Here is a 65,773-nt window from a genome sequence, read left to right as displayed (position 1 = left end):
ACATCACCTACTGGAGTTGTTCTTCCAATTCCACTACAGAAACCCCACCAGCTTTCTCTTTTAGCTTGCCTTATAGTTCTCCTCACAACTGCTTGAGCTTTCTTCAATAAAACTAGAGGATTACAATTATGCGTTCTCTTAAGAAGTTTAAAAGCTTTATTTCTATCTCTCACAGCTTTACTACACTTGTCTGTCCACCAAGGAACCGCTTTTCTTGTCATTTTTCCTTTACTTTTTGGAATTGATTCTGATGCTACTTCTAGTATTACCGCACATACTTTTTCATTAAGGATGTCAATATCTTGATTTGAATCAATTGCAGCCATTTTTTCCTCGCACATTTCCTCAAATTTAGCCCAATTTGCTTTTTCAAATACCAGTTTTCCTTCTCTTTGAGTTACAGTTCTATCAGTCTCAATATCCAATGTTACAACTATTGGGTAGTGATCCCTCCCAATGCTAGATTCCCCCCAAACTTCCCAATTACACTTACTACCCAAATTATTAGAAACTAGTGTCAAACCCAACACAGACTCCATTCCTGTGTGAACATCTATCCTTGTTCCCCTCCCATCATTTAAGCATACCAGCTCCATCTCCTCTATTAATTCCTCAACTACTTGACCATTGGCATTTATGTAACGTCCTCCCCATAGTGTATTATGTGCATTTAAATCCCCACACCATACTACTCTAAGTCTATCTTGACCATGTACTTCCTTTAACTTCTCTAATTCCAATTTTTTACATGGGTTATAATAATTTATGATAACTATCTCCTGCCCTCTACCCCATATCCCCACAGCAATATATTCTTGATCCCTTCCTTTTCCCAGTATTCTAGATGAGATTTCTTGTTTAATAAATGTTGCACACCCACCACCAATCCCTTCTTCTCTATCATGCCGTACTATACTATACCCTTGTATAACAAAATCGAAACAACGTTTCATCCAAGTTTCTTGAACACATATTACATCCGGTTTAATACTTAAATCTTCAATAAAATGCTTGAACCGTTTGCTATCAGAGATCTTGCATTCCACTGAATTATTGAAATCATCTATATGTATTATCCACATGTTTCTTGACTTGATCTTCTCTGAAGTTCATCTCTGACTTCTTCCCAGGTCAAGCCTATCATTCCAAGATGACGTATTGCTGCTATAACAACTAACTGAGTCTTCTGTGTTTTTGATTCAACCCCAGCTGTACTATTTATAACTCCTGCAATAAATGTCACTAATTTTTTCTTTTCGATCATCATAAATTCTTCCGGAACGTCATTGTTTCTTTCAACTGAAACCCCCTGGAGATGAACGTTTTTTATTAGCATTACAAATAGCTCTCTTCAATTCATCTCTGTTGAAAGGGAAGTTAATTGGCTGGTCCTCTATTCCCCCACTCCTTACCAATGCTTCTATATTTTGTCTCTTTGTTATTTCTCTCCTCCTCTTTCCTTCCTCACCTAAGTTCCCTGACCCATGTATTTGTGCAAATGTTTTTACTAGCATTTCTGCTTTGCCCTTATCCGTTACAGCTATTTCTCCTTCTGACTCCAATACCGGATATTCCCACTCTTTCTTATTACCTTTCATTCTCTTGATCATATTCCACACATCACCTACTGGAGTTGTTCTTCCAATTCCACTACAGAAACCCCACCAGCTTTCTCTTTTAGCTTGCCTTATAGTTCTCCTCACAACTGCTTGAGCTTTCTTCAATAAAACTAGAGGATTACAATTATGCGTTCTCTTAAGAAGTTTAAAAGCTTTATTTCTATCTCTCACAGCACTTGTCTACTTGTCTGTCCACCAAGGAACCGCTTTTCTTGTCATTTTTCCTTTACTTTTTGGAATTGATTCTGATGCGTATTACCGCTTTAGCCCAATTTTCCTGCTCTTTGAGTTACAGTTCTATCGGTCTCAATATCCAATGTTATAACTATTGGGTAGTGATCACTCCCAATGCTAGATTCCCCCCAAACTTCCCAATTACACTTACTACCCAAATTATTAGAAACTAGTGTCAAACCCAACACAGACTCCATTCCTGTGTGAACATCTATCCTTGTTCCCCTCCCATCATTTAAGCATACCAGCTCCATCTCCTCTATTAATTCCTCAACTACTTGACCATTGGCATTTATGTAACGTCCTCCCCATAGTGTATTATGTGCATTTAAATCCCCACACCTTACTACTCTAAGTCTATCTTGACCATGTGCTTCCTTTAACTTCTCTAATTCCAATTTTTTACATGGGTTATAATAATTTATGAAAACTATCTCCTGCCCGCTACCCCATATCCCCACAGCAATATATTCTTGATCCCTTCCTTTTCAGAGTATTCTAGATGAGATTTCTTGTTTAATAAATGTTGCACACCCACCACCAATCCCTTCTTCTCTATCATGCCGTACTATACTATACCCTTGTATAACAAAATCGAAACAACGTTTCATCCAAGTTTCTTGAACACATATTACATCCGGTTTAATACTTAAATCTTCAATAAAATGCTTGAACTCCTAACCGTTTGCTATCAGAGATCTTGCATTCCACTGGATTATTGAAATCATCTATATGTATTATCCACATGTTTCTTGACTTGATCTTATCTGAAGTTCATCTCTGACTTCTTCCCAGGTCAAGCCTATCATTCCAAGATGACGTATTGCTGCTATAACAACTAACTGAGTCTTCTGTGTTTTTGATTCAACCCCAGCTGTACTATTTATAACTCCTGCAATAAATGTCACTAATTTTTTCTTTTCGATCATCATAAATTCTTCCGGAACGTCATTGTTTCTTTCAACTGAAACCCCTGACTGACCTCTTTGCTCTTTAGTTTGTCCTTTAACCTGTTTTGCTGCGTCTGCATATGTTAGCTTCTTCTCCACCCTCCTTTTCTGAATCTCCATTTCTATTTTCAATACTTCACATCCTCTGAATGCTGCACTATGTGCGTCTCCACAGTTGCAACACTTTGGTTGTACACCTTCCTCACACTTGCCATATTCATGGTTTCCTCCACAACAAGCACATCTACACTGTTCCCTACATCTTGCAGCAACATGCCCAAACCTTTGGCAATTAAAACATCTCACTGGTCCCGGTATATATTCTCTTACAATGTAGCTCATCACTCCCATCATTACTCTTTTTGGAATTTCATCCTCTTGAAATTCTATTACTACTGTTTCCGTGTCTCTTCTGTTTCCATATGCACCTGATTTTATCCTTTGCGCATCTTCCCTCCCTTTAAGTTACCTTTAAACTCGTCCATACCTATATTAAGAGGAACACCAAAAATGATCCCTTTTCGGCCCCTACTTTTACTTTTATCACCAACTCTGTTTGTGCTGACAACTTTAATCCCTCCTATCTCCTTAAGTTTGAGAGTTTTATTTGCTTGTTCTTGTTTATTACATCCAACTACAAACCCAATTCCAAAAAAGTTGGGACACTGTACAAATTGTGAATAAAAAAGGAATGGAATCATTTACAAATCTCATAAACTAATATTTTATTCACAATAGAATATAGATAACATATCAAATGTTTAAAGTGAGACATTTTGAAATGTCATGCCAAATATTGGCTCATTTTGGATTTCATGAGAGCTACACATTCCAAAAAAGTTGGGACAGGTAGCAATAAGAGGCCGGAAAAGTTAAATTCATTGTTTCTTTCAACTGAAACCCCTGACTGACCTCTTTGCTCTTTAGTTTGTCCTTTAACCTGTTTTGCTGCGTCTGCATATGTTAGCTTCTTCTCCACCCTCCTTTTCTGAATCTCCATTTCTATTTTCAATACTTCACATCCTCTGAATGCTGCACTATGTGCGTCTCCACAGTTGCAACACTTTGGTTGTACACCTTCCTCACACTTGCCATATTCATGGTTTCCTCCACAACGAGCACATCTACACTGTTCCCTACATCTTGCAGCAACATGCCCAAACCTTTGGCAATTAAAACATCTCACTGGTCCCGGTATATATTCTCTTACAACGTAGCTCATAACACCCATCATTACTCTTTTTGGAATTTCATCCTCTTGAAATTCTATTACTATTGTTTCCGTGTCTCTTCTGTTTCCATATGCACCTGATTTTATCCTTTGCGCATCTTCCCTCCCTTTAAGTTACCTTTAAACTCTTCCATACCTATATTAAGAGGAACACCAAAAATGATCCCTTTTCAGCCCCTACTTTTACTTTTATCTCCAACTCTGTTTGTACTCTTTGTACTCCCAACTCTTCCGCCATCGACCGTGCTGTTTCCGTGTCTCTTCTGTTTCCATATGCACCTGATTTTATCCTTTGCGCATCTTCCCTCCCTTTAAGTTACCTTTAAACTCTTCCATACCTATATTAAGAGGAACACCAAAAATGATCCCTTTTCAGCCCCTACTTTTACTTTTATCTCCAACTCTGTTTGTACTCTTTGTACTCCAACTCTTCCGCCATCGACCGTGCGCGCCTGCTATTCCACCACAGCCTCCCTGAAAACAATTCTGATTCAGTTTTTTCCTTTTATAGTAATCTATATAACTCTACATTACATACAAACCTGATAAAGACCCACATCTTTTAGAAAATTGGAGGCCGATCTCCTTTCTAACAATTGATTATAAACCAATTCCTTCGGTATTTGCTAATAGATTATGTAAATAAATCTTTAATCAGTATGTTTTTTTTAATTGGATGCTGCATAAATAATCTTTAATAGACCCGGCTTGGAGGTTCCTGAAGCCCTAAACACACGGCAGGATTTTTAGAAAGTCATCAAGCATAATTGTTCATCAGATTGAACAAACTGCTTCTGATAACGTGTCAAAAAATCTTGCACCAAGTGCCATGACCCACGATTTTTATCATATCGATCGCATGATCAGTGCCTTGCTATTTGAGAGAAATTTGTAAAACTTCCCCAAACTTTACTGTATCGGCTTCGTTTGCTCTCCGACATACTGTCATAGGCGCTGTGTCTTTTTCTATCAGATTGCATCAGAGAGGGCTGCGGTGCGGTTTTACACTAGAGCCCCCACTGGCCAGACCGTGTTATTGCAGGCCCTCACATGCTGTCACTTGAGATCAAAATGATTATTCCACAACAAAAATATTTATAGACCATTTTTCATTGTCGATGTTGTCAATAATGTCGACTAATCGTTTCAGCCCTACATTGTAATTATATGCACTACCAGTCAACAGTTTTTGAACAGTAAGATTTGTAATGTTTTTTAAAGAAGTCTCTTCTGCTCACCGAGCCTGCATTTATTTGATCCAAAGTACAGCAAAAACAGTAACATTGTGAAATTATTTAAAACTATTTAAAATAACTGTTTTCTATTTGAATATATTTTAAACTGTAATTTATTCCTGTGATCAAAGCTGAATTTTTAGCATCATTACTCCAGTCACACGATCCTTCAGAAATCATTCTAATATTCTGATTTGCTGCTCATAAACATTTATAATAATAATTATTATTATTATTATATTATGAAAACAGCTGATTAGAATTTTCAGGTTTCTTTGATGAATAGAAAGTTCAGAAGAGCAGCATTTATCTGAAATAGAATCTTTTGTAACATTATAAATGTCTTTATCATCATCCATTTAAAGCATCTATATATATACTATATAAAATATACTATTTTAATGACCCTAACCTTTTGAACAGTAGAGTTTATGTTAATAACAAATCTTATATAATGATGACGATGAATTGTTGGTCCTAAAACAGTAGACTAACACTTAGCGGTTTACAAGCACGTTCTTAAGCCGATTATGCTTAATAAGCCGAAAACGCACTTGGTCATGTAAACGCGGTAACCCGTTTACTTTTATCGGAGTAAGGTCATAAACAGCGTAAGCATAAACCGGTCGACACAGGTAGTTTTTGCCTCTTACTCCGATGTGGCGTGGCATGTAAACGCAATAAGCCGCTTTCTGAAGTGTGCATGTGTGATACGTGACAGGAACGCATCCTTAGTGCAGATTTAAGCGCATCTAGACCGAGCAAACATCTTGCAGTAAAGAAAGAAGGAAATATATCACAAAAGGAGACATTTTCATGACTCAGAAAATGATAAAAATGTGTTCTCATCTCGTGCAGCAGAAGTGCTTCAGTCCAACCCGATCTCATGAAAGTGCGTATAAACAGTACGCCAAATAAAAACCAAAACTTGTGGTATTGATACGCTAAAATAGACTTTGGCGTGTATATGCTACGCGATGGGTAGGTTTAGGGTTGTGGGGTAGATGCGTATCATATGCACACAGTGGTGCCAATTTGGGGATTTTGACGCCAAATTTAGCTACTTTCTCACTGTAGCTGCGACTTTTTTTATTTTTTGCGACAAGGAGCTATTTTAGCTATATTTAAATAAAACGAGCGATTCTTTGGAGATTTTTCATTTTTTGCTTGGCCACACCCCGCTGTAGGCTCACGTTTGCGCACAATCATGCCAATGAGTCTGCGCAGTGTGTTGACTGAAATAAGTCTGTATGAATAAAGTTTTTGTGTTTGGAGAATCATAATATCTCTTATCTGTCGTATTTGAGCAGGACAGGGATGCACTTTGGTGACACATAAAACAAATTCCCAACATTGTGTCTTTCCATCATGTCCATCATGTGTGATGTGCTTGCAGATCACAAGCATTTCCTCATTTCACTTCAGAATTTTTTGTTATATTTTTTATACTGTTATCATTTGTAAAGTATATAAATATATTTATTTTCCTTTACCTTTACCAAATGTACCTGTATTTACTTTGTTTTCATATTTGGCGACTTTTTGTGAAAAATGGAGACTTTTGAGGGTGGTTCTAGAGATTTTCTGAGGGAGGTTTGGCAACACTGTGTGCACGCGAAAACTGCGTAGCATATGCACGCCAAAGTCCATTTTTGCCTATCAATACCACGAGTTTTCGTTTTTATTTGGCGTACTATTTACACGCACTTCCATGAGGCCGGGCTCTTCAGTCACACTGCTGCGTTTATAACTGCACGAGAGGATAATATATGACATGTTGCAAGCTTAAGTTAACATCACACTGACACACGTACGGAACGCTCGGAGTCAGATATGCAGATGAGTATACTTGACGTCAGTACAGGGAAATAACCTGATGAACAACCTGAAAAACGCAGCTGGCTTGTGTTGTCAGGTGCATGTAAACAGGGGGAACTGGTTATTATAATGAGCTGATATTGCTGAGTTGTCGGGTTTCTGGTGTGCATGTAAACGTGTGCTCACGGTGTCAGACTGAACTCTGGGATGGATGTTTGAGGAGAATCAGTGCCACGTCTGAAGAAGGGCGGAGCGAGCGAGGACGCGACGCGACGCGACGCGACGCCCTTCATCTTCACGCTCGAGCCTGCCTCCGCGTCAGCTCTGCGCTGTATCGACTCCGACACGCGTTCAAACTTCAGCAAAAGACACTTTCGTTCGTTTAGGGACTCTGAACTGCCAGCGTGCGAGTTTGTGAGGAACTGAAGTCGTTCTTCTAGAAGTTCCTGTGAATACAGCAATCAGAGGAGTCTGTCCCGCGGACACAACGCGAACGCAACGCGCCGCTCGCTGAGCAGTAAGCATCGCAACGCAGGGAACGATGGCAGCGAAGAACAGAAACAAGAACAGCTCGCAGCCGAACAGCAGCGAGAAGCCGCCCGCCAGCAGCCCGCAGAGCGCGCAGAGAGCGCAGAGCAACGCGTCGGGCTCGCTGCTGAAGCTGCTGTCCGCGCTGAGCTACATGGGCTTCGTGGCTGGGACCGTGATCGTGTCCGTGTGCTTCTATCAGGAGCTGTCCGAGATCAAGCACAGCAGCTCCAGACACGAGCAGTGCGTGCAGAAGAGCGCAGACGCGCAGCAACAGGTCAGTGTGAGTGAGAGCGCATGCGCATGAGAGCTCTGAACACTGTCTGTGGTTGTGACTGAAGAGCTTCATCTTCACAGTAAGTTCTCCAGCACTGACCCAGGACGATGTGGTGCTCTGTGATTGGCTGACGGTTCCTCCTTCAGGAGACCTCTTGTCCAAACACCCACACTTGGCAGTCTTTTCACCAACTTATACGACCTATTTCCAGTATTTGGCCCATGTGAGCATGAAACGATGCAAGTGTTTGCATAGCTTTATTTTAATTTTAAAATCCCTTCTAAATGTCTGCTTGGTAGTCTCTATAACATGACACAATTCAATATGAATACTCATAATTTATTCCAAAGCATGATGGGATACTCTGAGCCTGGAATAGACATAGGTGGCCGAGAGCGCAGGTGTGGGTATATGTGGACAAGGCAAGCGTCTCAGAATCACACGAGAATCTGCTCGCTCTGAGCCGAGAGTCCTGACAGATCAGACCTGAGCGACTGGTTTGGTTTCTCTCACGGCACGAGGCCTGCAGGTCATCTCTGTTGTGCTCCTGTAACCCAGCGCTTCAGGTCTCTGAAACACACACTCTCGTGAAGAAAGTGCTTCTGTCCAACCCGAAGGCAAGAGACGTGTGCTTCATGTCTTGAATGTGCACTTGCAGTGTGCTTCAAATCTCTAAAGTACACTTTTAACCCGTGTGCTTGCAGATCATATAATATTACTCAGATTAAAGGCTGCTTAAGACACGTTCGTGATGTATATACTGAAGCACAGCATATATCTATACTGTGTGCATTAATGCACTTTCCTTCTGAACTTCATTACACTTGCTTACACAGTAAGGTAACTAAAGTAAAGGAACAACAGTTAGATTTGGTGTTGGTCAGTACATGATAAACAATTATAATTTTTTTGACTGTAAAAATTCCTGTTTTTAATGCGTCTGAAATGCAACACACCGTAAAGTTATTATATGGCAATTTAACTAAATGCAAGCAATAGAATAAAAAATGATCAAATGTTTAAAGATGAAGATTAAAGCAGATGTTGAATAATATGCTTTAAATTGCATGTTTGTTTGTTTTTTACTATTGTGCACTTCAGATCCAATTTATGTATATATATATATATACTGTATATAATAGTAAATTAGGCCAAAAAGCCTCTTTATAGTGTTATAAAGTACACTGGCAATTTAAATTGAACACAGAATTAATGTTTTAAAATCAATTCTAAATGAAGGCCCATTAAAAATCATTAAAACAAATTAATATGCATTTAAAATCAATTAAAAATGTTTCTTTATTATCAGACTACTTATTATAATACAGTATAGTGTGTTTATTTAAAATACACTTTAATGAAATGCATTTGAAATATAATTTAAAAAATGTAATGCATTAAATGCATTTTTAATATACGTTTGAATTATAATACATTTGAAATTAATTACAAATTATATACAATTACGTTTTTGAAAACATTACATTAAATTCACACTAAGTATATATTTGTGTAATAAGTACACTTTATACACTTGGTTTTCACAGAGCAAACGAAACAAAGGAATGAAGTTTGTTTTTACTAAATTCTGTCATTTTTTATTCAACTTCAGCTCATTCCAAACCCGCATCTCTTGTGAGTGCAGTACTGAAGGAGATGTTTAGAAGAATGTTTGTGCTGCTCTTTTCCATGCAATCCAGGTGAAATCTGTCCAAAAATAACAGCATCAAAGCACCATGAAAGAAGTACATATGACTATCTCTATCTTCCAAGTCTTCGTGTGAGGAACAGGCCTAAATTTAACCCTTAGACATGGACACGTTAGTGAAGGTTAATGACTGCGAGTAGTCTTTCAAATGCACACATTAATAATGCATTTTTCTATTAAATTACAAAAACTCGCTCTGATATAAAGCCCATCTTAGTCTTTATTTCCTGGAGATCTTCAGAATGTCACTGAATAATGACCTACCATATATTTGACTAGGAGCTCAACGCTCCCTTATTATGCAAAACATGCTTCAAAACAGGAAGAAACACACCTTTCTGAGGTGATCTTCTGAAGACCTAAGGGTGCGTTCACACTTGGCATGTTTGGTTCGATTAAAACAAACCCTGGTGCGATTGCTCTGTTAGTGCGGTTCGTTTGCGTAAGTGGCATCCGAACCATGGTGCGCACCAAACAAGCGGACCGAGACCACTTAACATGGGTCTCAGTCCGCCTGCAAACCAACTCCGGTGTGGTTCGAATTAAATATGGACGCAACACGGACCAAATACTCTGGTCTGCGCAGCAACACTTTAAGTCGAACACACCTATTGTTTGGGGTAAGTTCCGTCACAAAATATGTTCACAACCTGATTGGTCGGGTTGAATGACATGAATGACTATGCCTTAAGATTAAGTATCTTTAGGTTTGCTGTCAAAAGTGTGAACAGATCATGGTTCTTAACTTGACCCCGCATGGGCAAAAGAACGATATGAACAGGGTTGCCAGGTTTTCACAACAAAATCCACCCAATTGCTTCTCGAAACTAGTCCAAAACTAGCCCAATCATGTTCTGGGGGGGTAAATATTGTGTTAGTGTGGTCACGAAGTGGCAACAGTGAAGATGTTGCTTGATTCCGAGGGAAAACTGCGGACTTGACAACACTTGCGGAGCGCACTGTCATACTAGACTGAACACGGAGGACATAAAGTAAGCAATTATGTGTTTATTTATAGTGTGTTTTGCCGCAGAAGCCAGAGAAATTCTACGCAGGCAATATGAAAAATAAAGACAAGGATGTGATGAAAGAGAGCATGATCGGAGTCTTCATGTTTTGCTTGTATATAGAGTTGTCACTAATTCTTATGAGTTCTGACACATCACAGTTCCACTGATTACCTTCCGCAACTGTCTTGATAACTTTGGGTGTGTAAAATCTTTGAAGTGTCTCCCGTCAGCGCGGAATTATGACGAATGTCGATCTAGAGTGACGTAAAAGTCGCATTAATTCGGACATGAGAGTTCACACTGCGGTCGCATTGCGAAACATCGGACCTGTATCGGATTTAGCACCACACGTGGAAGTAGCACAAATCTAAATGGAAAAGATCAGATTCCATGTGCTTTTTGCAATGTTTTGCAATGCGACCGCAGTCTGAATGGTCATATCGGAATTAGGGTTGCAAAGAGGTGGAGACTTTCCAGGATTTCTTTTGGAATATTCCAGGGATTTTTGGAAAGTTTCCGGAGATTTTCCACCGCTTTGCAACCCTATTCGGAAATCATGCGACTTTTACGTCACTCTAGATTGACATTCGTCTTTATTCCACGCTGTACATATTTGCTTCTGCAGCAGATCACACTATAAATAAACACATAATCGATTAATTTATGTCCTCCCTGTTTACTTCTATATGACAGCGTTGACAAGGGTTGCCAAATCCATCAGTTTCCCCGCAGAACTGAGCTACTGTTGCCGTGGGTTGTTTTTCAACTTTGTGGATTGAAGCGACTCCTCTAACACAATATTTACCCCCGGAACATGATTGGGCTAGTTTTGGACAGCAATTGGGCAGATTTTGTTGTGAAAACCTGGCAACCCTGTTCGCGTCGTCTTTTGCGCATACGGGTCAGTTCAGAACCATGATCTGTTCACACTGGAAATCTGATATTGGCCACATGTAAAACAACAAAATGTGAACAGCTATATAAAAAAATCGGATCTCTGAATTGAGCACTAAGGCTTGCAGTGTGAACACAGCCTAAGTGTCTCTGTCCATCTGTGTTTCCAGATCAGGTCTATGCAGGCGTCTCTGGAGGCTCTGGAGAGCGCAGTGCTCGGCGTCAGGACTGATCTGGAGCGCACCGGCCGAGCCGCGCAGAAAGGAGAGGACAACACCCGGCGGCTGGAGGACTCGCTCCAGAACCTCCAGAGCAAGATCTCCCAGGAGCTGACGCAAGCCATCCGGGAGGTGAAGGAGGCGCGGGAGAAGCACGCCTTGTCCCTGGAGGAGCGCCTGTCCCAGCTGAGCCACTCCACAGCTGAGTCCTCCGTCCAGCAGAGCCAGTTCCAGAGCGAGCTGCAGGAGCTCAGGGCTCGTCTGGAGCAGCAGGATGCTCCGGCGCTCCTCAGGCAGGAGCTGGAGTCCCTCAGCAGCGCCGTAGCCACGCTCCACACCGCCAGCGAGGTGTCCGAGGGGAACATGGCCGTGCTGCGCGAGCAGATTGCAGCGGTGAGCGCTGAGCAGCAGACAAGGAACAGGGAGGTGGCGTCTGTGTCTGAGGACGTGGAGGCCGTGAGGACGCTGCTGCAGAGCGCCGCAGGGAGCCTGAGGGACGAGATGTCCGCGGCTCGAGCCGACGCTCAGAGCGCCTCGGACCAGACCCAGAGCCTCAGCGACCGGCTGGAGCACACCAGCACTGCCCTCCAGAGCCTGGAGACGCACTCCAGAGACCAGCTGCTCCAGCTGGAGAAGCACAGAGAAGACGTGGCGGGCCGGCTGAAGAGTGTGGAGGAGAGCCAGGAGGGCATGGAGTCCTCACTGACGGAGCAGACCAACAGACTGAACGCTCTCACGGCCAAGCACGAATCCCAGCAGCGCTCGCTGGGTGATTACAAGACGACCGCCGAGACAGAGAGCCAGGCGCTGAGAGACGGACTGGACGGCTTGAGGAGCCGCCTGGAGGAGCTGCAGACCCAAGTATCTGAACTGGACGCTGGTCAAGAGAAAGAAGCAGTCGATGCATTTAAAAACGTTACTTAGTGAGCCTGAGATGAGCTGCTGGAGGCAGAAGCGGTCGTTCAGGATGATGGGTGCTGTGGGTGGTGGAAACGTGAAAGCTGTCTATCAGAGCGATGAATGGGTGAACTGCTGTCTCTTACGTCGAGACACAACTGCACTGTAGTTCATAGCTGCTCAGAGGTTTTCCAGGGCTATCGGTCATTCTCTCTCTGAGCTCATCACCATTGTAGTGGTTTTCCAATAAAATGATTAAAACCCTTCCATACTAGCATGTCTTTATCTAATCTAATGATCTATAAGATACCTAGAAATGCATAAAATGAGAATGTTTAACACATTTCAGTAACCTTTTAATAATATAAATGTATTTTCCATATAATTATGTTTGTTCAACTGGTTAATCAGCCACGGTCTACTAGAGGACCTCAAGATGACTTCAAATAAGACAAAACAAGCATTGGTCAGCTAAAACTAAACTAAAACAACTGAAATCAAGACATTTTATGATTTGAAAGATTTTAATACACCCTTTTGTCACTGAAGAACCAAGATTCACACGGTCTTGAAAAAGCTGGATACATGACCAAACTTAATTGCACAAGTAAGACCTGGAAAAGCAGTGTAAATTAATCAGATCTTGCTCAGTAGAGTTACTGGTCATCATCACAACCAAAATACAATCTCTGAACGCATCAAGATTATAGTTGTTTTCCAATACAATGTTCCAAACCATCGTGTCAAATGACCAATAAAATACCTAAAATAACACAAAAACAAATGAATATTAATATAACACGATTAGAACATTTGACAAATTTGGAACATTTCTGCATTTTAAAGAGCTCGGTCATAAAATGGAAAATCTAAATTGCCTTGATATTTACACATAACCCTACAGTAAACATACGGTTTCATACCTCAAAGTGAAGTACTGAGAATTTGAGCATTTCTCACATTTATGTATTCTAATTACATTTATAAATACAATTTCTATATAATTTTGTTCATCAGCAAACATCCAAGAGTGTCTCAAAATGACTTAAAATAATTTAAAGCATGACAAAAGCATTCAAATCAATGGAAACAACTCAAATCTAAATATATGATTTTAATTCACCGTTTTTCTAAAATGTCACACACAGCAGATTCTCTCAGAAGCAGTTGAGGGTGATTTGGATGAAAACATGGATTATGGTAATCACCGAATCACTGTCAAAGTAAATAAATCAGAGTCGATCATATAATGGCAGTGAACGGTTTCGTCACTGACTATTTGTGCATACAGTAGAAATGATAGAGAACTACTGTAATACTGCGTAACTGTCTGTAACCGACCGTATAAAACTGATATTTCTGTTAGCAGACTCCAAACACACAGCAGCCACAGAAACTATAGCAGTCAGCATCTGAAAACCTTTCATCAAATTTGTCCTAAAACCAAAATGCGTTCTTGTCTCAGGACAACTTCGATTAATTTTTTGATCCACTTCAAATGTTGACTACTGTATTTGGAAATAATTCAAATGGTCTTTACATTAAAAATATCAACATTTATTTCAAAGAAAAACAGCAGTCACGTTTTTCACAAAAGCATTTTAAATGTTCAAAGTTTTTTAGGTTTTAGAATATGAAGCCATCGATATATTCAGAATAAAGACAGAAGTAACCTAGCTACGTGTAGTACTAACTGAGACTTCTTATAGCACTTGCGTATCATTGCTCTTTTGTTGATTTGTAAGTCGCTTTGGATAAAAGCATCTGCTAAATGACTAAATGTAAGTCTTGGACACTTTCTGCTCGTCAAACCGTATTGAACATGTTCAGATGTGAATGTAATGAACTGCACTGGACGTGAACGGACTTCATCATGAAAGATCAGCGAGACACCAGCTGCTTAAAGCTCAGGTCATCATCTGAGCACAGAGGACACTGGTTTTGATGGGTTTGTTCAGCACTCCTCCACAGATCCCTCCACGTCCTCTTCTTAAACGTCTCATTACGTGAATTCATTAGTCAATATCGCTTGAATACAGGTTCTGACTTGAGCTTGAGACTCAACCTGGTCAGATGTGGCTCTTAAAGTCAGCATCACACTTACAAAGAGGTTAACTGCCAGTCAAACATTTTTGAACAGTAACTTTCTTTTTAAGAAATTCTCTTCTGCTCACCAAGTCTGCATTTATTTGATCCAAAATATAGTACATTTTTTAAATATTTTTATTATTTAAAACGTATTACTATTTAAAAACTGATTTCTATTTGAATACATTTTAAAATGTAATTTATTCCTGTGATTTCAAAGCTGAATTCTTAGCATCAAACGTTTGACAGGTATAGTGTACCATGCTTTGTAGATGGTTATTCTTTGATATACCTTGCAGAACCACGTCGACACCAATATAAATGTGACCCTGGAGCACAAAACCAGTCATAAGTGTCAGTTTTGTGAAATTGAGATTTGTGCATCATCTGAAAGCTGAATAAATAGCTTTCCATTGATGTGTGGTTTGTTAGGATCGGACAATATTTGAACATCTGGAATCTGAGGGTGCAAAAAAATCTAAATATTGAGAAAATCATCTTTAAAGTTGTTCAAATGAAGTTCTTAGCAATGCATATACTAATCAAAAATTAAGTTTTGATATATTTACAGTAGGAAATTTACAAACTATCTTCATGGAACATGATCTTTACTTAATATCCTAATGATTTTTTTTCCTCTAAGAAAAATGGATAATCTTGACCCATACAATGTATTGTTGGCTATTGCTACAAATATACCCCAGCGACTTAACACTGCTTTTGTGCTCCAGGGACACAAATGAATCTAGCAGTCAGTGTCATGGCAGATCTCATGGTGATGTTCACTTCAGTGTTGCTGCAGTCAGCAGATTTCACTAGAAGCTCTTGAATGCTTACACTCTGTGACTAGACGTCAGTGTGCTCCAGCACTAGTTTCCAGTGCAAAGCACGACTGGACTGTACTTGATGTACTGAGCCTCCTCCTCTTTCAGGGCGTCAGCTGGTCGAGCGTGTCGCGTGTCGTCTCCTCTCGACTCATCAGGTCTTCAGCCAGCAAGCCGATCCTCAGCGTCAGGTCGTCCAGTTTGGGCTGGATGATGGCGAAGTCCTGCCTGATGGAGAAGACCTTGGGCTTGAGGTCGCTGGCGAAGCTGGCGGTCTTCAGCAGCTTGGCCTGTCCACTCTCCAGTGCCAGGATGCGCTCAGACAGTTCACGGTGAGCCGCCGAGAGCTGGTGAACGAGCACACTGATCTGATCCAGCCGCTGGCTGCTCTTCTCTGCTGAGCTCCTCAGAGTGGAGACGCGGTCGATGCTGCCAGCCAGCAGATCGCCGATGCGCCTGACCATCAGCTTCTCCGTCTGGGCCACCTTCTCCTCCAGGGCCTGCGTTTGGGTGAGCAGCAGCTCCACCTCGCCCTCCAGCCCAGCCATGCGCCGCACGTCCGTACGGATGGAGGCCAGTCTGGAGGTCACCTCGCTGGAGGCCTGCTGCTCCACGCTCTCCACGGCCCGAGCCAGAGCGCTCAGGTTCAGCTGCAGCTGCTGCCTCTGACCTGCAAGACTGGAGAAGCGCTCCTGCAGCCGAGCCACCTCCACCTCCAGAGCCTCTGTGTGAGAGACGGCCGGAGCGGACAACAGCGCACACTACACAAGAGAGCACACCAGAGGCGTCAGTCACACACAGGTCTGATAAAGATTCTAGGAGGAGTATGCAATAACATACAGTGAGAGCAGCTCACAAATCATTAACTGAAATGTTATTAGACTCATCAAAATGACATGAGATCACCTCCTCCAATATCAGGTCCTGGGGTCAACATTCACAAATCATTTAATCTTAGCACTTAAGAGTTCTCCTGAATAGCAGTAAACTTGTTTAGCTAAGAGTTTCCTCTTCAAACCTGTTTACAAAACTACTTTTAACTAAGGAGAAAAGGGTGGGGTTGAGCTCGCTGCTAGGGTTGGTGTTGGCAAGCTTACTAGCTACGATTGGCTGAGAGAGGACAGGTCTCTGTCAGTCATTTAATCATAGAAATATTGCAGAACGAAGTGTCATGTTGCTATAATCAAATAAAGATGAAGGGCTGAATCTGAAACAGACGTGTCTGATGAACCCTGCTGGCAGGCTGAGGTATATGAACTCATCAATAAAACTGACAATCCTGACCGATTATTCTGAGTCTGTTTACATGACGTACAGTGCAGGTCTTAATTACGCAGCAGGAAATAGAGCTCACAATCGGTTTAACTTTGATAATCTGATGTATTTCAGACTGAAACAGGCTGTTTGAGGGAAGCAGGAATTCAATGGATGATTTTATCCATCAAGTATTTAATAGATCATGAAAAGTGTATGATTATAGCAGAATGGAGCCAGACTTGTGTGTGGATCACGCCTAACTGACATCACCCCAAAAAAAAAAAAAACTATTGAATGAAGAAAAACTTGTATTTATTAAATATGTTGAGTTTATTCTGATGTAATGTTGAACTCTCAGTGACATCTGCATATCCAAACATACGTGACATCTGAGTGAAACGTACACTGATGCATTTTATGCTTTACATACATTTACACTCAATTATGTAGCGTACAAAATGTATTCAAACAAATCTGAGACTTTAAGAACTATTCCAGGTTCAATTAGGGGTGTGCGATATCGACAAAAATGATATTTCAATATTTTCTGGGATTTTATGGATAACAGTGCTGTGGCCGTTACTTTGTAATTTTTTGTGTGTGGGTGAAATAGAGCAAAAACAGGCAATATGGTGTCTCTTAATTAACTTGTTTATCGTTAAAACAACAATTAGGATATTTCTCGTAGACAAAATATAAATCACACACCCCTAGGTTTAATACAATTTGTCACAATGTTGATTACCACACACACAAAAAAAAAAGTGACCGATCTCTTAAAAAAAAAAAAGGCAAAAAAAACCAATTGTGACTGATCTCAACATTTACATTCCGCCAGTAAACAGAGTTTTAGAAGGATTTACAAGCAGAAAAGTGAAGTTGAGTTGATTAAACCACCTATACCCATTCTTCATTTACAGATTGTAAAAAAAGTTGCTCTTAGTTTTATAGCCATTTTCAAGTACAGGTAGAGGTAGTGTTTTCACAGTGAAATCATGTGTGTTTAAAAACTATTCTGATTAAATATGTATTATTGAGCTGTAAAGGTGTTCTCATCATTTGGGCACTATGTTGTCACTGCCTGTGGTAAAACGGGATATAACTTCACTCTGAAATGTTTAGTAAGTGTTTTTCCACACTAAAACTTTTAACATGTACATTGTTTACATCCTGTTTAGATGCTGTAACCCAGATTTCAGCTGTGTTAAGAAAAATAAGGACAAGCAGAAATGATAAACAATCAACATTATGGCTAAAATGCATGGCCTGTAATACTCCCCACTGTACATACAGTAGTCCAGCTGAGCGTCTGGTCAGGCGTCTCGCGGTTTTGTTAAAGCAGTGTTGCTGTTGTAAAGTTAATAATAAATAATAACAAAAAATACTGCGTTGACATAAAAAGGGAAATGTAGTACTCACGTACTTTTAAAAGCAAGTACTTCTGTACTTTTACTCAAGTAAAAGTCTGTCTTTACAACTTGCACTTGTCACGGAGTAATATTCGGCCTTGTCAAAGTAATGCAGCTTGTCAAAAGTACAGTAGATGGGACACATGAGTGTGGTGTGTCTGGCCTCGGTCAGATCAGAGTTCAGCTGTGTGGTGTCCTCCTCAGCCGCTCCTCGGCGCTCCGCACCTGCAGCCGCAGCTCCTCCAGCCTCCTGTAGGTGGCGCTGAGCTGCGCACGCACCCTGAGCATGGAGCGCACGGCCTCCTCTGCGGCGGGGAGGTGCGTGTGCTGAGGAGCGCGGGTGTCCAGCCGCTGCCGGAGCTCGAGCCGCTGCTCCTCCAGATGCTGCAGCTGCTCCTGGAGCCGTGAGACTCTGCGCTCGCTCCAGTGCAGCTGATCGCTCACACGTCCCGCGTCCTCCTCCTCGCTGCGCTCCAGCGCCCGTGCGTTCCTCCCCGTCCCGTCCTGCACCTCCTGCAGCCGCTCGCTCAGCTCACGCAGGAGCGCCTCGGCCGCGTTCACCTGCTCCGTCACGTGCGAGTGTGCGGCTCGCGAGCGCCTCTTCAGCTCCTCCAGCTCCTCGCTCACAGCTCTCCCCCGCGCCTCCGTCGCGCCGCGCACACGCTCCTCTAGTGCGTGAAGGAGGAGTGACGACGCCTGCTGCTCCGCCTGCAGCGCGGCCGAGGTGTTGAGTGTGGAGCTGACGGCGTGTTTCAGCGCAGAAGAGGCCTGCAGCTGCATTCACAACACACCACATCAGCGGAGACTGATCTGATCTGCCTGCGTTCACACTTCAGTGCTAGCGCACTACTGCTGCATGAAAACAGCCAGTAACCATCAACCTTCAAGCATTAGCACACTACGCTGATCTCGTTCAGTGAATAACATCATGAATTCTTTTCCATTTTATTTTAAGATTTTGATTTTCTAAAGTTTGAGATAATTAGAATTTTGTAATGTAAAGATAGCACTTTCTCGGTAGCACTTTATAAATAATGTGTTATAAAAGTAGTTTTAATGCATGAATTATGCCTTGTAATGCACCTTATAATGCACTGTATGAGCTCATGAATAATAGATTATCACCTGGTTTCACAGACAAGGCTTAAGCCTAGTCCCAGACTAAAATGTAATTCTGAGCTGTTTCAAGCGGCGTAGCCACAGTTACGTTTGGGATCATTTTATTTTTAATGCCATAATGTCTGTTGAAAACACTGCAATAGTGTTTAAAAATACAACAACGAGCAGCACGAAACCATTTAAAGAGGCGCGTTCAGCGGTCTCCGTGACGGGATAGGAAACAGTCTACAAAGTAAAATGATCTGAAACGTACGGCGAGCTCTCTTCATTTTATCAAATGATCATAATCACATCTATTCATTTTACAATCCTGCTACTAGCCTTTAAATCGGGTGAGATAGCGGGGGTTTTTGAGTGGCTTTTGACAGAAATATTGTGCAGCACGACTGCTTTTATCTACTTCTAGTGAAGATGGACGTGTTTCTGCTCGAGGACTTCAGAATCATTCTCTCAAACTACATTAGAATGACTCAAACATGACGCTCAGTGATTTTTGGTCTGAAGTTATTAAGCGGAACAGAAATGACTTTACTATCGAATCGTGACGTATCTGCGTGAAATGCGTATTAAATGTAAAAAAAGAGGGTGGCATGATTTTGATCCGTCGATTGGTGGATGGTTGACTGAACAAGACTCGAAATACACGTTGCTTATGATGAACATGTCAATTTCTCAATAAAAAGTGGTTTATTTGTGTGGGGCTTACAGTGAAAAGTGGTTTAAAGTGTCTGAAGACTGTAATAAATATATATGTATTTCAGCTTATGTTAGAAAATGCTTTGTATTCAAGGCACAAATGATGTATTTTAACACTTTTTACTTAATTTCATTACTTGTCATTTTTTGATTCTTTCGAATGTTGTTTTTTTTTCTAGAAAATGTAAACGTTTGTGAACATGAAAACTGAAAAACACAGTGACTATAGTTAAACAATGGTAGCCAGAAATTAACCACGGCTTTGCTGCACTAAGCACACTGTAACCATGGCATTTGTTGTGAAACTATGGTCATACAAATGCTCATCAATATGCCAAACAAACAAAACATGGTTACTATACTTTTACTACAATAAAACCATGCGCGTAAGCGTGCAAACAGCCATAAGCCCCGTTCACACCAATAACGATAACGATAATATCGTGTTTATTCTCAGCGCATGCGCGTGCATCTGCCGCTTTAAATTCTCCAGCTCGTGACAGCAGGATGGATTCTGATTGGCTGTCAATGTTTGTATCCTTCATCAAGCTGGGGAAAATCGCTCTGAAAGAGATTCAAACGATATCGTCTTTATCGTTATAGCTGTGGTGCAGACTCTGCCGTTCTTTAATATTGAGAACGATATCTTTATCGTGATCGCTACGGGGCTGATTCGAGTGGTTTACAAACCTTTTGAGAGAGTTCAGCCAGTTTTTCCTCCAGCTCCAGCACGCCGCGGCTCTTCTCGCACAAACGCTGGTATTTCTCGGTGATTGCTGTGAGCTTCACCTCCTGCTGGACGTGCAGCCTGCGGAGCACAGCCGAGAGCAGACTTTAAAGCGCAGAGAGCGGGTCTGCGGTGCAGTTAGAGCGTGTCTGACACTCTCTCTCATCAAGTCTGATCTTTATTGAGTTAAACCAATTTAGCACAGATCACCCGCCACGTTTACTGAGCCCTCGAGTTCACGAAGGACGAAGCCAGATAAACAGATGCCCTGAACAAACATAGAGGAGGCAATGAGATGAATAATCATCATCACATATGCAATGCTGCTTTACACATCATATACAGCTCTTCAATGAGAACAGCATCACACGAGCGTGTGAAGATCTCCTCGTTCTTCATGACCGTAAACAAGCACACCTGCAGGACACAGCTGAAGGAAAGTGCATAAACAAGAGTTCTGGTCCCCAAGTGATCAAACCACGACTCCTTTCAGTCCAAACTCAAGCTGCGGCATTAAACAAACCCACGAATGCTGCCCGAGCGAATGATGAATATACACAGAGGCGAGCGGAGGAAGCGGGCTCTTCGGGACTCGTGTGCTGTAGCGATCCTGCAGGGAAGAACACACAGATGAAGTTAGTTATGGGTTAGTTAGCGCAGGGACTGACCTGTATGGTGGACACGAGTCCAGAACCTTGCTCAAGCTGCAGGAGCCGGAGGCCGCCGCTGAGACACAACATCGTGTGTTACATGCAGTGCTGGGGAACGCTACTTTTAGAAGTAATGCATTACCAGTGTTGGGGAGTAACTAGTTACATGTAACGGCGTTACGTAATTTAATTACAAAATAAATGTAACTGTAATCAGTTACAGTTATTAAGAAAAAATGTGTAATTAAATTACAGTTATGAAAATGCCTGCCGAATGTACTAAAGCGATTGTTTCTGAATTCACCATTCGATAATGAAATCTCTAATAAATCATGAATGGGTTAGTCGTCACTGGCAATGCTTCGGCTCGGTTTGGATCAGATCAGAGTAATCAATGCGAGAGAGAGAGTGGAGAGGACTGTGGAAGCGCACAGCTGGAGCAGAGAAGCTAAACTACTGTTCAGGGTTTCAAGAGCAGCTCAGTTTCATCTGTAAATATGCTATTGCAGTTTTGTCTTTGTTTACTTGTTAAGCTTGTTGTTAAGCAGCAGTCATCACTCAAAAATACTGTATAAAGGACATCATTATTATCTATTGTAATGTTACAGTAGTGATTTAGCAGACAAATAATCATATGTTATAATAGGTTTAGGGGGAGCTAGGGCAGACAACACAACCCTTACCGAAATTAACAATGATTTTACTATAAATCCAAAGACAATACTATTGTCAAAGCATGGTAACCACAAATTAACCATGGTTTTTGCTACATTAACCATAGTTTAACCATGCAATTTGTAGTAAAATATAAATACAAATGGTAATCCATTTGCCCAAAAAAACCCAACCAAAAAAACAAAACATGGTTACTGTACTTTTACTACAATAAAAGCATGGTTAATTTTTGTAAGGGAAAAACATGATTCATGTTCAGTATTAGGATTTTTCTATAAAGATGTACTAATTTTGACATGTAGGCAATTTAGAAAGTATAGTTTTGTTAGATCTTGAGTATTAAAGTCATGTGAGAGATAGATATCAGGGCAAATAAAGAGACTGAAAAGAAAAACGTTAGTGAAGGTGCAGTTCAGGAGAGAACTTTTAATTATTTTGCATCTCCCCAACCTAAGGATTTAAACCTTTTTTATGTGAGGTCCATACAAAACATAGGCTTGTCCATGTTTCAGAATGTGTTGTGGGTGTATAAGTGTGAGATTTCCCAGCCTGAAATGTTTTTCCCAGTCTGCCCCTCGTGGAAATTAATGGCGCAGACATGCGGTTTCATTTACTGAAGCTCGCGGTGTTTTCAGCCTCGGCCGCCTCAGTATAGGATAAAAACACTTTTCACGCAATATTAACAATGCAGCGCGTCTGATATAAATACAGAGCCCCTGCAGGCATTTGTTATAATACATAAAGTACTTAAGTTTGTTCATATTAAGTATACGCATACTACTTTATGCATTTTAAATAAAACCATGCAATTACTTGGTTTTGATACTTTATTTGAACCGATTATTATCGCCTCATTGTTATTTTATATACAGTATATGAACATAGTCATATTAAAGCCTGTTTTTCACTTAGGTCTATTTTTATTACTAAAAATATCAGGTCACTTGTCAAAATCATCAGTAGATTACTTGATTACCAAAATAATCATTAGTTACGGCCCTGTATTAGTTAAAACATTTCAAAATACAACTGCATTGTTTTGCTTTTTACAATTAAAAGACAAATATTTTGTCACTAAAAAGGTCTTAAAAATAGTATTAATATGGTCTCGTTCCAGTCAAACAAGTATCTGTATTTCGTCTCATCTCGTGAGCTAGGTGTGTTGTCACACCCCTCGAGTCGATAAGCGGTGATATATAAGTGTATGATACAGCTTTCATTCTTCAGGTCAACCATATATCCATGAAAAACATTTCAGTTTGAATAAAGATTGTGTGTGTGTGTTATAGTGTGTGTGTGTTATAGTGTGTGCGTGTGTTAGTGTGTGTTATAGTGTGTGCGTGTGTTATAGTGCGTGTGTTATAGTGCGTGTTATAGTGTGTGTGTTATAGTGAGTGTGTATGAAGGTGATTTATGAGGACATTTTCAGTGTCCCCGTAATTCAAAATGCTTATAAATAATTCAGAATGAGCTTTTTGGAAGATCTAAAAATGCAGAAAGTCTCCTGTGAGGGGTAGGTTTAGGGGTAGGGTTGGTGTAGGGCAATATAAAATACGGTTTGTACAGTATACAAACCATTACGCCTATGGAGAGTCCCCATAAACCATAAAAACAAACCTGTGTGTGTGAGTGTGTGAGTGTGTGAGTGTGTGCGTGTGTGTGATAGTGTGTGCGTGTGTTATAGTGTGTGTGTATGTTATAGTGTGTGTGTGTGTGTGTTATAGTGTGTGTGTGTGACCTCTGTGCCGTGTTGTTGGGTGGCCTGCGTGGCCAGACTCTGGATTCTCTCGCGGTACAGCACCGCTGCTCTGGTGTTGTATTTGGCGTTGGCTGCGCCGTGCTGACTGAAGAAGGCACTCTGTAGGGAACACACTCACATTACCTCACATACATCAGTGGAGCGCTCACTGGTTTCTTCATTAGGCAGAACAGACAGCAGAGACACTCACCGCGCTGGCATTGCCTCCCACCTGCATACAGCGCAGCTGGAACCAGAACCAGTTCGAGTCCAGCTCAGTGGACCTGCAACAGCGGTGAGAAGAATTCATCTCAGCAACGAGTGTCACTGCAGAAACACTGACAGCGCTGTGGAAGAAGTAAGTGAACCCCACGACCACGAGGCAGCATCGCTGATGGAGCTTTATTGTGACAGTTGTGATGGGCTGAGCGAATAAAGTTGAGATTGAGATCTTTTATTATATAAAATGATCTGCAAAATTTCACTTGTGTTCTGGGGAAAACATAAGTGCACCTCTACATTTAGTAGGTGATATCGCCCCTGTGGGAAAACTGTAAGAACCTCTTGTTGGGTTTTATCATAATTGACTGTCAGGAGACGTTTTGTCTGTTCCTTCATGTAGAATTTCATGGATTATATGGCATTTTTCCCTGACGAAGGACAGGTGAGAGTGTAAAGTTTACCTGACGAAGGACAGGTGAGAGTGTAACGTTTACCTGACGAAGGACAGGTGAGAGTGTAAAGTTTCCCTGACGAAGGACAGGTGAGTGTGTAAAGTTTACCTGACGAAGGACAGGTGAGAGTGTAAAGTTTCCCTGACGAAGGACAGGTGAGAGTGTAAAGTTTACCTGACGAAGGACGGGTGAGTGTGTAAAGTTTACCTGACGAAGGACAGGTGAGTGTGTAAAGTTTCCCTGACGAAGGACAGGTGAGAGTGTAAAGTTTCCCTGACGAAGGACAGGTGAGAGTGTAACGTTTACCTGACGAAGGACGGGTGAGTGTGTAGCGTTTACCTGACGAAGGACGGGTGAGTGTGTAGCGTTTACCTGACGAAGGACGGGTGAGTGTGTAGCGTTTACCTGACGAAGGACGGGTGAGTGTGTAGCGTTTACCTGACGAAGGACGGGTGAGTGTGTAGCGTTTACCTGACGAAGGACGGGTGAGTGTGTAGCGTTTACCTGACGAAGGACGGGTGAGTGTGTAGCGTTTACCTGACGAAGGACGGGTGAGTGTGTAGCGTTTACCTGACGAAGGACGGGTGAGTGTGTAGCGTTTACCTGACGAAGGACGGGTGAGTGTGTAGCGTTTACCTGACGAAGGACGGGTGAGTGTGTAGCGTTTACCTGACGAAGGACGGGTGAGTGTGTAGCGTTTACCTGACGAAGGACGGGTGAGTGTGTAGCGTTTACCTGACGAAGGACGGGTGAGTGTGTAGCGTTTACCTGACGAAGGACGGGTGAGTGTGTAGCGTTTACCTGACGAAGGACGGGTGAGTGTGTAGCGTTTACCTGACGAAGGACGGGTGAGTGTGTAGCGTTTACCTGACGAAGGACGGGTGAGTGTGTAGCGTTTACCTGACGAAGGACGGGTGAGTGTGTAGCGTTTACCTGACGAAGGACGGGTGAGTGTGTAGCGTTTACCTGACGAAGGACGGGTGAGTGTGTAGCGTTTACCTGACGAAGGACGGGTGAGTGTGTAGCGTTTACCTGACGAAGGACGGGTGAGTGTGTAGCGTTTACCTGACGAAGGACGGGTGAGTGTGTAGCGTTTACCTGACGAAGGACGGGTGAGTGTGTAGCGTTTACCTGACGAAGGACGGGTGAGTGTGTAGCGTTTACCTGACGAAGGACGGGTGAGTGTGTAGCGTTTACCTGACGAAGGACGGGTGAGTGTGTAGCGTTTACCTGACGAAGGACGGGTGAGTGTGTAGCGTTTACCTGACGAAGGACAGGTGAACTCCCAGTGAGCGGTGAGTCCCTGAGCAGTGCAGAGAAAAACACCGTAGGTGATGTTCGCTCAGCTGGGGTTCTTCACAGAGCAGTCAAAACACACCTGACTGCACCATATTGCTTAATGGCAAATTTCTGAGTCAACAGTCTATCCGCCTTCAAATGACCTAATAATGAATCAGATAGAAACATTTCAACAGTCACACATTTTAACACACGTTCCATTTTCCCGCTTATTTGAATATTTTCGCTCTGTTCTGTACAATTACAACACAGGTTAGTTTCTACACAACACGTTTAGAAACCTCAAATCAAAACTCAGTGTGAATCAGGACATCTGTTTTGAGTTATAAAGCTCGTTTAATAATAGCAATGAGGAATGATTCGTGTAAAAACATGTTTGTCAAACATGCGGCGTGTGGAAACTCTCGCACTCACCTGTTCTCGCCTCGCGTGTATATATTTCAGAAAAATGTTTATATATTATATAAATTATATGAATATAAATATATGCATGTAAATATATACTGTATGTGTGAGTATTTATATATACATAATAAATATACACAGTATACACATTAAGTAAACAAAAACTTTATTTTGGATGCCATTAATCGCTTGACAGCACTAATATATATATATATATATATATAAACATGAAAAATATATATTTAAAACAGAAAAGAATAATTCAAGCAATGGAAAAAGTGAAGGAAAGAAAAAAATTATCACACATTTTATTTTTATTTTTTGCTTTTTATGGGTAAAACCAAATGGTTTGATATATGTATATATAATAAAAATATATAATGCAAAACAGCAGCACAGAGTACAACGCACTAATAATTTTTATTTATTTGTCGTATGCATATTAATTATATGTAGATTTAATATTGACTGTTATCGAACATGAAGAAATGATTAAAATAAAGAAAAAAAATTGTAGTTTGTATAAGTGTTTGTGTATATTTATATATATTTTAAACCGAAAAAGAATAATTCAAGAAATGTAACCAATTCATTTATTGTCCGCTTGACAATATACAAAAGTGAATAAACGCCAATAAAGTGTGTAACTGAGTTTTGTCATGCGACGTCTCGAACCAAACGCGCCACCTGACGTGAACAGCAATATTCAACTCGTTCGATCCGTTTCAGCGCTGAACAACCGTGAAAAACCATGGCAACACACACTGAACTGCATCTGTAACTGTGTTTAACGCAGCGACACCTGAGAGAAACAAGACTCGGCGTCCGATTCATATTTACACGCATCAACATTCATATGCTGTAACATTCGCATTGTGATCACAGCATCTGCGCTCTGGACCAGCTTATGAAGCCACACACACACACACACACACACACAGTAATCTACAGCATGTCATCCAGTGCACATCCAGATCCAGCCGACCCCCATCCTAAAAACCCACAGAGGTCAGGTGGAGCCGACTCAATTCAACAGGTCAGAGCCATAAAATCATGGTGTCCATCCGCATCGATTGTGTTCCTAAAAGCAAACAGCATTGGTAAAAATCTCTTTAAAATACAGCCGACCCCGAGCGCACGTCTGTTTCTGATCGACTGCAACGCGTGAAGTCAGCTCTAGTGTGGCTGTGTGGCTGCTTCGGAGGTCACTCCCGGTCCTCCACGTAGTTGGCGGGGTAGAGGCCCACGGTGCCGTCGCTCAGGCGTCCTTTACACCAGCCCTGCTCGTCCTCCTCGCCCATCTTCATCAGCTGATCTCCTGGAATCACAACACAAGCACTTCAGGCACAGAGAGTCATAGTGCTGCTGGGGAGATTACACAGGAGTATTTTTCTTGCTTTATTGGCCTTGAACGGTTAAATACACACACTTATATGTGTCAAAATGCCCATCGTTTAGGTCTTTAGTGAGAGTGAACAGCTGAGAAAGACGACGCATGTGGAACAGGATGTTAGCTCTTAAAGTGACAGCAGTCTAATATTCCTGCTGTCTGTCCTTCATGTTAATCAAACATCAGTGAAAGAAAACCGCTCACTGCTCTCCACTAAATCTCTTTCGTAACTTTCATAGTAAGAAATCTAATTTACACAGTGAAAGTGTTTTTGATTCATTTATACAACGTATGTAGCATTTATTTATTGTAGTTTTTGTCCTGTTGCTTGTGTTTTACTCATCTTCAGTGAGCTTGAGTTTTTGGACAGTATGTCACAAGAATTATGACAATTCTAGGAACATTTAAAAGATGAAAAAGAAGAGCTAGGGAGAAGATATTTTGAATAATTTATTAGTATTGTGTGAATAATATGTAATCACGTGATCAATAAAAACGTTATTGTAGTCTGATTACAAGTAATTTAATCTAATTACAAGTACTTCATTTTTGGGTTGCACTTTATTTTAAGGTGTCCTTGTTACAGTATAATTATGTATTTAAGTACTGAGTAATATTAATTAACTACATGTACTTACTATATGGTTAGGGTTACTTGCATGTAATTATGCATAATTAATTGTTATTGAATAGTATGTGCATGTAACGTGTGTAACAAGGACACCTTAAATAAAGTGTTACCCATTTCTGTAACCTGATCACGTAATCCCACTGACATGTAATCAGTTATACCTGCTTTGAAGGTGAGCTCGTCCTGCTCCTGTCCGTCGTAGTCGTATAGGGCGCGCACCGGCACACACACCTCCGCTGAAGGCAGCTCGTCCTCGAACGGATTGCCGTTAGCGTTAGCGGACGCGAAGGGATTGCCTGCCTCCTCATCGGAGCCGTCGGCCGCCGTCTTCTCTACAGGACCAGCGCTGAGAGGAGAGGAGACACCACACACTTCAGACTCAAACCCACGAGACAGATCCAGAGCGGCTCAACCGCACATGACACTCCTGCTGGTCTGAGATTCATCAGTCTGTCAACATATTCTGTGTAATCATGTCACGTGAGGCTGTGAGCCGCTGTGTGTGTGTGAGGTCACGTGTGTGTCATCAGAAGCCATGCAGAGACACACACAGGACCTGAAAGAAACCAGCAGCAGAAACACAAGCAAACAGACAGAGACTGAGAGAGGAGGCTGTGAGGTCACCAACGTTTGTGCTGTCACTTCCTCTCGTTTGACAGCGACCGGGCTCCTCTTGGGCCGCTCCACTGCCACTGCCACTGCCACTGCCACTGGCGCCGGCTCTTCCTCATCCTCCTCCTCGCCATCATCATCCTCATCAAACGGGTTCAAGCATGCTGCTTCTGAGCTACTGGCCACAGCCATGCTAACAACACAGAGACAGTGTTACATCACACACACACACACACACATCTCTCACACATCTCTCACACACACACACACACATCTCTCTCACACATACACACACACACGTCTCTCACACACACACAGACACACACACAGATGTCTCTCACACACACACAGACACATCTCTCACACACAGACACACACACAAACACACACACACACAGATGTCTCTCACACACACACAGACACACACACAAACACACACACACACACACATACATGTCTCACACACAGACACACACACACACACATCCACAACTCTCTCTCACAAACACACACACACACACACACACACACATACATGTCTCACACACAGACACACACACACACATCCACAACTCTCTCTCACAAACACACACACACCTCTCTCTCTCACACACATCAGACACAACATTTCACACATCACCAGAACCAGCACTAACCAGCGCTAACAGACACACCGGTGTGACGCAGCAGACAGAGCTAGTGTCAGATGCTAACCTGACAGAACTGGTTTCAGATTAACATACATCACAATATGATCACATGATGCTTGTTTATAAACGCTTGTTGACTCTGAGCCTCGGGTTCATGAGCACCTGATCTGACTGATGAAAACAACAAATCTTGCTTTGGGGAATTACAATTATGACCCGACTCAATATTATGAGATACCAAGTCATAATCACTTAAATCAAAATAGTAAGATAAAAAGTCAAAATCCTCCTGAAGTCAAAAGTCAAAATAATGAGATACTGTCATTAATATGAAAATAATTCTTAGTTATGAGATACTCAGTCATAATTATGACACCCATACCCAAGTGTACCTAAAATAAAAAGTGTTTAATATACAGGTTTGTGGCTCTTAATTTCCTTTTATTAATTAACCATTTGTAATCTTATGTTCACTGTTCATTTATAAATTTAGGATTCGTATTAAATCTATATTCATTCATATAGTCGAATCGAAATCGAATCGAAAGCTTGAAAATCGAAATCGAATCGAATTGGAACATCTGAATCGATACCCAGCCCTAGTTCCACACTGCGGTTGCCGGACATTCGGTGCATCCCTAAATATAAATTCACGTCTCGCACACTTTAATGCCCTTTGAATGTAACGTGTACGTTCCCTTGGAACTGGAATCATGGTGGAATTTCATGTGAAGTCCACTTCGCAGGGCACTTACGGTCGAATAAGACCACGCGTGAATGCTGCCTGAACAAGAGACCTCCTTACTGAAGGGAAAGTGTTGGCTGGTGTCACTATCTCACGAACGCGCCGGTGGATCTCCACCAAATTCGGGGGGATCACTTCAGCTCGAGGAGCCCTCAATGGAGCGCGCTCTGCTGGACAAACTAAGTAATTGCACCATTTCAAGCATTTTATCTGCGCTATATGTTCTGTAAAAAAAAAATTCATATCGGCCGATAATATCGGCAAAACGATATATCGGTCGAGCTCTAATTTTGACTTTTCAACTTACAATTAACCAATGTATGCGTAGGTGGCAGAAATGGGACACATTTCTTTCTTTCCCCGAATGCACTTGAAACCATTTCTCTCTGCTCTTCTGAGATTCTGAGTTGGGATGTTTATGTAAATGAGCCCCAGGAGAAGCTCAGGAACAGGAAACAGAGGTCAAGTGTCGAGTCAGTGAGGAGAAAGCATGCGAGTCTGTGCTGGGCTCAATCATGATGAGCATTCACTCGAGTACACACACCGTCACACATGATCTCACACTGTAGTGACACGCCTGCACGCGAGCGCACTGATTCACTCGCTAGATAACTGACGTGCTTCTGCTCACCTGCTGCTGCTGGCTTTTGAGGTCTGTTCTGTGGTTTGACTGATCCCCGTCAGAGTGACTCCATCAGTGTGTTTCCTCTTGGTTTCCCGTCGACTGAGCGTTCGGTTCAAGTCCATGGACCATTCCTGCACCCCACACACACACACACATTCAAATCTTTTCTAATCAATGTATGAAACAGCTTTAAGCTTCTGGTTTCACACAGTCAAAGTGGATGGAGATCAAACTCCAAAATGACAAAAAGCACCATTAATCAAATCAGTTGTTCTTTCTAACACTTGTGAATTCACACCATGCTTTGTGTGAGGAACAGACGGAAATTTAGGACTTTACGCTCTGAAAACCTTTCCCTCCACCACGGACTAAGTATCTCATAATTATGACTGTACTTCATGATTTTGACTTCTCAATTTCAACTTTAGTACCTCTTGATTTCAACTCTTTTAATCACATTTAGCTTTTTCATAATTATTACTTAGTATCTGACGATTTTGGCTATTTATCTCATAATTATGACTTGGTGTCTCATAATGATGACAATATCTCATGATTTCAACTTTTTATAATTACATTTAGCTTTTTATAATTAGAACTAATATTTAATGATTTTGACTATTTATCTCATAATTAGGGCTTAGTGTTTTATAATTGTGACAGTATCTCATGATTATCTCGTTCTTTTGGCTATTTATCTCATAATTATGACCGTATCTCATGATTTCAACTTAGAACATACAATTATATTTACCTTTTTATAGTTATGTCTTAGTATTTCACGACTTTAAATATTTATCTCATTCTATCTCAGTACAGTATCTCATAATTATGACAGTATCATGATTTCGATTTCTAAATTTCAACTTATTTCTCATGACTTAGTATCTCATGATTTCAACTTTTTACAATTACATTTAGCTTTTTATAATTACGACTAACATTTCATGATTTTGACTTTTTATCTTGTTCTTCTGAGTATTTATCTCATAATTATGGCTTAGTGTTTTATGATTATGACAGTATCTCATGATTTCAACTTAATGAATTTACATTTAGACTTGTTATAACTATGACGTAATATCTCACGATTTCGGGTTTTTATCTCATTCTTTTGACTATTTAGCTCATAATTATGACATTATCTCACGATTTCATCTTTTTAAAATTATATTTACCCTTTTTTTGTAGTTATGACTTAGTATCTCACGATTTTAGCTATTTACCTTGTTCTTTCAACTATTTATCTCATAATTATGGCTAATTGTGACAGTATCTCATGCTTTAAACTTTTTACAATTAAATGTAGCTTTTTTACAATTACGACTACATATTTCATGACTTTTTAATCTTGTTCTTTTGACTATTTACCTCAGAATTATGGCAGCATCTAATGATTTAGACTTTTTAATTATGTCAACTGAAAACCTTTCCCTCCACCAGAGCTCTTAAATTTCATTAGTGCTCATGTTAGACTAATGCTATGTGAGGTCAATAACATTATCCTGGCAGAATGAATGAATAACGTCTTAAATTTCAGTCTGTTCCTCACAAAAAGCATCGTATGACTTCAGAAGACACTGACTATGAGTCATATGAACCGTTGCTATGACACTTTTATGGTGCTTGTGCGTCATTTTTGGTGTTTGTCAGCCCTGTTCACGTTCTCTGTATGTTCTGTGATCCGCAGGAGAAAGTCACATGTGTGTCTCTGTGCGTCTCGTACCTCAAACTGAGGCCAGTTCATGGGCATGCCGGGCCCGTTGTTGGAGCGGAACCACTTGAGGTCTTCCTGTGCGTCGGCTGCCTGGAGCGTGTCTTCCAGTGTATTATAGACAGTCGAGTACCTGAAGGAGAGAGACGTTTAACACGCCGTCATTCGTGTGAGAATATCAGCTAGCAGACTATCACAGCAGGAGGGTTTGCATGAGAAGAGTGACTCATTCCAGCGCTTTGCATGCTGGTTTCAATAACAGCGCTCCTGTGCTTCTCTATGCAAATGACGACAAACCGCCCTTCGGCCTTAACCCAGGCGTAGATATGCAGATGACATGACAGCGGTCAGGTGCTCACTTGTGATTGGAGGAGAGGTCGAGGTGCTGCTTGACGCCCAGCAGCAGCTCTCTGAAGAAGCGCAGTCTCTTGTCCTCAAACTGCTGCCACTGTTCGAACACCTGCTCCATGTTCTCCATGTACTGAGGGGTCACCTTATCCAGCTCCTCCAGAGACTTCCTGTAGCGCTCCTGCGTCTGCAACAGCACACAAACACACGCAGTCACAAACACTGCAGATGCAGACTGGCTCGACTGACCTGAAATATATGCTTTTTTTTAAGCTATTTGGGGGTAAAAACAATGAGACAGTTCATGACTTTTGTTGTTAAACTGACGTGCTATTGTATAACATTGTATGAATATCAAATGCATTTTTAATGCTATATTTTGGCATAAAAACAACATTTATGAGACAGTTCATGACAGATTTTGTTTCTGATTTGAAATGTTATTGAAATAGAAAATATACCATTTTCTAAGCATGAAAAAAAAAATGATGATACAGTTAACGTCAGATTTCGTTGCTAATTTATAGTGCAAATGTATGGAAATATAGGCCAAAATACAGATTTTCTTAATGCTCTTTGAGTTTGAAAAAGTCCATCTGAGTTTCAGTGATTAATGCCGTTTCAACAAAAACATTTATAAGTCTGTTAAACTCAGATTTTCTTACAGTTACACGATTGAAACGTAAAAAGAAAGTGAAAATGCTATTTGAGTGTAAAAACAACATTTAAGAGATTTTACTGATTTGGAATGTTTCTGAAATGTAAAATATACAATTTTTCTAACGCTATTTAAGCATTAAACATTTATGATACAGAATTTTAGTTGCTAATTGTACTTGTACTAAAATATAAAATACACATCAAAGGCGGATTTTATTGTTCATTTGAAATGCATTATTGAAATATATGCTCTTTTAACACTATTTGAGCCGAACAACATTTATAAGAGTTAGATTTTGCTGCCAATTTGAAATGTGAAATACACACAAAATTTAAGAGACGGTTGATCTGAAATATGATATTTAGATAGTTTTCATGGTCTATTCAAGCAGATATGAGCTTATTGAAATAGCTGCCTGGAGGCTCTGCAAATATGGCCACCAAGTGAAAAGGCTTTCCTGGAACGAGACTTTGACCAAGCCTTCAGACACCACGAAAACACAAGACCTGTCATAGCGCTGCTTTGTCCACAATCACTCCAAACATGAGATATTACAAGGCTTACATGATGAAACACAGGATGCCTCTAGTTATTTTAAAATAAGAGTTTGAGGCTCTATATAAACATACAGGAACTTTCACTTTGTCATAGGTTCCTCTCCAGTGAAAACACTGCAAAACACTATAGAGAGCCCATTACATCTCAATTCAAGGGAAGCAGTTAGCCAATCAACAGAGAGCTCATCTGCATACAGGAGTCTTAAAGGAACATCAGAGAGAGGCGGTTTGTGGTTGAAGAAAGCACTGACCTTCTGAACTTCCTGCTGGCACTTCTCCACTTTCTCCTGCAGCTTCTTCTGGGCCTCTGGGTTGTTATTATCCAGCTTGCTTGAGCTCTCTCGACTGGTGGCGGTTTTCTCCTCCTTACAGGCGATGTGGTAGGCCTTCTTCATCGTATCCACCTGCCGTCATCATTACAGTGAGCCAAACATACTACAGTAATGTATTCATAATGCATCAGAGAACACCAGCACAGAGGGCATGCATGCATGCATGCATGGACACCTTGCAGATGTTTTTGGGCCACACCAATCTCGCACACATGGCAGAACAAATAAAACGCAAATTTACACTCAAGCCCTCAAAAGCATAAACATGCACATCTTCGTTCTGATGACCGCACTGACAGATGTAATGGTTAGGCCTATTTATTATTCATGAATATTATTTGCAAACATTTTTAATCCAAAGTGAATCAAAAAATTGAAGGAATCAGAAGTAGATTTTTTTTACTTGTTTTTTAAGGAATAAGAATTTTTTTTTAAGAAAAGGCTTTTTATTTAAGAAATCAGAAGTAGAATCATTTTTAAGGAACGTTTTTCAGGAATGTAAGGTGAAATAATTTTTAAGAGTTAGAATTATGTTTCTTTAAGGAATAATAAGAATAATTTCTTATTTAGAAATAAGAAATTCCTAAGACTTCTAAGGAACAAGAAACAGAGTAACTTTAACGAATCATAAGTATAGATATTTAAGTTTTTTTTTTTAAGGAATCAGAAGAACAATGATTATGGTCCTGCTGGTTTGGTGGTGGGGATAGTAAATATTAATGAATTATAACTAGTAATATTTATAATAACTATTTATTAATTAACAGATCTTTCTCAAATGATTCTGCATTGAAGAAATGTAGCATAATCCAGCAAACAGAGTATGCATTGTGGGTGATGTACTAAACAGTCTCATGTACAATTAAGTTGAACACACCCATATTTATTCTACAAATAAATTGAACACACTGTACCACATGCCCTGAAGCTTCCTGACAGCGTTAAGCCCGTGTTTGCTGAATGTGTGGAGTTGTTGTGCTTGTACCTCCTTGAGTTTCTTGGCCCAGGGTTTCTGTGCCTTGCGAAAGCCATCTTCTGCTTCTTTGGTCTCCTTGAAGCCACCAATCATCTGTTTGTGGTAAGCATCCTTCTGCCAGTTCTTGACTTTCTCCAAGTCCTCCCCCGTCAGTGCAGTCTTCACCTCCATGTGCAGGTCGCTCACCTTCTCGGCCTCGGTCATCAGAGCGAACCACGCTCGCTCCACCGTCCCGTACTGAGGCCCTAGAGGAGACGACACAGACAAGACCTTTATTCAGACGATCCGATCCAATGATACTGCTGCGTTTGTGCTACTTCATCCACATGTTGTCCTGTTTGCTCCTAATAAGCTGATTTGAGACTCAAGAACATCTCTGGGTCACAAGCACTTTTCAAAAACAGCATTAACAGACGTTAGTTTCCCAGGAGTACCACAGGGTTCGGTCCTGGGCCCTCTGATATTCTCATTGTGTGCGGTCTTGCAGGATCATACCCTGCTGTAAACACTCCCGATGGACCGGCTGTGGATGACCTATAACCTCAAGAGAGCAAAACTGAGATTAAGCAAAAGGGAGGGTGCTACACTCATCTGGACACATTGATAAGTGTTTGGCGAACATGAAGGTCTCATAACAAGCTACTACTAACCTATTGAGGCACACACACTCTAAATCAGGGGTGTCCAAACCTGATCCCGGAGGGCTACTGTTCTGCAGAGTTTAGCTCCAGCCTAGGGCTGCACAATCATGACGGAAATGGTGTCGATTATTCCCTTGAAATTGTAATTGCGACTATTAATTACGATTATCACAATTTACAATGAATGATGTTTATACCATTGTTTGAACTGCATGCCATATTTCTATATGAAAATAAACAAGCTGAAAACACTCGAACTGAAAAACCTTTATTGCTTTTCTTTAGTATTAAGCCTCAAATGTCAAATATACTTTGGATTGGTTTCTTCTTTAAATAAACAAAAAGTAAAAATATGCATGGTATTATAATATTATACTAAAACTAAAATTTAAACTATGGAAAAACCCTTAAGATAACCTAAAGAAAGATGAAAACACCTCTTACGCACACATTATAACGTAAGTGGACTTTGAACGATTAATTGCCGCTTTAAATTCGATTATGTAATCGCGATTAGAAATGTGATTAATTGCGCAGCCCTCCTCCAGCCCTAAGAAAGCACAGCTTATCAAAGTCTTCAGGATTACTAGAAACTTCCAGGCTTTCATTACTGATAAATTGTTTATGGCCTAACCATTAAAACGTCATCGTGTGATATTGATTTGAACTTTGATTTGAAATATATTCACAACACATAACTAAAAGGTCTGTCTGTGATGCTGGTTTGAGAAAGCCTCACCAGAGAGATTGAAGTAGCTTAAAGTATGAGCAGAAAAGTGCAACGTAAGCCACAAGGTATGAAAAAAAGAAAGCCAGTCAGAACGGAAACACCTCTGTGTTGACTCTCTGCTACCATGGCCACATTTAAATACGGTCTTTAGCTAACACCAGACGATAACTGCGTGTGCTCTATCAAGAAACAACACAGCATCTTTCACTACACTGAATGAGGGACTGATAAACTGAACTGAAGGGAACAATGCTGAGTGCAAACTGAGCAAGTTGGAAATAGGAATGTTATGAACCCAAGATAACAGCACATTATCAGGAAACAGCACTGCCATGTTATCTGAATGAGCATTACGCAACGCTGATACAAGAGCCAAAGATCTGCCCTGAACATCTGCAGCAAAGCAGACTCGAAGCAAAACATCAGCTGATTCATTTCAAACGAATGATTCAGTCTATAAACTGATTTACTTTATGAGTTCAAACCTGACGACTCAAAACATTCATATTAACATCACAAAACAGTGTTCAGACTCTAGATTCTGATTGGATGGGACATACGGAGGTTGACTATTTTGATTCTTCTTCATAAACAGGTAATGTTTTTTAGAAAGAATAAGTGGAAAACATGACCGACAGTGCTTGAAATGGGTTAGTGGAGCATGTCGTGACACGTAAGGCGTGTAGTTTGACGTTCACAGTGCTGTTAGAGGAAGTTTAAGCTTTTAAACACACAGATCTCGTATTACAGTAAGTGTGATCACTGTTCCCCTCTTGAGAAGCACAGCTTGGCTTTCACTTCCACACTATACGGTTTCCTCAGAAGATCCACAATCCGGCCAGCAGCCCGTTACGGTGTGTTTAGGGGAAGTGAGGTCACACTCAGCAGCCTGACTAGTGTGATCTAAAGATAGAGACGTTGCCCCAGCGTCAGACGCGCAGCTGTGTGAAGTGTTTTCTGGACTGTCGATGGATCAGTGTGTGTTTAGGCACCTTTCTCCACCAGCTGTCTCCAGCGCTTGGCCCACTCGGTGAGCTGCGTGGCGTAGCTCTTCTCTATGCGCGCGCGCTCGTGCAGACAGTTCATCAGGTCGTTACACAGCCGGTTCCCATCATCCACGCGCTTCACCGCCCGCTTGTAGTTGCCCACCTGACGGAGGGAGACACGCGAGCGTTACAAACACACAACGCTAGCAGAGAAACACGCTCAGACGAGCGCTGCGCTACGCACCTCCCAGAAGCTGTCGCTGGAGACGTCCACCAGAGAGTCGGTCAAGTCTGACATGCTGAAACACAACAACAAGAGATGATGTTCACAAGCGATTTCTGCGTCAAATAAATGCTGTTCTTTTGATTTCGCCAAAAAATACTGAAAAATAAAATGTATCAGTTTTCACAAACATATTGGCCAGCACAACTGTTGTCAACATTGATAATAATCAGCATATTACACTGATTTCTGAAGATCATGTGACACTGAAGACTGGAGTAATGATGCTGAAAATACAGCTGCGCATCACAGAAATACATTACAGTTTAACAGAGATTCACATAGAAAACAGCTGTTTTACATTCTAATAATGTTTCACCGTTTCTACTGTATTTTTGTTCAAATAAATGCAGCCAAGAGACTTCATTCAGAAACATTAAACATCTCACTGAACCCGAACAGTTAAGTGACAAAAATATTAAAAAGATAATAGATTTGGGTATGAAACGGTGTCCAATGTAAAGGTGCGCCAGTCACACAAATGCAAATGTAAAAATAAATAAATAAATTATTGAAACCTGGGTCAAATCCACTAGGGGTCCCCAGCTAAAGGTTTTGATTTGATCATATTTTTCTGGTCAAATACATAATTGAAGAAGAACGCCAAAATATTAAATGTCATGGAGGAATATTTATTTACTGAGTAATGCACTATTTTGTAGAGGAGGATAAAATAGCCATTTTCACCTGAGATTCAGAGCCACATTACAGGGGGTTAAAAATGACTTCAGAAAGATGGCAGCATCAAAATGTTCCTTTCACACAGAGATTGGTAGCTCTATTAGTCAACGCTGTTGACGTTAGCAATCTTTGTTGCATTATGTGCCAATGGTGACAGATCGAAAATGGGGAAATAGCACTTCTTGTGCCTTTTCCTGATGTTTGTGTGACTCTAACTAAAGAAATCTTTAAGATATCTTCATATGCTTTTAGATTTTAGTTCTAAACAAACTTTTCCTTTGGCATCTTCCTTTTTAAGGCCCTACATGCTTTGATTTCCAGAGATACTGGGATCTCAATACGGCTACAAAAGCAAGTTTAATTGTACACATTTTCAGTGGTACAACCAAAAACCAAATGTGGGACAATCTGCATTCAAATCATCCTTTTCTTTTACTCTTTTATCTGCTTGGCACATGTTAGACGTCTTTAAACATGCAAATCTGATTCCACTTAAGGAGTCAATTTAACGATTATTCTGAGTCATTAGTGAATCACAGAGCTAACTCACTAAAACGATCCGCCTCATAAGAGTCACTTGCTAGTGAACCACTACAGCGATCATGGAAAACATCTGAACATATCATTAACTCCAGTACACAGTCTCAGTGTTTTACAGCGCTTCAGGAGCTGAGAAGCGGTTCTTAATGTTCAGCTCGGCGTGCGATCAAGCACTGAAACTCTGTCCAGGAGACACAACGACTGAAAACATGAAGAGAAACGCTCCAGAGTTTCAGTTCAGCTGAACATGAGCGCTGTAAACATGTGACACTCTTTCCAGGGAAGTGATGGAAATTCCTGCCATTCTTCCCGCAGCATTCCTGAGCCGCCGTAAGCCGCTTTGACACACAGCAAACTCACAGTTTCCATGAGTGAATAACTCCAGCAGCATTACAGGATCAGATCTCTCAGTGTGAGAGCCGAACAGAGAAGCTTCTGAAGAAAGACTGGAAGAGCTGCTGATCTGACCGTTGTGTTAGGTTTGGCTTTTCACTTCTGCTGATTGTGTTTAGAACTCATAAACACTGTGCTCATTTGTGAAGATTATCACGATGAATAAAGAGTGTGTGAATTCGCTGGTCACAGAGCTTATTTCCTGCTGTAATCCAATGGAAAACTCCTACTGAGATGTGAGCTTGCGGGTCAGTATCGTCTTGATCGTCTGACATATCAGCTGTGTGTGTGTGTGTGTGTGTGTGTAAGTGAGAGTGTGTGTGAGTAAGAGTGTGTGTGTGTGTGAGTAAGAGTGTGTGTGTGTGTGTGTGTGTGTGTGAGTGTGTGTGTGTGTGAGAGTGAGTGTGTGTGTGTGTGTGTGAGTGAGTGTGCGTGTGTGTGAGAGAGAGAGAGAGAGAGTGTGTGAGTGAGTGTGTGTGTGAGTGTGTGTGAGAGAGAGTGTGTGAGAGAGAGAGAGAGAGAGTGTGTGAGTGAGTGTGTGTGTGAGTGTGTGTGAGAGAGAGTGTGTGAGAGAGAGAGAGAGAGAGTGTGTGAGTGAGTGTGTGTGTGAGTGTGTGTGAGAGAGAGTGTGTGAGAGAGAGAGAGAGAGAGTGTGTGAGTGAGTGTGTGTGTGAGTGTGTGTGAGAGAGAGTGTGTGAGAGAGAGAGAGAGAGAGTGTGTGAGTGAGTGTGTGTGTGAGTGTGTGTGAGAGAGAGTGTGTGAGAGAGAGAGAGAGAGAGTGTGTGAGTGAGTGTGTGTGTGAGTGTGTGTGAGAGAGAGTGTGTGAGAGAGAGAGAGAGAGAGTGTGTGAGTGAGTGTGTGTGTGAGTGTGTGTGAGAGAGAGTGTGTGAGAGAGAGAGAGAGAGAGTGTGTGAGTGAGTGTGTGTGTGAGTGTGTGTGAGAGAGAGTGTGTGAGAGAGAGAGAGAGAGAGTGTGTGAGTGAGTGTGTGTGTGAGTGTGTGTGAGAGAGAGTGTGTGAGAGAGAGAGAGAGAGAGTGTGTGAGTGAGTGTGTGTGTGAGTGTGTGTGAGAGAGAGTGTGTGAGAGAGAGAGAGAGAGAGTGTGTGAGTGAGTGTGTGTGTGAGTGTGTGTGAGAGAGAGTGTGTGAGAGAGAGAGAGAGAGAGTGTGTGAGTGAGTGTGTGTGTGAGTGTGTGTGAGAGAGAGTGTGTGAGAGAGAGAGAGAGAGAGTGTGTGAGTGAGTGTGTGTGTGAGTGTGTGTGAGAGAGAGTGTGTGAGAGAGAGAGAGAGAGAGTGTGTGAGTGAGTGTGTGTGTGAGTGTGTGTGAGAGAGAGTGTGTGAGAGAGAGAGAGAGAGAGTGTGTGTGTGTGTGTGAGAGAGAGCGAGAGTGTGTGAGAGAGAGAGAGAGTGTGTGAGTGTGAGAGAGAGAGAGTGTGTGTGTGAGTGTGTGTGAGTGTGTGTGAGAGAGCGAGAGAGAGAGAGTGTGTGTGTGAGTGCGAGTGTGAGCGAGCGAGAAAATGCTGGTCAATGACAGCTGCAGCTTCACTGTTTCACTGAACAGAGCGAGAACAACAGAGTCACACATGCTTTATCATCCAACACCACCCTGATGCAGTTACACACACACACACACACACACACACACTAACCATTGAAAAGGCTTTCATAAATGACAGTGGTGATAAAACCTGTTGTGAGTGACATCTGTAAGGCCGAATCCGCGCGCGCACACACGTGTGACGTCACTGTGCCGCGTTATGACGCCACAGCGACAACAACCTCAGAGTCAGCAGCTTCTCGCTTCTGGACTGACTTGAAGGAGACCAAACTAACCAAGTTAAACACAACTAAACTTAGCAGCAGTGCAGAGCCGAACCGCGGAAGCCTCAGAGGAAGCAGCGGGAGAGAACGCGCCCCGCCCTGAATGTGTTCTGTAGTGTGTGTGTGTGTGTGTGAGAGAGAGTGTGTGTGTTCTGTAGTGTGAGAGTGTGTGTGAGAGAGTGTGTGTGTTCTGTAGTGTGAGAGTGTGTGTGAGAGAGTGTGTGTGTTCTGTAGTGTGTGTGTGTGTGTGTGAGAGAGAGTGTGTGTGTTCTGTAGTGTGAGAGTGTGTGTGTGTTCTGTAGTGTGAGTGTGTGTGTGTGAGTGTGTGTGTTCTGTAGTGTGTGTGTGTGTGTGTGAGAGAGAGTGTGTGTGTTCTGTAGTGTGAGAGTGTGTGTGAGAGAGTGTGTGTGTTCTGTAGTGTGTGTGTGTGTGTGTGAGAGAGAGTGTGTGTGTTCTGTAGTGTGAGAGTGTGTGTGAGAGAGTGTGTGTGTTCTGTAGTGTGTGTGTGTGTGTGTGAGAGAGAGTGTGTGTGTTCTGTAGTGTGAGAGTGTGTGTGAGAGAGTGTGTGTGTTCTGTAGTGTGTGTGTGTGTGTGTGAGAGAGAGTGTGTGTGTTCTGTAGTGTGAGAGTGTGTGTGAGAGAGTGTGTGTGTTCTGTAGTGTGTGTGTGTGTGTGTGAGAGAGAGTGTGTGTGTTCTGTAGTGTGAGAGTGTGTGTGAGAGAGTGTGTGTGTTCTGTAGTGTGTGTGTGTGTGTGTGAGAGAGAGTGTGTGTGTTCTGTAGTGTGAGAGTGTGTGTGAGAGAGTGTGTGTGTTCTGTAGTGTGTGTGTGTGTGTGTGAGAGAGAGTGTGTGTGTTCTGTAGTGTGAGAGTGTGTGTGAGAGAGTGTGTGTGTTCTGTAGTGTGTGTGTGTGTGTGTGAGAGAGAGTGTGTGTGTTCTGTAGTGTGAGAGTGTGTGTGAGAGAGTGTGTGTGTTCTGTAGTGTGTGTGTGTGTGTGTGAGAGAGAGTGTGTGTGTTCTGTAGTGTGAGAGTGTGTGTGAGAGAGTGTGTGTGTTCTGTAGTGTGTGTGTGTGTGTGTGAGAGAGAGTGTGTGTGTTCTGTAGTGTGAGAGTGTGTGTGAGAGAGTGTGTGTGTTCTGTAGTGTGTGTGTGTGTGTGTGAGAGAGAGTGTGTGTGTTCTGTAGTGTGAGAGTGTGTGTGAGAGAGTGTGTGTGTTCTGTAGTGTGTGTGTGTGTGTGTGAGAGAGAGTGTGTGTGTTCTGTAGTGTGAGAGTGTGTGTGAGAGAGTGTGTGTGTTCTGTAGTGTGTGTGTGTGTGTGTGAGAGAGAGTGTGTGTGTTCTGTAGTGTGAGAGTGTGTGTGAGAGAGTGTGTGTGTTCTGTAGTGTGTGTGTGTGTGTGTGAGAGAGAGTGTGTGTGTTCTGTAGTGTGAGAGTGTGTGTGAGAGAGTGTGTGTGTTCTGTAGTGTGTGTGTGTGTGTGTGAGAGAGAGTGTGTGTGTTCTGTAGTGTGAGAGTGTGTGTGAGAGAGTGTGTGTGTTCTGTAGTGTGTGTGTGTGTGTGTGAGAGAGAGTGTGTGTGTTCTGTAGTGTGAGAGTGTGTGTGAGAGAGTGTGTGTGTTCTGTAGTGTGTGTGTGTGTGTGTGAGAGAGAGTGTGTGTGTTCTGTAGTGTGAGAGTGTGTGTGAGAGAGTGTGTGTGTTCTGTAGTGTGTGTGTGTGTGTGTGAGAGAGAGTGTGTGTGTTCTGTAGTGTGAGAGTGTGTGTGAGAGAGTGTGTGTGTTCTGTAGTGTGTGTGTGTGTGTGTGAGAGAGAGTGTGTGTGTTCTGTAGTGTGAGAGTGTGTGTGAGAGAGTGTGTGTGTTCTGTAGTGTGTGTGTGTGTGTGTGAGAGAGAGTGTGTGTGTTCTGTAGTGTGAGAGTGTGTGTGAGAGAGTGTGTGTGTTCTGTAGTGTGTGTGTGTGTGTGTGAGAGAGAGTGTGTGTGTTCTGTAGTGTGAGAGTGTGTGTGAGAGAGTGTGTGTGTTCTGTAGTGTGTGTGTGTGTGTGTGAGAGAGAGTGTGTGTGTTCTGTAGTGTGAGAGTGTGTGTGAGAGAGTGTGTGTGTTCTGTAGTGTGTGTGTGTGTGTGTGAGAGAGAGTGTGTGTGTTCTGTAGTGTGAGAGTGTGTGTGAGAGAGTGTGTGTGTTCTGTAGTGTGTGTGTGTGTGTGTGAGAGAGAGTGTGTGTGTTCTGTAGTGTGAGAGTGTGTGTGAGAGAGTGTGTGTGTTCTGTAGTGTGTGTGTGTGTGTGTGAGAGAGAGTGTGTGTGTTCTGTAGTGTGAGAGTGTGTGTGAGAGAGTGTGTGTGTTCTGTAGTGTGTGTGTGTGTGTGTGAGAGAGAGTGTGTGTGTTCTGTAGTGTGAGAGTGTGTGTGAGAGAGTGTGTGTGTTCTGTAGTGTGTGTGTGTGTGTGTGAGAGAGAGTGTGTGTGTTCTGTAGTGTGAGAGTGTGTGTGAGAGAGTGTGTGTGTTCTGTAGTGTGTGTGTGTGTGTGTGAGAGAGAGTGTGTGTGTTCTGTAGTGTGAGAGTGTGTGTGAGAGAGTGTGTGTGTTCTGTAGTGTGTGTGTGTGTGTGTGAGAGAGAGTGTGTGTGTTCTGTAGTGTGAGAGTGTGTGTGAGAGAGTGTGTGTGTTCTGTAGTGTGTGTGTGTGTGTGTGAGAGAGAGTGTGTGTGTTCTGTAGTGTGAGAGTGTGTGTGAGAGAGTGTGTGTGTTCTGTAGTGTGTGTGTGTGTGTGTGAGAGAGAGTGTGTGTGTTCTGTAGTGTGAGAGTGTGTGTGAGAGAGTGTGTGTGTTCTGTAGTGTGTGTGTGTGTGTGTGAGAGAGAGTGTGTGTGTTCTGTAGTGTGAGAGTGTGTGTGAGAGAGTGTGTGTGTTCTGTAGTGTGTGTGTGTGTGTGTGAGAGAGAGTGTGTGTGTTCTGTAGTGTGAGTGAGTGAGAGAGTGTGTGTGTGTGTGAGTGTGTGTGTGTTCTGTAGTGTGAGTGTGAGAGAGTGTGTGTGTGTGTTCTGTAGTGTGAGAGTGTGAGAGAGAGAGTGTGTGTGTGTGTGTGTGTGTGAGAGAGATGTGTGTGTGTGTGTGTGTGTGTGTGTGTGTGTGTGTGTGTGTGTGTGTGAGTGTGTGTGTGTGTGTGTGTGAAAGCAGAAATCAGCGGCGGCTCACAGCGTCACGAGAAAGACGGACGCCGCTTTAAACGCTCACATTAAACACATAACGCGCCACATGATGATAAACGTGTGATGACAGCCAGACACGACCCGACACGCTCGCGAGAGCCCGCGACCCGCGACAACCGCGTCCAGAAGTTTCCACAGACTGCGCCAGAAGTGCGCGAAGTGTCCCCCAGCCCTGCAGTCACCGCGAGCGCGGGGGTTATCCTCACCTGAGTGCGTTTCGGTCCAGATCTGTCGACGAGAGCCCGACTTTCCCCGTTTTTCATCGATATTCAACGACTGACTGACTGACTGACTGACTGAGCGGCGGAGGCGCACCTCTCTGACGTCACATCCCCGCCGCGCGCGCAGCTCACTAAACACACACACACACTAAACACACACACACACTAAACACACACACTAAACACACACACTAAACACACACACTAAACACACACACTAAACACACACACTAAACACACACACTAAACACACACACTAAACACACACACTAAACACACACACTAAACACACACACTAAACACACACACTAAACACACACTCACACTAAACACCCACTCACACTAAACACACACACACTCACACACTCATTCTCTTACACACACACACACACACTAAACACACACACTCACTCTCTTACACACACACACACACACACACACTAAACACACTCACACTAAACACACACCCACTAAACACACACACACTAAACACACACTCATTCTCTTACACACACACACTAAACACACACACACACACTCACACTAAACACATACTCATTCTCTTACACACACACACACACACACAAACACAGACACACACACACCCACACACACACTCACACTCCCTAAACACACACACACACAGACACACACACACCCACACACACACTCACACTCCCTAAACACACACACACACAGACACACACACACCCACACACACACTCACACTCCCTAAACACACACACACACAGACACACACACACCCACACACACACTCACACTCCCTAAACACACACACACACAGACACACACACACCCACACACACACTCACACTCCCTAAACACACACACACACAGACACACACACACCCACACACACACTCACACTCCCTAAACACACACACACACAGACACACACACACCCACACACACACTCACACTCCCTAAACACACACACACACAGACACACACACACCCACACACACACTCACACTCCCTAAACACACACACACACAGACACACACACACCCACACACACACTCACACTCCCTAAACACACACACACACAGACACACACACACCCACACACACACTCACACTCCCTAAACACACACACACACAGACACACACACACCCACACACACACTCACACTCCCTAAACACACACACACACAGACACACACACACCCACACACACACTCACACTCCCTAAACACACACACACACAGACACACACACACCCACACACACACTCACACTCCCTAAACACACACACACACAGACACACACACACCCACACACACACTCACACTCCCTAAACACACACACACACAGACACACACACACCCACACACACACTCACACTCCCTAAACACACACACACACAGACACACACACACCCACACACACACTCACACTCCCTAAACACACACACACACAGACACACACACACCCACACACACACTCACACTCCCTAAACACACACACACACAGACACACACACACCCACACACACACTCACACTCCCTAAACACACACACACACAGACACACACACACCCACACACACACTCACACTCCCTAAACACACACACACACAGACACACACACACCCACACACACACTCACACTCCCTAAACACACACACACACAGACACACACACACCCACACACACACTCACACTCCCTAAACACACACACACACAGACACACACACACCCACACACACACTCACACTCCCTAAACACACACACACACAGACACACACACACCCACACACACACTCACACTCCCTAAACACACACACACACAGACACACACACACCCACACACACACTCACACTCCCTAAACACACACACACACAGACACACACACACCCACACACACACTCACACTCCCTAAACACACACACACACAGACACACACACACCCACACACACACTCACACTCCCTAAACACACACACACACAGACACACACACACCCACACACACACTCACACTCCCTAAACACACACACACACAGACACACACACACCCACACACACACTCACACTCCCTAAACACACACACACACAGACACACACACACCCACACACACACTCACACTCCCTAAACACACACACACACAGACACACACACACCCACACACACACTCACACTCCCTAAACACACACACACACAGACACACACACACCCACACACACACTCACACTCCCTAAACACACACACACACAGACACACACACACCCACACACACACTCACACTCCCTAAACACACACACACACAGACACACACACACCCACACACACACTCACACTCCCTAAACACACACACACACAGACACACACACACTCTCTCTCACTAAACACACAGACACAAACACAGACACACACACGCTCACACTCACTAAACACACACACACAGACACACTCACTAAACACACAAACACAGACACACACACACAACTGGTGTGTGGTGTGTGTACTGTGCACACGTTAAACAGCACATGATCTTCTCTCCGTCTGCATTCTGCAGATGAGCCGCAGTGGCTCTTCATGTGTCTCTGCTCTCATGAGCGCTGAGCGCAGCTGCAGAAACCGCACATGTGTGTCTCACACAAGCTATTTCAGGAGTTTCTCCCTCCAGTCCTGAATTAGAGCTGAGCTCAAGTTTCATCAGCAGTGTGTTTAATCCACTGACAGCACCTGCACTCTCTCACACACACACACACACACACACACCTCATGCACTGTAGAAAATGCAGCTGCATATTTTCCAGCTTACGAAACCGTTTGAGTCTCAAACACTAAGATGCAGTTCTCTTTTAAACCGGTGCTTAGTATCTCACTATAGGAAATGCCTCGGGCGTGGTAAAGCACCAATCACAGCACGTCTGTCCGCAGGGCTGACCAATCACAGCTCATGCCCAGGAACCCGCCCCTTCCTATATATACGGCTGTGATCTCTGAAACAGCATGCTTGATCTCTTCCTCGTGAAGACTTTCCTTCCGCACCTAAGCTGCTCTGCTTCAGTTCACAGACGGACCGTTAAGGTTGATGATGCCGAACGCGGTGCAGGTGAACTCTGTCGTGGATTGTTTGCTCGTTACTGAGTTTTTTCTCTACTTCACTTTCAATAGCGCAGTCTCTAATAGATACCGCGTCAAGGTGAGCTATAAGTGTGGCCTGTCCACCATGCAGGTGTCTCTAAGATCGCGGCCCCTTCCCGCTCCTGAGATGTTAGCTCGCCTCCTCAGAGATGAGCGGATGATGAGGAGGATGAACAACTTTAAAGGCGATTTTCTCAATATTTAGATTTTTATACAGATTCCAGATTTTCAAATAGTTGTATCCTAACAAACCATACATCAATGGAAAGCTGATTTATTCAGTTTCAAAACATTGACCCTTATGACTGGTTTTGTGGTCCAGGGTCACAAATGTGGAAGACTGTGACTTGGTGGAGGTTTGTAAGAGTGCAGCAGCTAAGCTTAACATCGCTTGAACAGTAACTCCGGGGACCTGGGTGTTAAAAGGGATATTTACGATGGTAAGAGGCTCCCTTCTCGCCTTCCCCCGGCGAAACAACTGCTTCCCACTTCACCGGTGTGCGTGGCAGAGATCAAGCGATCGTGGGATAAGCCCTTCGTGCACACTCCACACGAGGTATGGCTGCATCCTGGGCTCTATTCAGGGGATTTCAGTGGGAGATATTAGCTGGGCTTCCCCTCATACATTTATTAGGTTTTACCGTCGGGATGTCCCTGTGCCTTCTATGGCTCATGCAGAGATTATCTTTCATTTTCGCCAGGTCTGTTCGGTGGCTTCGGAAAGCAGCGTTACGGGAGTTGTTCGTATCATTCCCATAGTGAGATACCGAGCGAATGCTTAAAAGAGAATGCAGGGTTACCCTGGTTCTCTGAAAACAGAGTGAGGTATCTCACCAAGCTTGCCTTCTTGCATGACACGGGGGAAGAGCGTGCTTAGACTGGCGTTTCAGTAGGACGGGACAGGACGGGTTCCTGGTCATGAGCTGTGATTGGTCTTCCCTGCGGACAGACATGCTGTGATTGGTGCTTCCATAGTCTACCACACCTGAGGCGATTCCCATAGTGAGATGCCTCACTCTGTTTTCAGAGAAACGGGTTATGCAAGTAACCTTACGTTTTCTTGAAACTACATCAAAACCTGTCAGACCAACAGAAGTCGCCCAAATGTTGTCCCAACCAGTCAAACACAGTTGACTGAACAAAGAATATTGCTGAAATGTTAAGGCTTTGTGTTGTCTTCTGTATTCTGCTTGTATTTCCACAGCGTGAACGTAAGATCGCTTAATGATTGATTATGAATAAACTGCTTGTTAAATAAACTCACACACTCACATTTTCAGCTATGCCCTGCTGTGTGAAAAGAACCGGACAACTTTTCTGTCACAGTGAGTTCAGTAGCTTATAAATGTGTGGATAGTTAGCAATTACCAAATAGGCCACATTTATGCAAATTGGCCAAGTGTTATTTTCGATGTTTGTTTTGTTTATTTCCTTCTTAACGTCATTCCAGCATCTATGGCTATATTCATGGCAAGAACCATGTTTAAATCATAAATTTTCATATAACCTCTGTATAATGCCTGTAATAACACAGTTTAGTTTATGTAACCACTATAATCCTGTTCCACAAGCGCCACCTTCTGGCAAAGAGTGAATTTGCATATTCACTTCACATTTACGTTTAGTCATTTAGCAGACGCTTTTATCCAAAGCAACTTACAAATGAGGACAATGAATTTGCATATTCACTTTTATTCACATATTATGTGTAACAGTGTTGTAAATGTTAACTGGCATATCAACAAGAAAAAAAAATCGAAATTCAACATAAATAAGGAAGCTAAAAAAGTAAGTAAATAAATATCTGGGGTAGGGGGGCCTACTGTAAAGCTGTAGCCCAGGGGCCTCTGGTTATCTTAAGGTGGCCCTGCCTGTCAGCACGTGAACACAGAGAAAATATTAGGTTAGAAAACATTAGAAAACACTGCATGCACATTTAGAGAGTGTTCAGAGGAACAACCGTTTGAAGTGGTTTTGGTTCACTGGATTGTGAAGCAGTGTGTCCGTTGGTGCAAATGCAAATCATACACACAGAGATCATGACAGATATAACCAATAGATGGCTCCACATGACGTACTGTCAGTTCAGTTGTTTCAACTTTCTTTAGACAATCTGGTGGTATTTGCAATAGACCACCTCATGCAAATAAGGATTTTCTTTATGAATTTGCTGAATTTATGGGGGAAATTGCAAAATTTGAGAGAAAGTGGTTCTAAATCAACTTCAGTCTTATTTGACTATCAATTAAATTCCTGAAGGAAAGTTTTAAATCCTGTCACAGCACGGAGTCAGTCTATGGCTCTGGTTCTGTTAAACCTCAGTCTTTGATTTAGTCGACCATAATACTCTTATATCACGTCTTGAAACATGCGTTGGCCTTCGGGGCACGGTGTTGCAGTGGCTTCGTTCATATCTCACTAATAGGAGGTATGTTGTTAGTATTGGACACCAATCCTCATCTTAAATATATTTAAAGTCTGGTGTTCCCCAGGGCTCGATTCTTGGTCCGGTGCCGTTTTCCCTTTACATGCTTCCTCTAGGATCTAGTTTTAACTTTAGTTTTAAGTATGGGGTCTCTTTTCATCTGTATGCAGATGACACCCAAATCTATATCCCCTTGAATTGTGAAAACAAGCAGGCTTTAAAGTCTAGACAACAAGAAGGTTTACTGCAAGTTCACAGGACAAGACTTAAAAACAGAGGTGATCGTGCTTTTTCTGTTGGCGGCCCTAAGTTATAGAATAGTCTCCCGGTTCATATCAGCCTTCATAACTGCTTTAACTTTATCTACTTTTAAGTCTACTCTTAAAACTTGTTTTTGGCATTCAATATTTCTTGACTTGCTGTGTAATGAATTTCTGTTTTGACGAACTTCACCCATTTTACAGTTTGTATTTTATTGTTTATAATTTTGTATATGTTTTCTTTTGTATACTCTGTGCAGCACTTTGGTCAACTATAGTTGTTTTAAAATGTGCTACATAAAAAAACATTAGGGCTGCCCTTGACTAAAGATTTTTCTGGTCGACTAGTAGTCGTTCATTTGAAGCATTAGTCGACTAATTGCACGCTTATTAATAAGCCATTTAAATAATTAACAAGCCTTTAATTGCCTACACAGCCTAATAAGCGCTCAAGCACATGCATAAAGCTTGCCATGGCACACCGGCAGAAGTAATAATTATGAATGTGTCAGAGAAAACAGTAAGGAGGCTGCATTAACATTTTAAAAATGTATTGATAAACTAGTGCTTTCTTTGTTTTCGGTTTAAGAGATGAAGTCAGCGACACTGACTCATCTCCTCAGTAGAGGATGCACCTGTATGCACATTTCATATGGATTGCATAATCTAAGAATATTTGTTTTCCATTTGAATTGGCTCATTTGAAAGTAGACATTTCGCTCTCTATAGATATATTTTTCATGTCTGTAAGGCAAGTATACACAGAGTTTCGGAGTTTCACGCTCAAGTTCACGGAGACCGAGACGGCAGAAAGCGCATCTTGTTTGCTTTCATTTTACAAAAGCGCAAAGTTTTGTTGTTATTGTGAATACACACAAATAAACAGTCTTCACAGATTTGAAAGGTGTATGACGCTTATCTGTATGAGTAAAAATGATTTTTTTTAGAGCAAGTAAACGCTCCGGTGCCTCCATCTGTCCTGCAGTGAGTGCGCTACTGTTCAGCTTCCACACTCCACACAGACACTTGGAACAGCGCACATTTCTCTAGGATAACGTTAAAGCAAACAGCCATGTAAAGTTGCAGCTACTAACATATTTCAGATGATAAGCCATATTTGAGGGTCGATGAATGATAGGTGAGCGTTTGGATGTCCTGCCCGATGTACTGTATTTCCACAAAGACCAGCCGTTAACGATCTGTCCACTTCCTGTGGATCTTTAAAAAAAAATAATTCTGCGACTAATATAATTTTGGTCGACCAAGCCTCTTCTCATCGACTAACGGTTAGCTGACTATTAGGGGGCAGCCCTAAAAAACATTGTATTGTATTGTATTGTACCGATAGCTGTGAAGGTTTATTCTGCACACTGATCAAACACATTGAGACTTGAGCTTGGAGAAACAGTCCAGACTGAGAGCATACGCTCAAATCCAGCTGTGATCAGTCAGTTAAATATATAAACACACACACACACACAAGTAGAAGACGCTTCGCTGCATCAGTCTGTGTCCTGTGTTCTTCAGATATACGCATACACTCATGCAGACTCGTCCGTATCATGCAGGGCACGTCATGATCACTCAGTTCTCCAGATGTGATGTCACTTCCAGGTGGCCGGGAAGGGCCTGACGCTGCTCGACCTGCTGCCCTTTGACCCCAGCAGCTGACCCGAGCGGCTCCTGAGGTCCCGTTCAGCGCTCTCGCTCAGAGCCTGCTCCTCATCGTAACTGTGAGAGACAGACAGATACGTGCAGATCAGATAAAACAACACAACCCTTACATTGCATTAAAATCATCAATTTTAATTCTAATTATTTCTAAATACAGTTCAGTAGTATTACAGTGATATTTCTTAATTGATTTATATAAATAAATAATAATAATTGCAATTAGTTTCCCTAATTTGTTCCGTCTGGAATGTTTTCAAACAAAATATATTAATTTTAGTGCATAAACTTTGAGTTTCAGATGAAAAAGACGGTAGCAGCACTTACATTAGTTGTGTTTGTGAGCATATTCAGTCAGCAAAATTCAGTCTTAAATGTCTGAGTGTGAAATATAAGAAAGATGCTAAATATATTTTTAAGATAAATCAAAATTTGTAAAAAATAAATAAATAAATAACATGATGTGTATGTTGATAGTTAGTTAGGTTAGGCATGTTTTAGACGTTTTTTTGGAACATGCATAATAAGAGTTGATTCCTGTTGTCACTGTGCAAGACTCATCAGTTATCGTACAGAAAGCCCTCCAGATCTCTGATGGATGTGTGACGGCTGTGAATACAGCAGGACAGTCACTCACAGCACTTGGTAGTGTCCCAGAGCCTCTTTGGGCAGGCTGCGGTTCCAGCGACAGTCTGGGATCTCGCCGTTTGGTGTGACGATGTTCAGAGTGTCGTTAATCAGGTTGTACTTCAGGATGCGGTCGTTAGCTGTGCTGGAGGTGAGCGAAGGAGACGCGTTCACCTGAGACACACACACACACAAGGATGTGCGTGCACACGCACACACACACATATATGCATGTACGCACACACACACACGTGCACACACACACACACACACACACACACACACGCATGTACGCGCACACACACACGCATGCATGCACGCGCACACACACACACACACACACACACACACACACACCAACCAGTGCTGTTATCATCAAACGATTCACCAACACTGAATAGTGAATAAAGCTGAAAGAAAATTAAATATGGGATTAAAAACCTAACAAACAAAAATTTTAAATGTCGCCTTGGAAAGTCACTGAAATTAATAAGTTTAGGTTGAAGTAGTAAAATGACTCAAATTAAAACAGAAATAAAAATGACAAAACCAAAAAAAATGAAAAGTGAATATCTAAGACTGAAAGCTAATTCAGACACTGAAGTGAAGTGTGTTTTCACCTCGATCAGCCACGGCTTGAGTTTGTCGTCGATGATGATGTCATAACCGTAACACTCGAAGCAGTGCTTGTCGTTATTCATGACGGGCTGCAGTGAACAAGATCAATATAAGATCAATACATTCAATGCATGACTATTCATCCTGCTCTTACTGTGAATGATTAACCTTTGTCTTCATTAGAATGTCAGAGCATAAGAAAGGGCGTTTCACAGTGTTTCGTAGGTAATTTGTGTGTGCTTCTGTAGTGATATGAGGGTATTTTCCATGCAGTGTGACTGGTGTTTTCATTGAGATGCTGTGTTGTCGTGATGTTGACGTACAGCCACAGCTTTGAGGGACTGGACGATGATCCAGTGGATCTGATCAAACAGGTGATTGGTGACGTCCCGTCCTCTGGTGCTCTCCAGATACAGGCGCAGGTTACTGACCGTCCACTTCCCACCGTGGACATGATTATAGTCATCCTGCACTCAAACACACACACACTAAATGAGCTGCACAGTCCTCTCTTAAAACTATCCCAGCACTCCAGTCTTGCTTACCAATGTCTGAATGTCATTCATCAAAAACAAAACCTCAGAGAAAATGTTCAGATCCTGCAGCATTTGATGAACCACAATCACACAAATACACTATATGGACAAAAGTATTGGGACCCACCTCTGAATGACTGAATTCAATCAGAGTTTCAATCAGACCCGTTGCCACACGTGTACAAAATCAAGCAATAGCCATCCAGTCTGCATTTACACTCATTTGTGAAAAACACGGGATGTTCTTGAGAACTCCTTGGTACTGTGATAGGACACCACCTTTGTGAAATTTCTCCTGCTAGATATTGTAAGTGATGTTATAGTGGTGGTCATTCATGACTCGAACCCTTTGGGTTACAAGTCAGATCCTCTGACCATTAGCCCACAACTGACCTTGGTGTGTAAAAGTCACCAACGCTCTGCTGATTCCAGAGCCGAAGAGATTCAAACGTCCACTGGCATGAATATCAGCTCAGAAACTGTGCAGCTGGAGCTTCATGAATGGGTTTCCACGGCCAAGCAGCTGCATGAAGCCTCACATCACCACTACAATGCCAACCGTCGAGTGGAAAGCAGCTTGACCCTGGACTCTGGAGCAGCAGAAACCTGTTCTGTGGAGACCAGTGACTCAGTCTGATGGGAGAGTCTGGCTTTGGTAGATGCCAGGAGCGTGTTGCCTGCCTGAATATATTGTGTCAACTAAAGAGTTTGCTGGAGTAGGCATAATATGGAGTTGGTTTTCAGGGTTTGGGCTCAACCCCTTACTTCCAGTGAAGGAAAATCTTAAAGCTTCAGCATACCAAGACATAATGGACAATGCTATGCTTCCAACTTTGTGGGGAAAGTTTGGGGAAGGCCCTTTTTTCTATTACAGCATGACGGTGCCCCAGGCACAAAGTAAAGTCCCATCATGACACGATTGGATGAGTTTGGTGTGGAAGAACACAGAGCCCTGACCTCAACCCCATCCAACCCCTCTGGGATGAACTGGAATGGAGATTGTGAGCCAGTTCTTCTCATCCATCATCAGTGTCTGACCTCACAAATACTCTACTGGATGATTGGACAAAAGTTCCACAGAAACACTCCAAAATCTTGTGGAAAGACTTCCCAGAAGGTCAGAAGCAGTTATGGCCTCAAAAGGCGACCAACTCCATAATAATATCAATGTGTTTTGAATGCAAAGGCATTAAACCAGGGGTGCCCAAACTCGGTCCTGGAGGGCCGATGTCCTGCAGAGTTTAGCTCCAAGTTGCCTCAACACACCTGCCTGGAAGTTTCTAGCATGCCTAGCAAGAGCTTGATTAGCTGGTTCAGGTGTGTCTAATTGGGGTTGGAGCTAAACTCTGCAGGACACCGGCCCTCCAGGACCGAGTTTGAGCACCCCTGCATTAAACGTTTTACATAAACGTTTATTCATTTGGCAGAAGCTTTTATCCAAAGGGACATACAGGCACATGGTTTCAGCTCTTGCACTCCGTAGCGATTCTGTGACTGACAGGAAGGCAATGGCCAACTTTAAATCCTGATTGGTTATTGTCCAGCAGGTTGTTCTGTGAAAGGAAGGAGGACACTTGGTTGAACACAATGCGTTCAAGTGATTTTGCGATGAAAGGGAGGAGAGAGACCGGTCTGTAGCTTTAAACAAGTGAGATGTCTAGTGTAGGTACCCCAGCCTGCTTGGATGTGATGGGAAAATGCCTGTGAGAAGAGATGTGTTGATGATGTGTGTGAGTGATGGCTGAAGTGCAGGAGAAATAGCTTGGAGGAGATGTGAGGGGATGGGGTCTAGAGGGCAGAGAATAAAGGTTAGAGACTTCATCTTCTGTAAGAGGACAGATGGAGTAACTAAGAATATGTAAAACCTGCTGACCACTCTCCAAACTCAGGAGAAAAGATTTGTCAGTGAACACAGTAAGAGCACGTAAGTGTTTTCTGTTGCTGTTGTTTAGAATAAATATCTGCTAGTAGGGATGATTAATTTGTTTGCTGCTTAATGCATTTAAAATGTCATGCTGATTGTGCATGTTGTTTGCAGTTAGCTGAAATTAGAATATACAAAAATACTTTTTAACACCTGTTAATTTGCGCTGGTTAACGATGTCCTCCACGAGCACCGGACTAAGCTCAGGGCAGCGGAGAGAAAGTGGCACGAATCAAAAGACTCAGCTGACCTCAGTAGGCATCAGTCAATGCTATCCTTGTTTTCCACCAAGGTTCATGCTGCCAAAACTTCTTTTCATAATGAGATCAACAGCGCATCAGATACAGGCAAACTCTTCAGTGTTCGACTCTCTCTGTCCTGCTCCGCTTCCTCCCACTAGCTCTTTAACAGCTGATGATTTTGCCAATTACTTCACAAACAAACTACTTCCACCAGCAGTCAGTTCTCAGCTCCACAGGTCAAACACTCACAGCTGACCATCTTCTCTCCTGCTGGCGTAATGATCAGGTGTCCCAATGCTTCTGTCCATATAGTGTAGGTTTATGAACACTAACTTACGCCGTGCTTCTGGATGGCCACGTTGGTGAGGTGCACAAACATGTTGTCCAGCTCACTGGTGCTCGGCGTGTATTTGACCGTGCAGAAACGGCAAAATCCCAGTTTGTACCTGACAACACAAAGACCTTTAGTGCAGATCAAGAGATGCGGAGGTGAATCAATTATTCCAAAGAGCTGTGAATTATCATTATTCAGTCCCACCAAGATTTCACTGTTGATATTTTCCACTTTTTTTTTTGTTGAATGACACAGACAGCTGCAGGTTTATTATACTGCTGTCACTTTAAGGCCTAATGCACACATTTAATATATTGATACACATGCAATTCCTTTACCAGCTAGCTGTTTATGTTCAATTAAGACATAAGCAACTGCATTTATGTAAAAACTCAGCAAGACAGGCATTTGGATGTTACTCTGTGTGTGCACTTCAGGTGTGTGCTGGCTTATTGGGCTTAACTCCTGAAAATATCTCTGACTGCAAAAAAAATTTGACATTTTGTTGATTTTGCATTGTGTTCAGTGATTGCAGAATTACAAATAAATGATGGATTGTTATTATCATTATTATTGAAAATATTTTTATAGTATTAAATTATAAAAATTTGAGAAATCAGTAAAGAAATTCATTACTATTGCATTAAAATTAAAGATACTGAAAATCCGGAATCACGAGCTGCTCGTGTGAAAATGAACACAGTGCTACGCTTCACTCAGAAACAGACTTTATAATTATATCGTGTTAATCAAAGCCTTGGCAGTTTGATAGTCACACTAAACTAGACCTATATCATGTTCTCACAATCATGCATCATTAGAATTCATTAAGAAGTATTGCTAACTGGAAAGTAACACACTTTCATATACTCATGGCTAAGATGTTAATAGTGTCCTGCACACAGCTAATACACAGCCCCGCTAGCTCGTAAAGCGCAGTCAGAAGTAATCCATGAATTAAATAAGCATAAACTTAAAACATAATTAAAGCCATTGTGCAATTTCACCATTCAAACAGTCCACTCACTCTACCAAATGAATTGTTTTCCCTCAGATTTAAGCAATTAATGCACATTCTCTCAGGTCTGAAAATACTGAGATCCATCTAAATGCGTAAGAATCCCCCGTCTGCGTGCGGTGATGGAGATACTCACATGTAGCACTTCAGCGGCCTGTAGCTGGTGACCAGCACATAGAGCCGCAGGTCGAACTTCTTCCCTCCGATCAGCAGCGGGTTATCGATGTACAGGGAGATGACGTAGGCCTCCTTCCCGCTGTTGGCCGCCACAAACCTGTCAAAGCACAGCATCTCAGACAGAAGGCCACATCTGATCACAGCGGATCAAAGCTCAGGAGGTCAGCTCACGTGGAGGTGCGGCTGTCGCGAGACCACTTCTTGATCTGAGAGAGCTTGTTGATGAGGAAGATGCCTTTGCCCTGCGCCTTCCCACACGGCTTCATGATCCACGTGCTCGACGGACTCTTGCGAAACTCCTCCACGAACAGGTTATAGTCGGCCGGCAGCATGAACGTCACCGGCACGAAATCTGTCCCAGAGTAAGAGAGAGTCAGTCACGGCGCATTCAGAGCCTACGGCACACACACAGAAGCAGCAGCGAGCTTTACCCAGGTAGAGGTGCTTCCCGTTCTCGTCCTTCTCCGCTAGAGGACTGGCCTCCTTCTCCAGCTCCTTCCTGTAGCGCTTGATGTTCTTGATCATCAGGTCCTTCCTGGTCAGCTCGTAGTGGTTGGGGAAGTGATTGACCATCTGGTCGTCGGACAGACGGTAGCCGGTGTCCACGCTGAACACGTTACGGATGGTCTGGATGCTCATCCTGTCACATGACGGGAACACATGACTGTCAACACCTCCGTCTGACAGCACTGTGCTGCTGAAGTGTGCCATCAAACCAGTGCTATTATAGCATCACTGAGATACTGTGAGAGTTTTCACTGATATTAAACAACTCCTGCAAACTATAGCTACAAGCAGCAATTATGGGGCCAAGCACAACAGAAGAAATGAGGAGCATGCGTCTATTTCAAAAATGATGATTTTAGTCAAAATGGTTGGAAATCTAAATACAATGACTAGTAATATGATTTAATGGTTTATCAGTTTTGACTAATAGGTGGCGCTGTTATCAGAAGGATGTGGTGTGGTCAGTGTGAGGTGACAATGACACACATGAAGTTTGGCGTCAATACGCCAAAGTGTTGCAGAAATACAGCCTTAGATGCAGTTTGGCAGTTTTAAACCTGAAGAATAGAAAGAGGAGAGATTTCATGGCCACTGGACAAGATTCACAAAAGCTGTAAGCATATTTGTACACTTTGCTACATCTTGTGACCACCAGGTGGCGTCTGCTGGAACCTTCACTGGGTGATTTAGAGACTCGTGCTGAAAGTTTCAGTATTTTACTACAAATTTCAAATTGGCCAATAGATGAAAATTGAGTACTGTTCAATTGGTCAGATTGGTTGATGCACTATATGCGCAGATGGTTTGATCTTTTGAAAATCTTTTAGTAACTTCAGCACAATCTGAATATGATCAGAGCCAATTTTGGTGAAAATAGTTCTGAACTGTCTCCATTTTGATACAAACACATTTTCTTTTAATGTTATTCTCTCGTTTACCCCTACCGTATTTCTCCAACATCTAAGGGACATATCAAGCTGAAAAAGCAGGTTTTCAGAAAAACATCATGACATCATAGAGTGCAGTCAATGTGTCATGAGGAATCAGAATCAAAATCAGAGAAAAAAACATTTTATTTCTAACCCTTACGGTTCAAAAGTTATTAGCGTAAACATGAGTGAAAATTTGAGCTGTTGGTGGCGCTAGAGGGTTTGCGTTAGAGGCTCCAAACTTGCTATGATTAATGTTGAGACTGTTCTCGATCTGTGTGCCAAATTTCATAACTTTCACACAAACGCTTCTAGCTAGTATCTCAGACAACATTTCACATTTCTGTTTTATTTTAGTTCATGTTTATTTTATTTCCAGCAGTGAATATGAGTTTTATGGTTTACTTTTAGTTAAAGGGACAGTTCACACAAATATGACGATTCTGCGGACCACAGAAGAAGACATTCTGAAGAATGCTGTTGATCAGTTTAACTCAGTTTCTCCACAGTATGCGAGTCAGTGGCTGCCGTCATCTCTTTGGTTAACGACATTCTTCCGAATGTCTTGTTTTGTGTTCAGCAGAAACTCATACAGGTTTGGAACAGCTTGAGAGTGAGAGACTGCCCCTTTAACTGTAATAACCCTGGCCTGAGCAGCACAGCGGTCATACGACTCGTACTGCACACTGCTGCAGTATACAGTATGCTTGTGAAGATGCTTGTTATGATAATATCAGTGCACTTCCGTCAGTGTTGTATCATCACTAGTTATCAGTGTCAGTGTGAACGGATGAAGCGAAGTCTTGCCAGTAGAAGTTCCAGTCGTCGCTGTCTGTCACCTGGATCCAGCCTCTCTTCTCAAAGTTATTGATCAGCACTGATTTCTCGATGTCCGTCACCCACTTCACCTTCCCCGCCATCACACACACACACACACACACACACACGTGCTCCTGAAAGACACACAACACCGCTGTAAAACACTGATGTAAAACACTGATCTAAAACACTGATGTAAACACTGCTGTAAAACACTGATGTAAACACTGCTTAAAACACTGCTGTAAAACACTGCTGTAAACACTGATGTAAAACACTGCTGTAAACACTGCTGTAAACACTGCTGTAAAACACTGATGTAAACACTGATGTAAACACTGCTGTAAACACTGCTGTAAAACACTGATGTAAACACTGCTGTAAACACTGCTGTAAACACTGATGTAAACACTGATGTAAACACTGCTGTAAACACTGATGTAAACGCTGGTGTAAACGCTGCTGTAAACGCTGATGTAAACGCTGATGTAAAACACTGATGTAAACACTGATGTAAACACTGATGTAAACGCTGATGTAAACACTGCTGTAAACACTGCTGTAAACACTGCTGTAAACACTGCTGTAAACGCTGATGTAAACACTGATGTAAACGCTGATGTAAAACACTGCTGTAAACACATCGTCAGCCTATGCGTTGCAATAATCACTGGCACACAAGCAACAGGGAACATCTTGAGCTATAAACACGATTAAAGTGTGAGAATTAACCTCTTACTCAAACAAGCGTTTAGGATCTTTAGGATTAAGCATGATGTGTCTGATAACCAGAGCAGACGCATTCTCTCATGCGCAGGGTACAGTCGTTCTCACACAAACACTGCAGCTGGCTTCTATATCATACTTTAAATACTTAGCTTATTATTACTTGTGTTTGCGGTCAATGCAGGTTACTTTGAAAATGTAACGGGTTACAAGTTACTGTATTTCAAATGTAGCAAGCAGTGTAACTACTTCTTTATTAAAGTAATGTAACGGGATACATCTGATTACTGGTGCATGTTTTCAACTGTTAATCATTTTGAGACATTAATTAACAATGTTATTTTAAAGCACGGTCACCACAAACATCATTTCTGAGGTTAAACACGGATATAACATCCTGAGGAGATATAGTTTAACAGCTGATGGAGACAAGCCTCCGCGTAGCTCTGAAGCAAACACAGTTATCTGTTCATCTTACAGCAGCGCAGCTTATGAAAGAAAGCATTGAATGGTTATGTTAACAGTGAGTGTAACTGGCTAAGCTGTAGCTAGCTCTTCTGCTAATACAGTAGCGCTCGACTCCTGCGTGTTTAGAGGACGCTGCTCGAGTGTGTGTGGACGGGCTACAGAACACAAACACACACTGAACACCTGTACTCACAGTCACAGCTTCATCCTGAACACCTCACAGCATCACAGCATCACAGCATCACAGCATCAACAACAACAACAGCCGCCGCCGCCCATAGCAACGCGCTCCACTTCCGCCGCGACATTCCGCTTCTTCTTCTTGGGTTTAACAGCGGTTGGCGCACAGCTGCCACCTGCTGGTCAGGAGTGTGGGCCCTTCTCCTAATACCTGCTAAACACCCACTGTACATGCTTTCATCTAAATCAGTCATTTCCAGATATATAGCATTACAACAGCAATGCTGAACTCAAACGCTGTTGAGTTTCAGAGTCTTGTAGACAGCAGAAGCAGCGTGTTTTCATTACGTCTACGTTCAAGTTGGATAAATAATGAAATAAATAAAACACAGAAGCTTCTTTCATTGCTTGGCGGAGATCATGTAATACTTTAATATGGCTTTACTGTTATTTTATTAAATGATATGATGGTAATGATTAGATTACCAAAGGAGGTCGCATATAGTGTTCGGTGTGTAAAGATGGATGTCAAAATCAGTCAGTGTTACAAAGGGTTCAGGCATTCAATTCAAGTTTATTTGTAAAGCGCTTTCACGATACAAATCGTTGCAAAGCAGCTTCACAGAAAATTAATGTTTCTACATGATATTTGGTAGTAGATGATGTCCATATGGCAGAAATGTACAGTGAAAATCATGCAGTTAGTTAAAGACGTAATAAAACAGACGATGAATAATATTAACAGCAATTATTATATGATGCAATCAAACTTATAGCAAAATGTGGTAGTTCTGTATGTTGTTTCAGGGTTGGCATCATCTGAGGTCCTCTGAGGGGTTGCATCATCTCTTCTCAGGTGTTCTGGATCCAGACTGAAGCTTGTGTAAATCCTAGTTACCACGGGATGTCAATCCCAGCAGAAACAGAGAAACACATAGAGACATAACTAGCGTAGCTGCTGTTCCAACCATTTCATTAAAGAGCATTTAATCAGATATAAACATGCAGAATACCCTCACGAAACAAAAATATATGGGAATATACTGCAAAATATGATGCAATATATTGCATAATGCATCTTCAAATATGGGACACCAGTGCTTATATTTTTCAATATACTGAAATATATGCATTGGCCATGTATGGCTATATATTGATACATATACAAATATTTAGAAATTAAGACAAAAATAGCATTACATGTAATGCTCATAAAGTTTTATCCTTTATTGTGTACATATATTGCACATCCCATATAAATGTGAGTGTATTGTACACACATTCACGGAATAAGTTACAATTCGTGGTCACAACAGATTTCTAGTTCCCAGCATGCTTTGCTTCTGACTGTTAAAGGAGAGTACATGTTAAAATTAAGCATTATTTCACATGTTTTTCTCAACATTAATATAGGGGGGAATCTGTTAGTGTTTTAAATAGTATTATTTTGAAATTTAGAAGGGTTTCTGGTATGTGTAAATTCATGGGGTTACCACTGTGCAGAAGAGTAGAGAGTGGTTAGGATGACGATTGGCCAAATACCTTTAAAACTATATGTTACTTCATTTATAAAGTAATGACTGTGCACTTTTCAGCACAGTGATAATCTCTTTGCTGAATGCTGAAGTAAAAGCAGGAGCAGTTGTACTGTTAGTAACTACCTATACATAGTCATACTAAACAAAATATTCCATAATTTATAAAACATAGGAAATGTATTATAGTATATATATATACACCCTGTATGTATGTATGTAAATTAGTGATGGGAGGTTCGGATCATTTTACCGACTCGGACCTTTGAGTCTCGTTCAGCAAAATTAACAAATCTTTTTTCGAGTAATTTCGTTCATTTTAGCAAAATATAATTAAAATGTTAAGTGTTACTTCCCTAACACGTCTACTATTTACGCAAACGTTGATCACACTACAAACAAGACAAAACTGCTATAAGAAACAGAAAAGATGAATTAATTGTTTAGCTGGATCTTCAGTCTATGATTAGCTCACCTCACCTCTTATCTGACAAGTCTTCGGGTTTGAGTCGTTCGTTCATCACGTGACAGCCCCATACGCTTTAACCAATGCCGTCTGAGCCGAAAGAGAATTGATTAGTTCATCTCTCGAGTCTTTCGAATCGTTCGTTCTTTTGTCACGTGACGTGACAGCATTGGATAGAGAAATTAGTTCATTTACAAGCTTCCTTACAAACGGGTGCATAGTTATTATTATCATCATTATTATTTACTCTTACAGTTACATGATGCGTTTCTGGTCTCAAATTGTAGCTTTTTACTTCTTACAGTTTATAAATGTGTGAATTTCTGTCATGATGGTTCTTTTCCATAACACTGAATGTTGTAACAAAGGTAATAAAGAGTTGGTTATTATTATTAAGTCTCTTTCCGGCTCAGACTGCGTTGGTTAAGCTTATAGGGGTTTTACGTGATGAACGAACGACTCCAACCCGAAGACTTGAACCAGGTGAACTACTTGACTAAACCCAGCACAGAACCTATAGGATGTTGCACATGCGCGACTGAACGAATCACTCCCCGAGATGACTCGTTCTTCCCGAGTCACATTAAAGATTCATTCAAAATTAACGAATCGTTCAAGAACGACCCATCACTAAGTCAGACCTCATTTCACACAGCAGGATATTGAATCGCCGAAAGCCGATCCAGATGTTTAGCATACAAAATATTTCACGGGCGTCAGCAATTCTCCCAGATAGCGTCTTTGATAATTCACACTGCATGATTGTCACTCGTGTGTACGAGTACCAATTTGCCTACAATTTCAGGCATTTATCTGCGACTTCGCAAAACCTGTCGGCGAGTGAAAATCGGGGCTAAAATCATGCAGTGTGAACTCGGCATCTGATTTTAACAGTACTTAAAGACACAATATGCAAGTTTTCATCGCTAGAGGGTGCGTTCAAACAAAGAGACAAAGGCGTAGTTTGATGACGCTGTGACTGAGTGTGGAATCATGTATATATATATATATATTAGAGCCCAACCGATATATCGTTTAGCCGATATTATCGGCCGATATGAGCCTGTCGCCAATATATCAGTATCGGTGAATATGCCGCCGATATGAAATTCTGTAAAAAAAAAAATGTACAGAACATATAACGCAGATTAAATGCTTCTGAATGGTGTAATGACTTCGTTTGTCCAGCAGAGCGCGCTCTATTGTTTGCTACTGGCGACCCAGGTCAGTGTAGTGTAGAGATGCACGGATGAGCTCAAACTTCACCAAAGTCCACTGCTTCAGATTATCCGCCCGCCACCCACCCGCACCTATATTTGATTGTCACATTACAATGATGCTAATTCTTAGCTTTGCACGATGATATGATGAATGGATGGCTTGTTTTTAACAGCAGATTCAGTGACGTTAGAGACTAAAGCTGATCTGCGCATCACGGCACGCGTCTGCGGCGCATTAAAGCCTGTGTTACGGCCACCGGAGCTGATCACGGCTGGACTAGTGTTTGTACTGGCCGGGCCGCGGCCCAGAACTCATGCTTATTACATCGCACGGTGCGCGTCCAGTGTAAGTTGTCTACACTGGATGCAGTAAACTGATGCCTCGTTCTATTTATGACGTGCTGACCCATAATCGGAATTAGTGCTCTGCATTTACCCATCCAAAGTGCACACACACAGCAGTGAACACACACACACCGTGAACACACACCCGGAGCAGTGGGCAGCCATTTATGCTGTGGCGCCCGGGGAGCAGTTGGGGGTTCGGTGTCTTGCTCAAGGGCACCTCAGTCGTGGTACTGAAGGTGGAAGAGAGCGCTGTACATTCACTCCCCCCACCTACAATCCCTGCCGGTACGAAACTCAAACCCACAACCTCTGAGTTATGAGTCCGACTCTCTAACCATTAGGCCACGACTTCCCTAAACTTACCACGACTTTAGTAGTGAAGCTGTGGGATTTAGTTAAGAATATATGCTTGAACTTTTCAGTTTCAAAGCTATTTTATTGAGAAATCACAGAACAGTATTGACAATACATTTCCGCGCTGAATGATTTGGTGTGCGCGCGATGTGTGCGTGATGTACGAGCTACTGTCTGTAGCCTATGTTTGTGTGTTACAGAAATCACAGAACAGTATTGACAATACATTTCCGCGCTGAATGATTTGGTGTGCGCGCGATGTGTGCGTGATGTACGAGCTACTGTCTGTAGCCTATGTTTGTGTGTTACAGTGCAGCGCATTAGATTAGAACGGCGATTAACTTACCTACCTGTACAATAAGCGGTTTAAAAC

General features: G+C 42.2%; 4 protein-coding genes across 7 annotated transcripts; 1 reads left to right on the top strand and 3 right to left on the bottom strand.

The window, feature by feature from the left end:
• The first annotated feature begins 7,238 nt into the window (after window positions 1–7,238).
• ckap4 (cytoskeleton associated protein 4) lies at window positions 7,239–12,910 on the top strand. Its single transcript, XM_016255102.1, has 2 exons — window positions 7,239–7,892; window positions 11,675–12,910. Exons 1-2 carry the CDS (start codon window positions 7,629–7,631, stop codon window positions 12,644–12,646), a joined length of 1,236 nt encoding a protein of 411 aa, XP_016110588.1. The 5' UTR covers window positions 7,239–7,628; the 3' UTR covers window positions 12,647–12,910.
• A 2,479-nt stretch (window positions 12,911–15,389) lies between these two features.
• Window positions 15,390–20,834, bottom strand: ikbip (IKBKB interacting protein; the record flags this gene model as incomplete). Its single annotated transcript, XM_016255105.1, has 2 exons — window positions 15,390–16,292; window positions 20,703–20,834. Coding segments are annotated over 2 exons (789 nt in total), but the record flags the coding sequence as incomplete, so codon positions are not given.
• Window positions 20,835–26,637: 5,803 nt separating this feature from the next.
• On the bottom strand, window positions 26,638–45,039 carry pacsin2 (protein kinase C and casein kinase substrate in neurons 2). 3 transcript variants are annotated; one of them, XM_016255107.1, is made up of 11 exons: window positions 44,890–45,039; window positions 38,023–38,077; window positions 37,785–37,941; window positions 35,431–35,666; window positions 34,365–34,517; window positions 32,907–33,082; window positions 32,560–32,680; window positions 30,840–30,964; window positions 28,830–29,006; window positions 28,363–28,547; window positions 26,638–27,498 (listed from the first exon to the last, which is right to left on the bottom strand). In XM_016255107.1, the coding sequence occupies exons 2-11, from the start codon at window positions 38,074–38,076 to the stop codon at window positions 27,386–27,388; spliced, it is 1,497 nt and encodes a 498-aa protein (XP_016110593.1). In that variant the 5' UTR covers window position 38,077; window positions 44,890–45,039; the 3' UTR covers window positions 26,638–27,385. The 3 variants fall into 3 exon arrangements, with proteins under 3 accessions (XP_016110593.1, XP_016110594.1, XP_016110595.1); XM_016255108.1 differs by lacking the exon at window positions 28,830–29,006 and having other exon boundaries at window positions 28,363–28,550; XM_016255109.1 differs by lacking the exon at window positions 28,830–29,006.
• Window positions 45,040–51,977: 6,938 nt separating this feature from the next.
• ttll1 (tubulin tyrosine ligase-like family, member 1) lies at window positions 51,978–61,631 on the bottom strand. 2 transcript variants are annotated; one of them, XM_016255111.1, is made up of 10 exons: window positions 61,491–61,630; window positions 60,092–60,237; window positions 58,280–58,488; window positions 58,020–58,200; window positions 57,808–57,945; window positions 56,657–56,765; window positions 53,941–54,084; window positions 53,620–53,706; window positions 53,010–53,173; window positions 51,978–52,432 (listed from the first exon to the last, which is right to left on the bottom strand). In XM_016255111.1, exons 2-10 carry the CDS (start codon window positions 60,202–60,204, stop codon window positions 52,306–52,308), a joined length of 1,272 nt encoding a protein of 423 aa, XP_016110597.1. In that variant the 5' UTR covers window positions 60,205–60,237; window positions 61,491–61,630; the 3' UTR covers window positions 51,978–52,305. The 2 variants fall into 2 exon arrangements, with proteins under 2 accessions (XP_016110597.1, XP_016110598.1); XM_016255112.1 differs by lacking the exon at window positions 53,941–54,084 and having other exon boundaries at window positions 61,491–61,631.
• Window positions 61,632–65,773: the final 4,142 nt, after the last annotated feature.

This window comes from Sinocyclocheilus grahami, unplaced genomic scaffold (genome assembly GCF_001515645.1).
Source record: "Sinocyclocheilus grahami isolate Dianchi unplaced genomic scaffold, SAMN03320097.WGS_v1.1 scaffold1312.1, whole genome shotgun sequence".
NCBI classification, from domain to species: Eukaryota; Metazoa; Chordata; class Actinopteri; order Cypriniformes; family Cyprinidae; genus Sinocyclocheilus; species Sinocyclocheilus grahami.
This window is presented reverse-complemented; position numbering and strand designations above follow the sequence as displayed.

Bases quoted from the DNA above. Each gene is read 5' to 3' on its own strand.
- ckap4 (XM_016255102.1), top strand. From the start codon at position 7,629: ATGGCAGCGAAGAACAGAAACAAGAACAGCTCGCAGCCGAACAGCAGC. The intron at 7,893-11,674 runs GTCAGTGTGAGT...CTGTGTTTCCAG, and splicing joins GCGCAGACGCGCAGCAACAG to ATCAGGTCTATGCAGGCGTC.
- pacsin2 (XM_016255107.1), bottom strand. From the start codon at position 38,076: ATGTCAGACTTGACCGACTCTCTGGTGGACGTCTCCAGCGACAGCTTC. The intron at 30,965-32,559 runs GTACGAGACGCA...TGTGGGGTGCAG, and splicing joins TGAACTGGCCTCAGTTTGAG to GAATGGTCCATGGACTTGAA. The intron at 27,499-28,362 runs GTATAACTGATT...TTGTGATTCCAG, and splicing joins CGAGCTCACCTTCAAAGCAG to GAGATCAGCTGATGAAGATG.
- ttll1 (XM_016255111.1), bottom strand. From the start codon at position 60,204: ATGGCGGGGAAGGTGAAGTGGGTGACGGACATCGAGAAATCAGTGCTG. The intron at 57,946-58,019 runs GTGAGCTGACCT...GTGCTTTGACAG, and splicing joins CGCGACAGCCGCACCTCCAC to GTTTGTGGCGGCCAACAGCG. The intron at 52,433-53,009 runs GTGAGTGACTGT...TGTCTCTCACAG, and splicing joins CTGGGACACTACCAAGTGCT to TTACGATGAGGAGCAGGCTC.